This window comes from Streptopelia decaocto (assembly GCF_964273445.1).
Source record: "Streptopelia decaocto genome assembly, contig: HAP1_SCAFFOLD_286, whole genome shotgun sequence".
Taxonomy (NCBI): Eukaryota; Metazoa; Chordata; class Aves; order Columbiformes; family Columbidae; genus Streptopelia; species Streptopelia decaocto.
The window spans coordinates 1-54,004 of NW_028117100.1; the positions used below are offsets into that span (position 1 = coordinate 1).

The following is a 54,004-nucleotide window of genomic DNA, read 5'->3' on the forward strand; positions in this document are numbered from 1 at the left end:
AGCCCAAAGTGACCCCAGGACCCCCCAAAGTGACCCGGGACCCCCCCCCAAACTGACCTGGGACCCCCCCCACAAAGAGACCCCAGAGCCCAAAGTGACCCCAGGACCCCCCCAAAGTGACCCCGGGACCCCCCCAAAGTGACCCGGGACCCCCCCCCAAACTGACCTGGGACCCCAAAGTGACCCTGGGACCCCCCCCAAAGAGACCCCAGAGCCCAAAGTGACCCCGGGACCCCCCAAAGTGACCACGGGACCCCAAAACTGCACCTGGGACCCCAAAAGTGAACCTGGGAATCCTGGGGACCCCCCCAACCCAGCCCCCCCGACCCCCATTGCCCCCATATCCCCCCATGTCCCCCCATATCCCCCATGTCCCATGTCCCCATGTCCCCCCATGTCCCCCCATGTCCCCCATGTCCTCATGTCCCCCATATCCCCCCATGTGTCCCCATGTCCCCCCATGTCCCCCTGACCCCCGTGTCCCCCCATTGTCCCCATGTCCCCCAATGTCCCCCCATGTCCCCCCATGTCCCCCCATGTCCCCATGTCCCCCCATGTCCCCCAATGTCCCCCATGTCCCCATGTCCCCATGTCCCCCCATGTCCCCCATGTCCCCCTGACCCCCGTGTCCCCCCATGTCCCCCATGTCCCCATGTCCCCCCAATCCCTGTTCCCCCCAATGTCCCCCCAATGTCCCCATGTCCCCCCAATGTCCCCCAATGTCCCCATGTCCCCCCAATCCCTGTTCCCCCCATGTCCCCCCATGTCCCCCTGTCCCCCCGTGTCCCCCCATGTCCCCCCATTGTCCCCATGTCCCCCTGTCCCCCCGTGTCCCCCCATGTCCCCATGTCCCCCAATGTCCCCCCATGTCCCCCATGTCCCCCATGTCCCCATGTCCCCCATATCCCCCCATTGTCCCCATGTCCCCCACGTCCCCCATGTCCCCCCATGTCCCCCTGACCCCGTGTCCCCCCTGTCCCCCCATTGTCCCCCCATGTCCCCATGTCCCCCATATCCCCCCATGTCCCCATGTCCCCCCATATCCCCCCATATCCCCCATGTCCCCATGTCCCCATGTCCCCTGACCCGTGTCCCCCCCCAGGGCAGATGCTGTTGCCCCCCGGCCCCCGCGGGCCCGTCCCCCCCCGGGGGGGCTGCAGCCGGTGCAGGCGCCCAGCGTGATGGAGGAGGACATCCTGATGGACCTCATCTAGGGACCCCCCCAAAAACACCCCAAAACAGCCCAAAACCACCCCAAAACACCCCAAAAACACCCAAAAAACACCCCAAAACACCCCAAAAACACCCAAAAACACCCCAAAACACCCCCAGCGTGATGGAGGAGGACATCCTGATGGACCTCATCTAGGGACCCCCCCCAAAAACACCCAAAACACCCCCAGACACCCCCAAAAACACCCCCAGACACCCCCAAAAACACCCCCCGACACCCCCAAAACAGCCCGGACACCCCAAAAACACCCCCAGACACCCCAAAACAGCCCCACACACCCCAAAACACCCCCAAACATCCCCAAATAGCCCCCGAAACAGCCCCTGACACCCCAAAACATCCCCCCCAAACACCCCCAGACACCCCCAAACACCCCATTGTGCCCCCCCCCCCGTTATTTTGTGCCCCCCCCAAATTGCTCCATTAAACAGGGTTTTATTTTGTGCTCAAGAAACGGTGTCGGAATCGGGGGGGGGGAACTGGGATTGGGTCTCTTGGGCACTCCCGAACTCCTGGGTCCCTCCCGAACTCCTGGGTCCCTCCCGAACTCCTGGGTCCCTCCCAGACTCCTGGGTCCCTGGGGCACTCCTGGGTCCCCCCCAAACCCCTGTGTCCCTCCCGAACTCCTGGGTCCCCCCCCCCGAACTCCTGGGTCCCCCCGAATTCCTGGGTCCCCCCCCGATCTCCTGGGTCCATCCCGAACTCCTGGGTCCCCCCGAACTCCTGGGTCCCCCCCCATAATACTTTCCCTGAACTCCTGGGTCCCCCCCCGAACTCCTGGGTCCCCCCGAATTCCTGGGTCCCCCCAAATTCCTGGGTCCATCCCGAACTCCTGGGTCCCCTCCTGAACTCCTGGGTCCCCCCTATCATCCTTTCCCGAACTCCTGGGTCCCCCCCGAACTCTTGGGTCCCCCCAAATTCCTGGATCCTCCCAAGTTCCTGGGTCTATCCCGAACTCCTGGGTCCATCCCAAACTCCTGGGTCCCTCCCGAACTCCTGGGTCCCTCCCAGACTCCTGGGTCCCCCCCGAACTCCTGGGTCCCCCCCCAAACCCCTGTGTCCCTCCCGAACTCCTGGGTCCCCCCGAACTCCTGGGTCCCCTCCCGAACTCCTGGGTCCCCCCCTGATCTCCTGGGTCCCCCCCCGAACTCCTGGGTCCATCCCGAACTCCTGGGTCCCCTCCCGAACTCCTGGGTCCCCCCCCATAATACTTTCCCTGAACTCCTGGGTCCCCCCCGAATTCCTGGGTCCCCCCAAATTCCTGGGTCCATCCCGAACTCCTGGGTCCCCTCCTGAACTCCTGGGTCCCCCCTATCATCCTTTCCCGAACTCCTGGGTCCCCCCCCGAACTCCTGGGTCCCCTCCCGATCTCCTGGGTCCCCCCCCCGAACTCCTGGGTCCCCTCCCGATCTCCTGGGTTCCCCCCTATCATCCTTTCCCGAACTCCTGGGTCCCCCCGAACTCCTGGGTCCATGGTGCACTCCTGGGTCCCTTGGGGCACTCCTGGGTCCCCCGAACTCCTGGGTCCTTGGGGCACTCCTGGGTCCCTCCCAAACTCCTGGGTTCCTGGGTTTGGGGGGGGTACAGGAGGGACCCAGGAGTTCGGGAAAGGATTATACGAGGAGTTCTTTGGGGACCCAGGAGTTCAGGGAAGAGATTATTGGGGGGACCCAGGAGCCCAGGTAGGACCCAGGAGTTCGGGGGGGGACCCAGAAGTTCAGGGGGACCCAGGAGATCAGGGATGGACCCAGGAGTTCGGGAGGGACCCAGGAGTTCAGGGTGGACCCAGGAATTCGGGGTGGACCCAGGAGTTCGGGACGGACCCAGGAGTTCGGGAGGGACCCAGGAGTTCGGGAGGGACCCAGGAGTTCGGGGGGAACCCAGGAGTGCGGGAGGGACCCAGGAGTTCGGGAGGGACCCAGGAGTGCCCCAAGGGACCCAGGAGTTCGGGACGGACCCAGGAGTTCGGGAGGGACCCAGGAGTTCGGGAGGGACCCAGGAGTTCGGGGGGGACCCAGGAGTGCGGGAGGGACCCAGGAGTTCGGGAGGGACCCAGGAGTTCGGGAGGGACCCAGGAGTTCGGGAGGGACCCAGGAGTGCCCCAAGGGACCCAGGAGTTCGGGAGGGACCCAGGAGTTCGGGGGACCCAGGAGTTCGGGAGGGACCCAGGCGTCCGGGCTGCTCTCCGGACCGTGCTGTCCCGGGGCCGTTTGTTCGTTTGCTCAGTAATTAACGGGGGAGGGACTGACCCGCAGCCGGACGCCTGGGTCCCTTTGGGGGGTGGGGAGAGTCCCCGGACTCCTGGGTCCCTTTTGGGGGTGGGGAGAGTCCCGGACTCCTGGGTCCCATTTGAGGGGGGTGGGGACGGGTACCCGGATGCCTGGGTCCTTCTTGGGTGATGCCCGGACGCCTGGGTCCCTGGGTCCTCCATGGGGCTCTACCCTGCGTCCCCCACATTTCCCGGACGCCTGGGTCCCTGGGTGTGGGTGGGGCTTTGGGCCGGGGGGGGTGGTCACTCCCGGACGCCTGGGTCCCCCCCACCCGGACGCCTGGGTCCCTCATTGTTCTGCAGAACAAAAGGCTCCACCCGGTGCTGCCCAATTATCCGGTGCAGGGGAGCAGAGGGACCTGCTGGGCCCGGCCCGGACGCCTGGGTCCTCGGGGGAGGGGAGGGAGAAGAGGGGATGGAGGAGAACGTGGGGGGATGATGGATGGATGATGGATGATGATGGATGATGGATGATGGATGATGGATGGATGATGGATGATGGATGATGGATGGATGATGGATGATGGATGATGGATGATGGATGATGGATGGATGATGGATGATGGATGATGGATGATGGATGATGGATGATGGATGATGGATGATGGATGATGATGGATGATGGATGATGATTGATGGATGGATGATGGATGGATGATGGATGATGGATGGATGATGGATGGATGATGGATGGATGATGGATGGATGATTGATGGATGGATGATGGATGGATGATGGATGATGGATGGATGATGGATGGATGATGGATGATGATGGATGATGGATGATGGATGATGGATGGATGATGGATGGATGATGGATGATGATGGATGATGGATGGATGATGGATGATGGATGATGGATGGATGATGGATGGATGATGGATGATGATGGATGATGGATGATGGATGATGGATGGATGATGGATGGATGATGGATGATGATGGATGATGGATGATGGATGATGGATGATGGATGATGGATGATGGATGATGATGGATGATGGATGGATGATTGATGGATGATGGATGATGATGGATGATGGATGATGGATGATGGATGATGGATGATGGATGATGGATGGATGATGGATGGATGATTGATGGATGATGGATGATGATGGATGATGGATGATGGATGATGGATGATGGACAGATGATGGATGATGGATGGATGATGGATGATGGATGGATGATGGATGATGGATGGATGATTGATGGATGATGGATGATGATGGATGATGGATGATGGATGATGGATGGATGGATGATGGATGATGGATGATGGAGAAGAACATGGATGGGTGGAGAACATGGACAGATGGAGAAGGATCAATGGATGGAGAAGAACATGGTTGATGGATGAAGATGGGTGGAGAACATGGATGGAGGGAGAAGAAGATGGACGGATGGATGGACAGATGGATGGACATGAATGGGTGGATGGATGGACAGATGGGTGATGGACGGATGGATGGACAGATGGGTGGATGGAGAAGATGGACGGAAGGACAGACGGATGGACGGACCCATGGATGGAGAGAACACTGGCTCAACATCCAGATGATTTGAGAGATGGACGGACAGACAGACGGGTGGACGGGGTGGGGGGGGCTGGTGGATGGACAGACGGATGGAGAAGATGGACAGATGGACGGAGAGAAAGTTGGATCGATGGAGACGGACGGACGTGGGACGGAGAAGACGGACAGATGGGGGATGGATGGACAGAAGGACACATCCGTGTGCGGACAGACGGACACGGGGCCCTGCCCACCCCGTCCCAGATCTTATCTGTGCCCCGGGGGGCGGAGCTCGCACCCCATTGGCTGACGCTGCCCCATGAGCCCCTATAAAAACCCGGAGCCCTCGGAGGAGCCGCTGCCCCACGGAGCCGGCACGGTGAGTCCCGGACGCCTGGGTCCCTTTTCTGGGCTGGGGGACTATGGGACAGGGGGGTCCCGGACGCCTGGGTCCCTGTTCCATTCTAGGGGGTCTATGGTGTGGGTGGGTCCCGGACGCCTGGGTCCCTGTTCCATTCTAGGGGGTCTATGGTGTGGGTGGGTCCCGGACGCCTGGGTCCCTGTTCCATTCTAGGGGTCTATGGTGTGGGTGGGTCCCGGACGCCTGGGTCCCTTTTCTGGGCTGGGGGACTATGGGACAGGGGGGTCCCGGACGCCTGGGTCCCTGTTCCATTCTAGGGGGTCTATGGTGTGGGTGGGTCCCGGACGCCTGGGTCCCTGTTCCATTCTAGGGGTCTATGGTGTGGGTGGGTCCCGGACGCCTGGGTCCCTGTTCCATTCTAGGGGGTCTATGGTGTGGGTGGGTCCCGGACGCCTGGGTCCCTGTTCCATTCTAGGGGTCTATGGTGTGGGTGGGTCCCGGACGCCTGGGTCCCTGTTCCATTCTAGGGGGTCTATGGTGTGGGTGGGTCCCGGACGCCTGGGTCCCTGTTCCATTCTAGGGGTCTATGGTGTGGGTGGGTCCCGGACGCCTGGGTCCCTGTTCCATTCTAGGGGTCTATGGTGTGGGTGGGTCCCGGACGCCTGGGTCCCTGTTCCATTCTAGGGGGTCTATGGTGTGGGTGGGTCCCGGACGCCTGGGTCCCTGTTCCATTCTAGGGGTCTATGGTGTGGGTGGGTCCCGGACGCCTGGGTCCCTTTTCTCGGCTGGGGGACTATGGGACAGGGGGGTCCCGGACGCCTGGGTCCCTTTTCCATTCTGGTGGTCTATGGTGTGGGTGGGTCCCGGACACCTGGGTCCCCTTTCTGGTCTGGGGGGTTATGAGGTGGGTGGGTCCCGGACGCCTGGGTCCCTATTCCGGGCTGGGGGGTTATGGGGGTGTCCCGGACGCCTGGGTCCCCTTTCTGTTCTGGGGCATTTATGGGTCAGGGTGTGGGTCCCGGACGCCTGGGTCCCTATTCCCGGCTGGGGGGTTATGGGGGTGTCCCGGATGCCTGGGTCCCTTCTCACCCCCCATGTGTGGGGCAGATGGGGCCCCCGCAGACGCTGCTGCTCTGGCTTTGCTTCCTGCTCCCATGTGGTGAGTCTCGTTTTGCCCAAAACCCCCACTTTTCCACCCAAATCCCACCCCCCATAACCCCACCTTCCCCCCCCACCCCCACCTTGCCCATCTCTGACCCCAAAGTTGCTGTTTCCAGCCCCAAATTTGGTGTTTCTAGCCCCCAAACCACCCCCATTTTCCTTCCATCTCTTCCTTCCAACCTCCAGCCCCACATCTGGAGTTTCTTGCCCCAAATCTCCTGTTTCTAAGCCCAAATCCACCCCCATTTTCCTTCCATCTCTTCCTTCCAACCTCCAGCCCCACATCTGGAGTTTCTTGCCCCAAATCTCCTGTTTCTAAGCCCAAATCCACCCCCATTTTCCTTCCATCTCTTCCTTCCAACCTCCAGCCCCACATCTGGAGTTTCTTGCCCCAAATCTCCTGTTTCTAAGCCCAAATCCACCCCCATTTTCTTCCCCCCTCTTCCTTTCCATCTCCAGCCCCACATCTGGAGTTTCCAGCCCCAAATCTGGTGTTTCCAGCCCCAAATTTGGCGTTTCCAGCCCCAAAACCTCCCACCTTTTCATCCCACGTCTCCCTTTCCACCCCCCCAACCCCAAATTTGGTGGTTTTGGCCCCAAAAGTGGCTGCACCCGCTTTTGTGCCCCAGGTGGCGACCCGGCGGCCACGAGGTGCCGGGGGGGGACGTGTGGGGACGGGACCACGTGCGTCATGGGGGACGACGGACCCAAATGTGTCCCCAAAGCCGCGTGTGACAACGTCCGGTGTGGCCATGGAACCCAATGCAAGATGGTGGATGGGTGGCCCAAATGTGTCCCCAAACCCTCATGTAGGAACATCCGTTGTGAAGAAGGAACCCAATGCAAGATGGTGGACGGGTGGCCCAAATGTGTCCCCAAACCCTCGTGTGACAACGTCCGGTGTGGCCATGGAACCCAATGCAAGATGGTGGATGGGTGGCCCAAATGTGTCCCCAAACCCTCGTGTGACAACGTCCGGTGTGGACAAGGCACCCAATGCAAGATGGTGGATGGGGGACCCAAATGTGTCCCCAAACCATCATGTAGGAACATCCGGTGTGAAGAAGGAACCCAATGCAAGGTGGTTGATGGGGAACCCAAATGTGTCCCCAAACCATCATGTAGGAACATCCGGTGTGAAGAAGGCACCCAATGCAAGATGGTGGACGGGTGGCCCAAATGTGTCCCCAAACCATCATGTGACAACGTCCGGTGTGGTCAAGGAACCCAATGCAAGATGGTGGGTGATGGACCCAAATGTGTCCCCAAACCATCATGTAGGAACATCCGGTGTGAAGAAGGAACCCAATGCAAGATGGTGGATGGGTGGCCCAAATGTGTCCCCAAACCATCATGTGACAATGTCCGGTGTGGCCATGGAACCCAATGCAAGATGGTGGGTGATGGACCCAAATGTGTCCCCAAACCCTCGTGTGACAACGTCCGGTGTGGACACGGAACCCAATGCAAGATGGTGGATGGGGGACCCAAATGTGTCCCCAAACCATCATGTAGGAACATCCGTTGTGGCCATGGAACCCAATGCAAGATGGTGGATGGGTGGCCCAAATGTGTCCCCAAACCATCATGTAGGAACATCCGGTGTGAAGAAGGCACCCAATGCAAGATGGTGGATGGGTGGCCCAAATGTGTCCCCAAACCCTCATGTAGGAACATCCGTTGTGAAGAAGGAACCCAATGCAAGATGGTTGATGGGTGGCCCAAATGTGTCCCCAAACCATCATGTAGGAACATCCGGTGTGAAGAAGGAACCCAATGCAAGATGGTGGATGGGGAACCCAAATGTGTCCCCAAATCATCATGTAGGAACATCCGGTGTGAAGAAGGAACCCAATGCAAGATGGCGGATGGGTGGCCCAAATGTGTCCCCAAACCCTCGTGTGACAACGTCCGGTGTGGCCATGGAACACAATGCAAGATGGTGGATGGGGGACCCAAATGTGTCCCCAAACCATCATGTAGGAACATCCGTTGTGGCCATGGAACCCAATGCAAGATGGTGGACGGGTGGCCCAAATGTGTCCCCAAACCATCATGTAGGAACATCCGGTGTGAAGAAGGAACCCAATGCAAGATGGCGGATGGGTGGCCCAAATGTGTCCCCAAACCATCATGTAGGAACATCCGGTGTGAAGAAGGAACCCAATGCAAGATGGCGGATGGGTGGCCCAAATGTGTCCCCAACCCCTCGTGTGACAACGTCCGGTGTGGCCATGGAACACAATGCAAGATGGTGGCCAGGGGGCCCAGGTGCGTGGGGCAGCGGCTCCTCCGCAGGGCCGTGTCCCCCACGGTGTCTGTCCGGGTGTCCCCCCCGTGTCCCCTGCCCTGTCCCCAGGGTACCACATGCAAGATGCTGGATGGTCAACCACAGTGTGTCCATCACCAACCGTCCTGTAGCAACATCCCATGTGAGAAGGGAACCACGTGTCAGATCATCGATGGTTGGCCAAGGTGTGTCCAACCCAAGACGTCCCCAAGGAGACTATCCTGTAGTGACACCCACTGTCCCCAGAGGACCACGTGCAAGATGGTGGATGGTCAACCACAGTGTGTCCATCACCAACCGTCCTGTAGCGACATCCAATGTGAGAAGGGAACCACATGTCAGATCATCGATGATTGGCCAAGGTGTGTCCAATCCAAGATGTCCCCAGGGGGACTGATTTGCAATGACCTCCAGTGTCCCCAAGGGACCACGTGCAAGATGGTGGATGGTCAACCACAGTGTGTCCATCACCAACCATCCTGTAGTGACATCCAATGTGAGAAGGGAACCACGTGTCACATGGTGGATGGTTGGCCACACTGTGTCCAATCCAAGACGTCCATCAGGAGACCTTCCTGTAGTGACCTCCAGTGTCCCCAAGGGACCACGTGCAAGATGGTGGATGGTCAACCACAGTGTGTCCATCACCAACCATCCTGCAGTGACATCCAATGTGAGAAGGGAACCACATGTCACATGGTCAATGGGTGGCCCAGATGTGTCCAATCCAAGACGTCCCCAAGGAGACCAACCTGCAGGAGCATCCAGTGTCCCAAGGGGACCACATGCAGCTTAATCAATGGCCAACCACGGTGCGTCCATCACCAACCGTCCTGCAGTGACCTCCAGTGTCCCAAAGGGTCCACGTGCACAATGACCAATGGGTGGCCTCAGTGTGTCCATCACCAACCGACCTGCCAGGACACCCAATGTGAGAAGGGAACCACGTGTCACATGGTGGATGGCTGGCCACGCTGTGTCCAACCCAAGACGTCCATCAGGAGACCTTCCTGTAGTGACACCCAGTGTCCCAAAGGGACCACGTGCAAGATGGTGGATGGTCAACCACAGTGTGTCCATCACCAACCGACCTGCAGTGACATCCAATGTGAGAAGGGAACCACGTGTCAGATCATTGATGATTGGCCACGCTGTGTCCAATCCAAGATGCCACTGAGGGCACCTTCATGTAGTGACACCCAGTGTCCCCAAGGGACCACGTGCAAGATGGTGGTTGGTCATCCACAGTGTGTCCACAACCCCCCATCCTGCCAGGACATCCAGTGTGAGAAGGGATCCACGTGTCAGATCATCCATGGTTGGCCACGCTGTGTCCATGTCAAGACCTCCATGAGAAGACCAACTTGTGGGGACACCCAGTGTCCCAAAGGGACCACGTGCAAGATGCTGTATGGTCAACCACAGTGTGTCCACAACCCCCCATCCTGCAGTGACATCCAGTGTGAGAAGGGAACCACGTGTCAGATCATCCATGGTTGGCCACGCTGTGTCCAACCCAAGACGTCCATCAGGAGACCTTCTTGCAATGACATTCACTGTCCCCAAGGGACCAGGTGCCGGATGCTCCAGAGGTGGCCCCAGTGTGTCCATCACCAACTGATCTGCAGTGACATCCAGTGTGAGAAGGGAACAACTTGTCAGATCATTGATGGGTGGCCACAATGTGTCCAACCCAAGACATTTACCAGGCGGCCATCTTGCCAGGATGTTCACTGTCCCAAAGGGACCATGTGCAAGATGCTGGATGGTCAACCACAATGTGTCCACAACCCCCCATCCTGCCATGATGTCCAGTGCCAGAAGGGAACCACATGTCACATGGTCAATGGGTGGCCCAGATGTGTCCAATCCAAGACGTCCCCAAGGAGACCAACCTGCAGGAGCATCCAGTGTCCCAAGGGGACCACATGCAGCTTAATCAATGGCCAACCACGGTGCGTCCATCACCAACTGTCCTGCAGTGACCTCCAGTGTCCCAAAGGGTCCACGTGCACAATGACCAATGGGTGGCCTCAGTGTGTCCACCACCAACCGACCTGCCAGGACACCCAATGTGAGAAGGGAACCACGTGTCACATGGTGGATGGCTGGCCACGCTGTGTCCAACCCAAGACGTCCATCAGGAGACCTTCCTGTACTGACACCCACTGTCCCAAAGGAACCACGTGCAAGATGCTGGATGGTCAACCACAGTGTGTCCAGAACCCCCCATCATGCCAGGACATCCAATGTGAGAAGGGATCCACATGTCAGATCATCCATGGTTGGCCAAGGTGTGTCCAACCCAAGACGATTCTCAGGACACCAACTTGTAGAGACGCCCATTGTCCCCAAGGGACCAGGTGCCGGATGCTCCAGGGGTGGCCTCAGTGTGTCCATCACCAACCGACCTGCCAGGACACCCAGTGTGAGAAGGGAACCACGTGTCACATGGTGGATGGTTGGCCCAGATGTGTCCAATTGAAGATGTCCATCAGGAGACCATCCTGCAATGACCTCCAGTGTCCCAAAGGGACCAGGTGCAAGGTGGTCCATGGTCAACCACAGTGTGTCCACAATGAACCTTCCTGCAGTGACATCCAATGTGAGAAGGGAACCACGTGTCAGATCATCGATGGTTGGCCAAGGTGTGTCCAACCCAAGATGTCCATCAGACCTTCTTGCAATGACATTCACTGTCCCCAAGGGACCAGGTGCCGGATGCTCCAGGGGTGGCCGCAGTGTGTCCATCACCAACCGACCTGCAAGGACACCCAATGTGAGAAGGGAACCACGTGTCACATGGTCAATGGGTGGCCACGCTGTGTCCAATCCAAGATGACCATCAGGAGACCATCTTGTAGAGACACCCAGTGTCCCCAAGGGACCACATGCAAGATGGTGGATGGTCAACCACAGTGTGTCCACAATGAACCTTCCTGCAGTGACATCCAATGTGAGAAGGGAACCACGTGTCACATGGTCAATGGTTGGCCACGCTGTGTCCAATCCAAGATGTCCCCAAGGAGACCAACTTGCAGGAGCATCCAGTGTCCCAAGGGGACCACATGCAGCTTAATCAATGGCCAACCACGGTGCGTCCATCACCAACCGTCCTGCAGTGACCTCCAGTGTCCCAAAGGGTCCACGTGCACAATGACCAATGGGTGGCCTCAGTGTGTCCACCACCAACCGACCTGCCAGGACACCCAATGTGAGAAGGGAACCACGTGTCAGATCATCAATGGTTGGCCAAGGTGTGTCCAATCCAAGATGTCCCTGAGGGCACCTTCTTGCAGTGACATTCACTGTCCCCAAGGGTCCACGTGCAAGATGGTGGATGGTCAACCACAGTGTGTCCATCACCAACCATCCTGCAGTGACATCCAATGTGAGAAGGGAACCACGTGTCAGATCATCCAAGGTTGGCCAAGGTGTGTCCAATCCAAGGCGATTCTCAGGACACCAACTTGTAGAGTCGTCCATTGTCCCCAAGGGACCAGGTGCCGGATGCTCCAGGGGTGGCCTCAGTGTGTCCATCACCAACCGACCTGCCAGGACACCCAGTGTGAGAAGGGAACCACGTGTCAGATCATCCATGGTTGGCCACAGTGTGTCCAAGTCAAGACCTCCATGAGAAGACCAAATTGTGGGGACACCCAGTGTCCCCAAGGGACCATGTGCAAGGTGGTGGATGGTCAACCACAGTGTGTCCACAATGAACCTTCCTGCAGTGACATCCAGTGTGAGAAGGGAACCACGTGTCACATGGTCAATGGGTGGCCACGCTGTGTCCAATCCAAGATGACCATCAGGAGACCATCTTGTAGAGACACCCAGTGTCCCCAAGGGACCACATGCAAGATGGGGGATGGTCAACCACAGTGTGTCCACAATGAACCTTCCTGCAGTGACATCCAATGTGAGAAGGGAACCACGTGTCACATGGTCAATGGGTGGCCCAGATGTGTCCAATCCAAGACCTCCATTAAAAGACCTTCCTGCAGTGATGTCCAGTGTCCCAAAGGGACCACGTGCACAATGACCAATGGGTGGCCTCAGTGTGTCCATCACCAACCTTCCTGCAGTGCCATCCAATGTGAGAAGGGATCCACGTGTCACATGGTGGATGGTTGGCCACGCTGTGTTCAACCCAAGACGTCCATCAGACCTTCTTGCAATGACATTCACTGTCCCCAAGGGACCAGGTGCCGGATGCTCCAGGGGTGGCCGCAGTGTGTCCATCACCAACCGACCTGCCAGGACACCCAGTGTGAGAAGGGAACCGTGTGTCAGATCATTGATGATTGGCCACAATGTGTTCAATCCAAGATGTCCCTGAGGGCACCTTCATGCAGTGACATTCACTGTCCAAAAGGGACCAAGTGCAAGATGTTGGATGGTCGACCACAGTGTGTCCACAATGAACCTTCCTGCAGCGCCATCCAATGCCAGAAGGGAACCACGTGTCACATGGTCAATGGGTGGCCCAGATGTGTCCAATCCAAGATGTCCATCAGGAGACCTTCCTGTAGAAACACCCAGTGTCCCAAAGGGACCACGTGCACAATGACCAATGGGTGGCCCCAGTGTGTCCATCACCAACCGACCTGCAGTGACATCCAATGTGAGAAGGGAACCACGTGTCAGATCATCAATGATTGGCCAAGGTGCGTCCAATCCAAGACGTCCATCAGGAGGCCATCTTGTAGTGACACCCATTGTCCCCAAGGGACCACGTGCAAGGTGGTGGATGGTCAACCACTCTGTGTCCATCACCAACTGTCCTGTAGTGACATCCAATGTGAGAAGGGAACCACGTGTCACATGGTCAATGGTTGGCCACGCTGTGTCCAGATCAAGGTGTCCCCAAGGAGACCGACCTGCAGGGACACCCCGTGTCCCAAGGGGACCACGTGCACAATGACCAATGGGTGGCCTCAGTGTGTCCATCACCAACCGACCTGCCAGGACACCCAATGTGAGAAGGGAACCGCGTGTCAGATCATCGATGGTTGGCCAAGGTGTGTCCAACCCAAGATGTCCCCAAGGAGACCAACCTGCAGGGACACCCAGTGTCTCCAAGGGACCACGTGCAAGATGGCGGATGGTCAACCACAGTGTGTCCACAATGAACCTTCCTGCAGTGACATCCAATGTGAGAAGGGAACCACGTGTCACATGGTCAATGGGTGGCCCATATGTGTCCAATCCAAGATGTCCATCAGGAGACCTTCTTGTAGAAACACCCAGTGTCCCCAAGGGACCACGTGCACAATGACCAATGGGTGGCCTCAGTGTGTCCATCACCAACCGACCTGCAGTGACATCCAATGTGAGAAGGGATCCACGTGTCAGATCATCAATGGTTGGCCACAGTGTGTCCAAGTCAAGACCTCCATCAGGAGGCCATCTTGTAGTGACACCCATTGTCCCCAAGGGACCACGTGCAAGGTGGTGGATGGTCAACCACTCTGTGTCCATCACCAACTGTCCTGTAGTGACATCCAATGCCAGAAGGGAACCACGTGTCACATGGTGGATGGTTGGCCAAGGTGTGTCCAGATCAAGGTGTCCCCAAGGAGACCGACCTGCAGGGACACCCCGTGTCCCAAGGGGACCACGTGCACAATGACCAATGGGTGGCCTCAGTGTGTCCATCACCAACCGACCTGCCATGACGTCCAATGTGAGAATGGAACCGCGTGTCAGATCATCGATGGTTGGCCAAGGTGTGTCCAACCCATGGTGTCCCCAAGGAGCGCCACCTGCAGGGGCCTCCGGTGTCCCCGCCAGGCGCCCACGTGCCGCGTGTCCCACGGGTGGCCCCGCTGCGTGCGGGTGACGCGGGACCTGCCCGTCCCCTCCTGCGCCGGCATCACCTGCGCGCATGGGGACAAGTGTCACCTGCTGGACGGGTGGCCCAAATGTGTCCCCGAGGAGCCCTCGTGTGCCCAGACGCCTTGTCCACCCGGATCCTCCTGCCAGGTGGTGGGAACGTCCCCCAGATGTGTCCCCAACAGCCCATCCTGCAACGATGTCCCTTGTCCAACGGGGACAACGTGTCAGATGGTGAAAAACACCCCCAGATGTGTCCCCAACAGCCCATCCTGCAACGATGTCCCTTGTCCTACAGGGACGAAGTGTCAGATGGTGAAAAACACCCCCAGATGTGTCCCCAACAGCCCATCGTGCAACGATGTCCCTTGTCCAAAGGAGACAAGGTGTCAGATGGTGGGAAACACCCCCAGGTGTGTCCCCAACAGCCCGTCCTGCGGTGACATGAATTGTCCAGAGGGGACAACGTGTCAGATGGTGGGAAACACCCCCAGATGTGTCCCCAACAACCCATCATGCAACGATGTCCCTTGTCCAACGGGGACAACGTGTCAGATGGTGAAAAACACCCCCAGATGTGTCCCCAACAGCCCGTCCTGCGGTGACATGAATTGTCCAGAGGGGACAACGTGCCAGAGGGTGAAAAACACCCCCAGGTGTGTCCCCAACAGCCCGTCCTGTGACAACGTCCCTTGTCCAACGGGGACAACGTGTCAGATGGTGGGAAACACCCCCAGGTGTGTCCCCAACAGCCCGTCCTGCGGTGACATGAATTGTCCAATGGGGACTCAGTGCCAGCTGGTGGGGGACACCCCCGGGTGTGTCCCCTGGCCCCGCCCCCCCCTGGTGTGCCACGTGCCGAGCCGCTGGCGCTACCGCAGCTTCGGGGCGCGGGCGCGGGCGCTGGGCGGGCGCTGCGCGCTCACGCTGCTGCGCTCCTGCGGCGGCCCCGCGGGCGCGCTGCGCGTCACCGTGGGCGGGCAGGTGGGCCAGGGGCCCCGCGCCACCTTCGGCCACGTCACGCTGAGCGGGGACGGCTACGAGGTGACGCTGCTGCGGGGAGAGGAGACGGCGGCCAGGGTGAGCGGGGCACGGGACACGGGCGGGGGGACACGGGCGGCCGGGAGGGGACCCAGGAGTCCGGGAGGGGACCCAGGAGGAGTCTGGGAGGGGACCCAGGCGTCCGGGAGGGGACCCAGGTGTTCGGGAGGGGACCCAGGAGGAGTCCGGGAGGGGACCCAGGAGTCCGGGAGGGGACCCAGGAGTCTGGGAGGGGACCCAGGTGTCCGGGAGGGGACCCAGGTGTTCGGGAGGGGACCCAGGAGTCCGGGAGGGGACCCAGGAGGAGTCTGGGAGAGGACCCAGGCGTCCGGGAGGGGACCCAGGTGTCCGGGGCTCTTCCCCACCCCCATAACAAGGAGGGAACCCAGGCGTCCGGGAGGGGACCCAGGTGTCCGGGGCTCTTCCCCACCCCCGTAACTGGGAGGGGACCCAGGCGTCCGGGAGGGGACCCAGGTGTCCGGGAGGGGACCCAGGAGGAGTCAGGGAGGGGACCCAGGTGTCCGGGAGGGGACCCAGGCGTCCGAGAGGGGACCCAGGTGTCCGGGGCTCTTCCCTGCCCCCATAACTGGGAGGGGACCCAGGCGTCCGGGAGGGGACCCAGGTGTCCGGGGCTCTTCCCCACCCCCATAACTGGGAGGGGACCCAGGCGTCCGGGAGGGGACCCAGGAGGAGTCAGGGAGGGGACCCAGGTGTCCGGGGCTCTTCCCCACCCCCATAACTGGGAGGGGACCCAGGCGTCCGGGAGGGGACCCAGGAGGAGTCTGGGAGGGGACCCAGGTGTCCGGGAGGGGACCCAGGCGTCCGAGAGGGGACCCAGGTGTCCGGGGCTCTTCCCCACCCCCGTAACTGGGAGGGGACCCAGGCGTCCGGGAGGGGACCCAGGTGTCCGGGGCTCTTCCCTGCCCCCATAACTGGGAGGGGACCCAGGCGTCCGGGAGGGGACCCAGGTGTCCGGGGCTCTTCCCCACCCCCATAACTGGGAGGGGACACAGGCGTCCGGGAGGGGACCCAGGTGTCCGGGGCTCTTCCCCACCCCCATAACTGGGAGAGGACCCAGGAGTCCGGGGCTCTTCCCTACCCCCATAACTGGGAGGGGACCCAGGCGTCCGGGAGGGGACCCAGGAGGAGTCAGGGAGGGGACCCAGGAGGAGTCTGGGAGGGGACCCAGGTGTCCGGGGCTCTTCCCCACCCCCATAACTGGGAGGGGACCCAGGCGTCCGGGAGGGGACCCAGGTGTCCAGGAGGGGACCCAGGAGTCCGGGAGGGGACCCAGGTGTCCGGGGCTCTTCCCTACCCCCATAACTGGGAGGGGACCCAGGCGTCCGGGAGGGGACCCAGGTGTCCGGGAGGGGACCCAGGAGTCCGGGAGGGGACCCAGGTGTCCGGGGCTCTTCCCCACCCCCATAACAAGGAGGCAACCCAGGCGTCCGGGAGGGGACCCAGGTGTCCAGGAGGGGACCCAGGAGGATTCAGGGAGGGGACCCAGGTGTCCGGGAGGGGACCCAGGGGTCCGAGAGGGGACCCAGGTGTCCGGGGCTCTTCCCTGCCCCCATAACTGGGAGGGGACCCAGGTGTCCGGGAGGGGACCCAGGCGTCTGGGAGGGGACCCAGGCGTCCGGGAGGGGACCCAGGCGTCCGGGGCTCCTCCTCGCTCCCATGACTGGGAGTGTGTCCCTGGGTGTCCCCCCATGACCGTTCTCCCTTGGGTGTCCCCAGGTGTCTCCCCATGATGGTGTCCCCAGGTGTCCCATGGGTGTCCCCGGGTGTCTCATGGGTGTCCCTGGCTGTCCCCCCATGACCGATGTCCCCGGGTGTCCCATGAGTGTCCCTGGGTGTCCCCCATGACGGTGTCCCCGTGTCCCATGGGTGTCCCCGGGTGTCCCCCATGACGGTGTCCCTGGGTGTCCCATGGGTGTCCCCGGGTATCTCATGGGTGTCCCCCATGACCGGTGTCCCCAGTGTCCCCCATGACCGGTGTCCCCGGGTGTCCCATGGGTGTCCCCGGGTATCTCACAGGTGTCCCTGGGTGTCCCCCATGACGGAGTCCCTGGGTGTCTCATGGGTGTCCCCAGGTGTCCCCCATGACGGAGTCCCTGGGTGTCTCATGGGTGTCCCCAGGTGTCCCCCATGACGGAGTCCCTGGGTGTCCCATGGGTGTCCCTGGCTGTCCCCCCATGACCGATGTCCCCAGTGTCCCCCATGACAGTGTCCCCCATGACCGGTGTCCCTGGCTGTCCCCCCATGACCAATGTCCCCGGTGTCCCCCATGACAGTGTCCCCCATGACCGGTGTCCCTGGGTGTCCCCCCATGACCGATGTCCCCGGGTGTCCCCCATGATGGTGTCTCATGGGTGTCCCCGTGTCCCGCAGGTGTCGGGGCGGCGGGTGCCGCTGCCGCTGCGCCTGGGGGGGCTGCGGGTGGAGCGGCGGGGGGGCCAGCGGCGGGTGACGACGGCGGCCGGCGTGCGGGTGGCCCTGGGCAGGGACGGCGCCGTGACGGTGACAGCGCCGGCCGAGCTGCAGGGACAGCTCTGCGGGATCTGCCAGCCGGGGACGGCGTGCGGTGAGTGGGGACACGGGGGACATGGGGGGACACTGGGGGAGAACGGGGGTGGGGGATGGATGGATGATGGATGATGGATGGATGATGGATGATGGATGATGGATGGAGGATGGATGATGGATGGATGATGGATGATGGATGGATGATGGATGATGGATGGATGATGGATGATGGATGGAGGATGGATGATGGATGGATGATGGATGGTGGATGATGGATGATGGATGATGGATGGAGGATGGATGGTGGATGGATGATGGATGATGGATGGATGATGGATGATGGATGATGGGTGATGGGTGATGGATGATGATGGATGATGGATGATGATGGATGATGGATGATGGATGGATGATGGATGATGGATGGATGATGGATGGATGATGGATGGATGATGGATGGATGATGGATGATGGATGATGATGGATGATGGATGATGGATGATGATGGATGATGATGGATGATGATGGATGATGGATGATGGATGATGGATGATGGATGATGGATGGATGATGGATGGATGATGGATGGATGATGGATGATGGATGATGGATGATGGATGGATGATGGATGGATGATGGATGATGGATGGATGATGGATGATGATGGATGATGGATGATGGATGATGGATGATGATGGATGATGGATGATGGATGATGGATGATGATGGATGATGATGGATGATGGATGATGGATGATGGATGATGGATGGATGGATGATGGATGATGATGGATGGATGATGGATGATGGATGATGATGGATGGATGATGGATGATGGATGATGGATGATGGATGATGGATGATGATGGATGATGGATGATGGATGATGATGGATGATGGATGATGATGGATGGATGATGGATGATGGATGATGGATGGATGATGATGGATGGATAATGGATGATGGATGGATGGGACGGACAGTGGTACAACGTAAGGGACCGAGGGACAATGGGAGGGACAGAGTGATGATGGGACAACCCAACGGGACGATGGGACAACCAACTGTCCCCACCCGTGCTGTCCCCACAGCCCCATCCTGCTTGGCCACGCCCCCTCTGGAGTCATGTGACCTCGCCCACAGCCCCGCCCACAGCCGTGAGTTGGGGACACGTGGGGGGATCCGGGAGTTTGGGAGGGACCCAGGAGTTCAGGAGGGGACCCAGGAGTTCGGGAGGGACCCAGGAGTTCGGGAGGGGACCCAGGAGTTCGGGAGGGACCCAGGAGTTCGGGAGGGGACCCAGGAGTTCGGGAGGGACCCAGGAGTTCGGGAGGGGACCCAGGAGTTCGGGAGGGGACCCAGGAGTTCGGGAGGGACCCAGGAGTTCGGGAGGGGACCCAGGAGTTCGGGAGGGACCTAGGAGTTTGGGAGGGGACCCAGGAGTTCAGGAGGGACCCAGGAGTTCGGGAGGGACCCAGGGGTCCGGGTACCCCCAGAAAGGGACCCAGGCGTCCGGCTGTGGCTCAGCCCCTCCCCCTTGGTGACCTGTGTCCATCACTGTGGCACCTGAGGGGACGTGTCCCCATTGATGTCCCCACATGTCCCCGGTGGCCTCGGTGTCCCCGTGCCGTCCTGTCCCCCCAATGTTCCCCATGACGTGTCCCCATGTCCCTGACACCCCCCGTGTCCCGTCCAGCCCCCCGGTGTCCCGAGGCCACTTGTGTCCCCAAGGCCGGAGCACGACGACGGCAGCGGGACCTGCTGAGGGGTGAGGGGACAACGGGGACATTGGGGGACATGGGGGACATTGGGGATGTGGGGGGATATGGGGACAGGGGGGACATGGGGATATGGGGACAATGGGGACATTGGGGATGTGGGGGGATATGGGGACAGGGGGACATGGAGATATGGGGACAATGGGGACATTGGGGGACACAGGGGGACATTGGGGATGTGGGAGGATATGGGGACAGGGGGACATGGGGATATGGGGACGTGGTGACAGGGGGACATGGGGATATGGGGACATTGGGACAGGGGGACATGGGGACAGGGGGATATGGGGATATGGGGACAATGGGGACATTGGGGGACATGGGGGACATTGGGGATGAGGGGGGATAGGGGGACAGGGGGACATGGGGATATGGGGACATGGGGACATGGGGACATGGGGATATGGGGACAGGGGGACATGGGTACAGGGGGACATGGGGACATGGGGACATGGGGATATGGGGACAGGGGGATATGGGGACATGGGACATGGGGACAGGGGGATATGGGGACATTGGGATATGGGGACATGGGGACATGGGGATATGGGGACAGGGGGACATGGGGAAAGGGGGACAGGAGGGTATAGGGGTATGTGGGGGACAGTTGGGGGGGACATGGGGACACATTGGGGATGTGGGGCCAATGGGTGCCAATGGGCCATTTGGGGACCAAGGGGGCCATGTGGGGACCCAGGGGGGAGGGGCCATGGGGACACGGGGACCTTGGGGACGTTGGGGACACTGAGGTGCCGTCCCCGTGTCCCCAGGTCCCCTCGCCCCCCTCCGCGCTGTCGCCCAGTCCCTGGTGCCGCCCGTGGGCCCGATCCTGGGGGGGTCCCTGGGGCTGCTCCCCCTCCCGCGGCTCCCCCTGCTCTCCTAGGGGACACAGGGGACCCAGGCGTCCGGGGGGACCCAGGCATCCGGGGGGACCCAGGAGTCCGGGTGTCCCCGTCACCGCACCCCAATTAATTCATTAATAAAGACTTTTTGGATCCAATTTACGGGTGTCTCAATGTGTCACTTCCCCTCCTGCCCCTCCAGGGGACCCAGGAGTTCTGGGGGACCCAGGCGTCCGGGAGGGATCCAAATGGGGACCCTGGCGTCTGGGAGGAACCCAAATACAGGACCTGTATAGGGGACCCAGGCATCCGGGAGGGACCCAGGCGTCCAGGGGGGAGGAAATAGGGGACCCAACCAGGGGACCCAGGCGTCCGGGAGGGACCCAACTGGGGGACCCAGGCGTCCGGGAGGGACCCAAATATGGGACCCAGGCGTCCGGGAGAGACCCAAATATGGGACCCAGGCGTCCGGGAGGGACCCAACTAGGGGACCCAGGTGTCTGGGAGGGACCCAAATATGGGACCCAGGTGTCTGGGAGGGACCCAACTGGGGGACCCAGGCATCCACATTCCTCCAACCCAACCAGGTCCATCCCTGACACCCCCATGTTCCTCCAACCCAACCAGGTCCATCCCTGACATCTCCATGTTCCTCCAACCCAACCAGGTCCATCCCTGACACCTCCATGTTCCTCCAACCCAACCAGGATCATCCATGACACCTCCATGTTCCTCCAACCCAACCAGGATCATCCCTGACACCTCCATGTTCCTCCAACCCAACCGGGTCCATCCCTGACACCTCCATGTTCCTCCAACCCAACCCCATCCCTGACACCTCCATGTTCCTCCAACCCAACCAGGATCATCCCCAACACCTCCATGTTCCTCCAACCCAACCCAACCAGGTCCATCCCTGACACCTCCATGTTCCTCCAACCCAACCAGGATCATCCATGACACCTCCATGTTCCTCCAACCCAACCAGGATCATCCATGACACCTCCATGTTCCTCCAACCCAACCCCATCCCTGACACCTCCATGTTCCTCCAACCCAACCAGGATCATCCCCAACACCTCCATGTTCCTCCAACCCAACCAGGATCATCCATGACACCTCCATGTTCCTCCAACCCAACCCAACCAGGTCCATCCCTGACACCTCCATGTTCCTCCAACCCAACCAGGTCCATCCCTGACACCTCCATGTTCCTCCAACCCAACCAGGATCATCCATGACACCTCCATGTTCCTCCAATCCAACCCCATCCCTGACACCTCCATGTTCCTCCAACCCAACCGGGTCCATCCCTGACACCTCCATGTTCCTCCAACCCAACCAGGTCCATCCCTGACACCTCCATGTTCCTCCAACCCAACCAGGATCATCCCTGACACCTCCATGTTCCTCCAATCCAACCCAACCAGGTCCATCCCTGACACCTCCATGTTCCTCCAACCCAACCCAACCAGGTCCATCCCTGACACCTCCATGTTCCTCCAACCCAACCAGGATCATCCCTGACACCTCCATGTTCCTCCAACCCAACCAGGATCATCCCTGACACCCCCATGTTCCTTCAACCCAACCAGGATCATCCCTGACACCTCCATGTTCCTCCAACCCTCCATCATGGAGGATCCATGACATGCTCCATGGCTACTACAGCCCATCTATGGTGGCCACGTGCCCACGGTTGACCCCACCACTCAACGGGTGAGACGTCCCATGGCCAAGCAGTGAGGAGGGGGGTAAATATGCAAGAACAGCACTAAAATAGTCCACAAAACCCACGTGTTGATCTTCACCACCTTCCAATGCCACCAAGTTGACGTCACCGCCCCCGCGGTTGAGTGGGACACTTGGGTTATGGTTGGACTCAATGATCTTGAGGGTCTCTCCAACCAAAACGCTCCTGATCGTGTGATAGAAAACACATCGGAAACACCCGGAACGGACCCCGTGTCGCTCCGCTTGTCCATGGCCGGGGTGGTGTCCAAGTCCTCCATGTTTCACCCCATCAGGGGGTCACCCACGGGCCCAGGGGACCCCCAAATCCCCCCCTTATGCTGTGTGAGCGGGGCCGGCACCTGCGGCATCGGCGCCGGACCACACGACCAACCCGCCTTCAGGTGGCGGTGGCCCCGGCGGTGGCCCCGGTGGCGGCGCGGGGTGGGTGGCGGCGGCGTGGCGCTCCAGGAGGGTGCGGTGGGAGAAGCCCTTGGTGCAGAGGCGGCACTGGAAGCGCTCGGGGCGGTGGGTGCGCATGTGGACGTTGAGGGAGCTCTTCTGGGTGAAGCGTTTGCAGCAGACGGCGCACTGGAAGGCGCGGACGCCGGTGTGGGTCACCATGTGCTTGAGGAGGTAGTCGCGGAGGGAGAAGGAGCGCCAGCAGATGGAGCATTGGTGGGGCTTCTCGCCTGTGGAGAGACAGCCGTGGGTCAGCTCGGGTCAATGGGGGTCAATGGGGGTCAATGGGGATTGAAACAGGTCAACGTGGAGCAAGACGGGTTGATGGGTCAACGTGGATGGACATGGATCAATAGAAGTCGACATGGATCAATATGGGTCAATATGGGTCAATGGGGATCAAAACAGGTCAACGCGGAGCAACAGGGGTTGATGGGTCAACATGGATCGACATGGATCAATATGGGTCAACGAAGATCAAAACAGGTCAACGTGGAGCAACACGGGTTGATGGGTCAACATGGATCAATATGGGTCAATATGGGTCAACGGGGATCGAAACAGGTCAACGTGGAGCAACACAGGTTGATGGGTCAACATGGATCAATATGGGTCAATATGGGTCAACGGGGATCGAAACAGGTCAACGTGGAGCAACACAGGTTGATGGGTCAACATGGATTGACGTGGATCAATAGAAGTTGACATGGACCTATATGGGCCAATATGGGTCAATGGGGATTGAAACAGGTCAATGTGGAGCAACGCAGGTTGATGGGTCAACATGGATCAACATGGGTCAACGGGGATCAACATGGATCAATAAAAGCCGACATGGATCAACAGACGTCGACATGAATCAATATGGGTCAATATGGGTCAACGGGGATCAAAACAGGTCAACATGGAGAAACACGGGTTGATGGGTCAACATGGACCGATATGGATCAATATGGGTCAATGTGGGTCAATGGGGATTGAAACGGGTCAACGTGGAGCAACAGAGGTTGATGTGTCAATATGGATCAATATGGATCAAGAGAAGTCGACATGGATCAACAGAAGTTGACATGGATCAATATGGGTCAATATGGGTCAACGAAGATCAAAACAGGTCAACGTGGAGCAACACGGGTTGATGGGTCAACATGGATCAATATGGGTCAATATGGGTCAACGGGGATCGAAACAGGTCAACGTGGAGCAACACAGGTTGATGGGTCAACATGGATGGACATGGATCAATAGAAGTCGACATGGATCAATATGGGTCAATATGGGTCAACGGGGATCGAAACAGGTCAACGTGGAGCAACACAGGTTGATGGGTCAACATGGATTGACGTGGATCAACAGAAGTTGACATGGACCTATATGGGTCAATATGGGTCAATGGGGATTGAAACAGGTCAATGTGGAGCAACGCAGGTTGATGGGTCAACATGGATCAACATGGGTCAACGGGGATCAACATGGATCAATAAAAGTCGACATGGATCAACAGACGTCGACATGAATCAATATGGGTCAATATGGGTCAACGGGGATCAAAACAGGTCAACATGGAGAAACACGGGTTGATGGGTCAACATGGATTGATATGGATCAATATGGGTCAATATGGGTCAATGGGGATTGAAACGGGTCAACGTGGAGCAACAGAGGTTGATGGGTCAATATGGATCAATATGGATCAAGAGAAGTCGACATGGATCAACAGAAGTTGACATGGATCAATATGGGTCAATATGGGTCAACGGGGATCAAAACAGGTCAACGCGGAGCAACACGGGTTGATGGGTCAACATGGATCAATATGGGTCAATATGGGTCAACGGGGATCGAAACAGGTCAACGTGGAGCAACACAGGTTGATGGGTCAACATGGATTGACGTGGATCAATAGAAGTTGACATGGACCTATATGGGTCAATATGGGTCAATGGGGATTGAAACAGGTCAATGTGGAGCAACGCAGGTTGATGGGTCAACATGGATCAACATGGGTCAACGGGGATCAACATGGATCAATAAAAGTCGACATGGATCAACAGATGTCGACATGAATCAATATGGGTCAATATGGGTCAACGGGGATCAAAACAGGTCAACATGGAGCAACACGGGTTGATGGGTCAACATGGATTGATATGGATCAATATGGGTCAATATGGGTCAACGGGGATCAAAACAGGTCAACGCGGAGCAACACGGGTTGATGGGTCAACATGGATCAATATGGGTCAATATGGGTCAACGGGGATTGAAACAGGTCAACGTGGAGCAACACGGGTTGATGAGTCAACATGGATGGACATGGATCAATAGAAGTCGACACGGATCGATATAGGTCAATATGGGTCAACAGGGGTCTATATGGGTCAATAGGGGTCAACACGGGTCAACATGGTTCAACATTGGTCAACATGGGTCAACATGGGTCAATAAGGATCAACGGGGGTCAACAGGGGTCAACACGTGTCAATATGGGTCAATAGGAGTCAACATGGGTCCACAGGTGTCAATACAGGTCAATAGGGGTCAATAGAGCTCCACACACGTCAACAGGGGTCAACAGGGGTCAATAGGATCAACATGGGTCAACATGGGTCAATAGGGGTCAACACGGGTCAACAGGGGTCAACATGGGTCAACAGGGGTCAACGGGGGTCAACAGGGGTCAACGTGGTCAATAGGGGTCAATAGGGATCAACATGGGTCAATATGGGTCAACAGGCGTCAATGTGGGTCAACAGGGTTCAACATGGGTCAACAGGCGTCAACATGGGTCAACATGGGTGAACACAGGTCAAGATGGGTCAACAGGCGTCAACAGGGGTCAACGGGGTCAATAGGGATCAACATGGGTCAATATGGGTCAACAGGGTTCAACACGGGTCAACATGGGTCAACAGGCGTCAACAGGGGTCAATGGGGTCAATAGGGATCAACAGGGATCAACATGGGTCCATATGGGTCAACAGGCGTCAATGCGGGTCAACCGGGTTCAACATGGGTCAACACGGGTGAACGTGGGTCAACATGGGTCAACAGGCGTCAACAGGCGTCAACAGGCGTCAACAGGCGTCAACACGGGTGAACACGGGTCAACATGGGTCAACAGGCGTCAACATGGGTCAACGGGGTCAATAGGGGTCAACAGGGATCAACATGGGTCAATATGGGTCAACAGGCGTCAATGCGGGTCAACAGGGTTCAACATGGGTCAACAGGCGTCAACAGGCATCAACAGGGGTCAATGGGGTCAATAGGGATCAACATGGGTCAATATGGGTCAACAGGCGTCAATGTGGGTCAACAGGGTTCAACATGGGTCAACATGGGTGAACATGGGTCAACAGGCGTCAACAGGGGTCAATGGGGTCAATGGGGGTCAATAGGGATCAACATGGGTGAATATGGGTCAACAGGCGTCAACACGGGTCAACATGGGTCAACATGGGTCAACACGGGTCAACATGGGTCAACAGGGGTCAACAGGCGTCAACAGGGGTCAACGGGGTCAATAGGGGTCAACAGGGATCAACATGGGTCAATATGGGTCAACAGGCGTCAATGCGGGTCAACAGGGTTCAATGCGGGTCAACAGGCGTCAACAGGCATCAACAGGGGTCAATGGGGTCAATAGGGATCAACATGGGTCAATATGGGTCAACAGGCGTCAACGCGGGTCAACGGGGTTCAACATGGGTCAACACGGGTCAACATGGGTCAACAGGCGTCAACAGGGGTCAACAGGGGTCAATAGGGATCAATAGGGATCAACAGGGGTCAATATGGGTCAATATGGGTCAACAGGCGTCAATGCGGGTCAACAGGGTTCAACATGGGTCAACAGGCGTCAACAGGCATCAACAGGGGTCAATGGGGTCAATAGGGATCAACATGGGTCAATATGGGTCAACAGGCGTCAACGCGGGTCAACGGGGTTCAACATGGGTCAACACAGGTCAACATGGGTCAACAGGCGTCAACAGGCGTCAACAGGGGTCAACAGGGGTCAATAGGGGTCAATAGGGGTCAACAGGGGTCAATATGGGTCAATATGGGTCAACAGGCGTCAATGCGGGTCAACAGGGTTCAACACGGGTCAACGCGTGTCCCCACCACCCACCGCCACCACCCCCACCTCCCTGTCCCCCTCTGTCCCCACCACCCCACCCTGGTTGTCCCCTGGTTGTCCCCTCACCGGAGTGGATGAACATGTGCTTGGTGTAGTTCTTGCGGGAGCTGAAGCTCTTCTGGCAATGGCCGCACTGGTACGCGGCCTCGGCGCAACGCGAGGGGCCGGGCTGCGCCGCCTCGGCGACCCCCGGCGTCCCCTCGGCGAGCGGCGCCGGCGCCACCGGTGCCACGAAACCGAAGCCACCGCCCCCCGAAGTCACCCCCTTGGTCCCCGGCGCCTCCAAGCCGCACTCGCTCCCCAACTTCCCGCCGTCCTCGCCGGGCCAGGGGGGCAGGAAAGCGTCGGCGAAGACCTCGGTGGCGCCGAAGAACGGCGGCTCCTCGCCGGCGAATGGCGGCGGCACCAAACCGTCATCTTCCTCCTCCTCCTCCTCCTTGAGCGGCAGCTGCAACCGCAGCGGTTGCCGCTGTTTGCGGCTGTGGCCGCCGGGCGTCCCGTCGGCGGCGCCGTCGTGGTCGGGCGGCGGCGCCGCGGCGGCGCCGGGCTCGTGGCGCGGCGGGCGGGCCGGCCCGCGGCTCTGCGAGATGATCTGGGTGCACTCGTCGATCACCGTCTTGATCTGGAGCACCGAGGCGGCCGTGAGGATCTGGAGAGCTTCCGATTGGGCCACCACCAGGCAACCGCTGTACATGAACTCCACCAGTTGGCGCACGGCGCCGCTGGGCACCACGGGCGGCACCTCGATGGCCGAGTGGCCCAGCAGCAGCTTGTCGTGGAAGAAGGGGCTGCCGGCGGCCAGGACGCAGCGGTGGGCGCGCAGGGTGGCCTCGCGGATGCGGACGGTCACGTCGCAGAAGTGGCCGCCCAAGCGTTGACCGTTGAGGGTCTCCAGGAGGGAGCGGCTGAAGTTCTGCAGGTGGATGTAGTGAACGGCCTCGGCCATGGCGGGGAGCGGTGGGCTCGGGGATGATGCAGGGACCTGGGGGAAGGGACATAAGGATGTCACCAGGGCATTGGGACAACGTTGAGGACATCACCAGGCCACCAGATATACCAGGTCTCCCATCCAAGCACTGAACGGGCCCGACCCTGCTTAGCTTCCCAGATCAGGCGTTCTCAGGGTGCTATGGCTGTGTATATATAAGGTCTCCCATCCAAGCACTGACCGGGCCCGACCCTGCTTAGCTTCCCAGATCAGGTGTTCTCATGGTGCTATGGCCGTGTATCTACATGGTCTCCCATCCAAGTACTGAACGGGCCCGACCCTGCTTAGCTTCCCAGATCAGGTGTTCTCAGGGTATTATGGCTGTGTATATATAAGGTCTCCCATCCAAGCACTGACCGAGCCCGACCCTGCTTAGCTTCCCAGATCAGGCATTCTCAGGGTATTATGGCTGTGTATATATAAGGTCTCCCATCCAAGTACTGAACAGACCCGACCCTGCTTAGCTTCCCACATCAGGCATTCTCATGGCGCTATGGCTGTGTATATACAAGGTCTCCCATCCAAGTACTGAACGGACCCGACCCTGCTTAGCTTCCCAGATCAGGCATTCTCATGGCGCTATGGCTGTGTATATATATTATAAGGTCTCCCATCCAAGCACTGAGCGGACCCGACCCTGCTTAGCTTCCCACATCAGCCATTCTCAGGGTGCTATGACTGTATATATTTTATATATATATTCCCCAAGTATATACTGGCAGTATGTGAACTAAACCCTTTATTCAAGGGCAGAGCAGAGGGGCAGGAGAACCTCTCTGACCCACTGACCACCCCCTGTAACCCACCCCAGGTCCCATTGGCCTTCCTGTGGTCTCCCATCCAAGCACTGAGCGGGCCCGACCCTGCTTAGCTTCCCACATCAGGCATTCTCAGGGTATTATGGCTGTGTATATATAAGGTCTCCCATCCAAGTACTGACCGGGCCCGACCCTGCTTAGCTTCCCAGATCAGGTGTTCTCATGGTGCTATGGCTGTGTATCTACATGGTCTCCCATCCAAGCACTGACCGAGCCCGACCCCGCTTAGCTTCCCAGATCAGGCATTCTCAGGGTATTATGGCTGTGTATATATAAGGTCTCCCATCCAAGTACTGAACAGACCCGACCCTGCTTAGCTTCCCACATCAGGCATTCTCATGGCGCTATGGCTGTGTATATATATTATAAGGTCTCCCATCCAAGCACTGAGCGGGCCCGACCCTGCTTAGCTTCCCAGATCAGGTGTTCTCATGGTGCTATGGCTGTGTCTCTACATGGTCTCCCATCCAAGTACTGAACGGGCCCGACCCTGCTTAGCTTCCCAGATCAGGTGTTCTCAGGGTATTATGGCTGTGTATACATAAGGTCTCCCATCCAAGCACTGACCGGGCCCGACCCTGCTTAGCTTCCCAGATCGGCCGTGCTCAGGGTGCTATGGCTGTGTATATATATATATATATATATATATATATAAGGTCTCCCATCCAAGTACTGAGCGGGCCCGACCCTGCTTAGCTTCCCACATCAGCCATTCTCAGGGTGCTATGACTGTATATATTATATATATATATTCCCCAAGTATATACTGGCAGTATCTGAACTAAACCCTTTATTCAAGGGCAGAGCAGAGGGGCAGGAGAACCTCTCTGACCCACTGACCACCCCCTGTAACCCACCCCAGGTCCCATTGGCTTTCCTGTGGTCTCCCATCCAAGCACTGAGCGGGCCCGACCCTGCTTAGCTTCCCAGATCAGGCATTCTCATGGTGCTATGGCTGTATATATTATATATATATATATGTTCCCCAAGTATATCCTGACAGTATCTGAACCGAACCCTTTCTCATGCTCATCCCGCTGTCCCCAGGACCCCCTCACGGCCACCCCCCACCCCTCCCTCCCCCCCACTCCCAACCCCCAAAAGGGACCCAGGCGTCCTGGGGGCGGGGCCGCACTCACCTCGCGCCGCCGGCCCCGACACCCGCAAGCGCCGCCGCCTCCGCTTGGCCCCGCCCTCCTGGCGTCACTTCCGGCGCCGCGCGGCCGGAGGGAGCGGAGCGGAAATGAGGCGGACCGCCCCCCCCCACCCCGAACCATAGAGACGAGGCCAGAGCGGCCACGGCCGTGAGCCCATATAGACCCCATAGGAACCAGATAAAGCTGGGATCCGCTATAGATCCCCATAGGAACCCCATGGTGCTGGGATCCCCTATAGATCCCCATAGGAACCACATAGTGCTGGGGTCCCCTATAGACCCCATAGGAACCCCATGGTGCTGGGATCCCCTATAGACCCCATAAGAAAAACATAGTGCTGGGATCCACTATAGATCCCATAGTGCTGGGATCCCCTATAGACCCCATAGGAAACACATAGCGCTGGAATCCCCTATAGATCCCATAGGAACCCCATGGTGCTGGATCCCCTATAGACCCCATAGGAAACACATAGTGCTGGAATCCCCTATAGATCCCATAGGAACCCCATGGTGCTGGATCCCCTATAGACCCCATAGGAAACACATAGTGCTGGATTCCCCTATAGATCCCATGGGAACCCCATGGTGCTGGATCCCCTATAGACCCCATAGGGACCCCTATTGGGCTGCAGACCCCTATAGACCCTCCACACGGAGCCCCATAGGTCCAGGATCCTCTATAGACCCCATAGGGATCGCTGTAGGGCTGGGAGCCCCTATAGACCCCCATGGGGTCCCACATGGAGCTGCAGACCTCTATAGGTCCCATAGGGACTCTCCTGGATCCGTGAGCCACTATAGACCCCATATAGACCCCATGTTGACCCGTGTTGACCCATGTTGACCCACATGACCCGTGTTGACCCACATTGACCCATATGACCCGTGTTGACCCATATTGGCCCATATTGACCCGTGTTGACCCATGTTGAACCATATTGACCCACGTTGATCCCACATTGACCCACATTGGCCCACATTGAGCCATATGACCCATGTTGACCCATATTGGCCCATATTGACCCGTGTTGACCCATGTTGACCCACATTGACCCACATTGACCCACATTGACCCATATGACCCGTGTTGACCCATATTGGCCCATATTGACCCGTGTTGACCCATGTTGAACCATATTGACCCACGTTGATCCCACATTGACCCACATTGGCCCACATTGAGCCATATGACCCATGTTGACCCATATGACCCACGCTGACCCATATGACCCATGTTGACCCACATTGACCCATATGACCCATATTGACCCACACTGACCTGTGTTGACCCACATTGACCCACATTGACCTGTGTTGACCCTTGTTGACCCGTGTTGAACCGTATTGACCCACATTGACCCGTGTTGACCCACATGACCCATGTTGACCCATGTTGACCCACATTGACCCACACTGACCCACACTGACCCACATTGACCCATGTTGACCCATGTTGACCCACATTGACCCACATGACCCGTATTGACCCACGTTGACCCGTGTTGACCCACGTTGACCCACATTGACGCACATGACCCGTGTTGACCCGTGTTGACCCGTGTTGACCTGTGTTGACCCATATGACCCGTGTTGACCCATGTTGAACAGTGTTGACCCCACATTGACCCACATTGACCCATATGACCCACGTTGACCCACGTTGACCCACATTGGCCCACATTGAGCCATATGACCCATGTTGACCCATATGACCCACGCTGACCCATATGACCCATGTTGACCCACATTGACCCATATGACCCATATTGACCCACACTGACCTGTGTTGACCCACATTGACCCACATTGACCTGTGTTGACCCATGTTGACCCGTGTTGAACCGTATTGACCCACATTGACCCGTGTTGACCCACATGACCCATGTTGACCCACATTGACCCACATTGACCCACACTGACCCACATTGACCCATGTTGACCCACATTGACCCACATTGACCCACACTGACCCACACTGACCCACATTGACCCATATGACCTGTATTGACCCACATCGACCCGTGTTGACCCATGTCGACCCACATTGACCCACATTGACCCACACTGACCCACATTGACCCGTGTTGACCCATGTTGACCCACGTTGACCCACATTGACCCACATGACCCGTGTTGACCCGTGTTGACCCACATGACCCGTGTTGACCCATGTTGAACAGTGTTGACCCCACATTGACCCACATTGACCCATATGACCCACGTTGACCCACGTTGACCCACATTGACCCACATTGACCCGTGTTGACCCACTTTGACCCACGTTGACCCACGTTGACCCATGTTGACCTGTGTTGACCCATGTTGACCCGTGTTGACCCACATTGACCCACATTGACCCACATTGACCCATATGACCCACATTGACCCACATTGACCCCCATTGATCCATATGACCCGTGTTGACCCACATTGACCCACATGACCCGTGTTGACCCCACATTGACCCACATTGACCCACATTGACCCACATGACCCTTGTTGACCCATGTTGAACTGTGTTGACCCCACATTGACCCACATTGACCCCACATTGACCCTCATTGACCCACATTGACCCACACTGACCCACATTGACCCACATGACCTGTGTTGACCCATGTTGACCTGTGTTGAACCGTATTGACCCACATTGACCCACATGACCCGTGTTGACTCATGTTGACCCGTCTTGACCCACGTTGACCCATATTGACCCACATTGACCCACATGACCCGTGTTGACCCATGTTGACCCGTGTTGACCCATGTTCACCTGTGTTGACCCATGTTGACCCACATTGACCCACGTTGACCCACATTGACCCATATGACCCGTGTTGACCCATGTTGACCCGTGTTGACACATGTCCACCCCCCTCAGCCACGCCCTCCCAGGGCTTTCCCCCTATGGCATCACAGCTGCCATGGTGACATCACAGCTGGTGGTGTGACATCACAGCTGGCATGGTGACATCACAGCTGGCATGGTGACATCACAAGCTGGTGGTGCGACATCACAACCGGTGGTGTGACATCATGTCCCACCATCTAGGTCCCTTTGGGGGGTACCCGGGGTGCCCTGGGGAGGTGCCCGGATGCCTGGGTCCCTGCGCCCGGATGCCTGGGTCCCTCAGGGAGGTGCCCGGACGCCTGGGTCCCTCAGGCAAGGGCAGGTGATAACACCCCAGGGCAGGAGCTGGTGGAGCTGAACTGATCTCTGGGGACACGGGTGTGCCCGGGGGAGGTGCCCGGACGCCTGGGTCCCTCAGAAAGGTGCCCGGACGCCTGGGTCCCTCAGGCAAGGGCGGGTGGTGCCACCCCAAGGCAGGAGCTGGTGGAGCTGAACTGATCTTTGGGGACACGGGTGTGCCCAGGGGGGGAGGGATCTGAGCCCTGGGGGTGGGGGAGGTGCCCGGACGCCTGGGTCCTCCCGTGCCTACCGTCTGGGTGGCACCAGGAGCTCCCGGACGCCTGGGTCCCACGGTTCTGAGCTCGGCATCACAGGGACAGACCCGCAGTAAGTGAGGGGACCCAGGCGTCCGGGAGCTCCTGGTGCCACCCAGGCCATGGACACAGGAGGACCCAGGCGTCCGGGCACCTCCCCCACTCCCTACAGGGACCCAGGCGTCCGAGTCCATCAGGAGCCATCGGGGGGACCCAGGCGTCCGGGTCGGAACACCCCCCCTCAACTTGTGCCATGGTGGACGAGGGTGACAAAGAACAACGTGGCCCCACCAGGCTGGCGCAGGTGAGAGGGACCCAGGCGTCCGGGAGGGACCCAGGCATCCGGGAGGGACCCAGGTGTCCGGGGGGGACCCAGGTGTCTGGGAGGGACCCAGGCGTCCGGGGGGGACCCAGGCGTCCGGGGAAACCTCAACCCCCATGGGGTCACCCAGAGGTCTGGGGGAGAGGGGGACACATATTTGGAGGACCCCCCCCACCCAGGGGACCCAGGCATCCGGGCTCCCTCCCCCCCCCAACTCGGCTGGGGGACCCAGGCGTCCGGGCGCCCCCTCCCCTGGCCCCACTGGCCCCAGTCCAGGCCTGGGACTGGAATTAGGGCACGGGGCGGAGAAAGGGAACCCAGGCGTCCGGGAGCCCTCAGCTCCCCTCCCCCACACTGTGGGAAGGGACCCAGGCGTCCAGGCAGCCCCTCCCCCCCCCCCCACCCCAGCTGTCCCCCCCCAAAAGGGACCCAGGTGTACCCTTCACCCATGGGACCCTAAGGGGTGCAGCCCGGACACCTGGGTCCCCCCGGACGCCTGGGTCCCCTGTGCTGCCACACCCCAGGGCCCCTCCCCCACCAGGCACAGGATCGCCAGGACCTGGAGGCGGAGCTTCGGGAACTGAGCAACAAGGTGGGCGGGGCCTGGGGGTGTCCATCACCCTGGTGGGCGGGACCTGGGGCTGTCCATCACCTGGTGGGTGGGGCCTGTGGCCGCCATCACCCTGGTGGGCGGGGCATAGGGCTGTATATTGCCCTGGTGGGTGGGGCATAGGGTTGTCCATCACCCTGGTGGGCGGGGCCTGTGGCCGCCATCACCCTGGTGGGCGGGGCATAGGGCTGTATATTGCCCTGGTGGGTGGGGCATAGAGTTGTCCATCACCCTGGTGGGCGGGACATAGGGCTGTCCATCACCCTGGTGGGCGGGGCCTGTGGCCATCCATCACCCTGGTGGGCGGGGCATGGCACTGTCACTCACCGCCTGTCCCCGCCCCCCACAGGTGGCAGCGCTGGGGCGGAGCCTGGCGGTGGAAAGGGGGCGGAGCCTGGCGGCAGGCGGGGCCTTGAGGGCACTGGAGATCGCAGTGGGAGGAGCCCAGGCCCGGATGGGCGGAGCCTGCCGAGCACGTGACCGGGCCTGCGAGCGCCTGCGCCAGCAGCAGGTGGGCGGGGCCTGAGAGGGGGCGGAGCCTCTGGCTGCTTGGATGGGAGACCATCTCTATGGTGTCCTGGTGATGTCCTCAATGATGTCCCGCCCCCAGGAGGCGGAGCATGTGCTGTGGGCGGAGCTTGAGGCTGCCCGCCAGGCCCGGGCGGGGGCGGAGCTCCGGGCGCAGGAGGCGGAGTCAGCGCGGCGGGCCAGGGAGGCGGAGCTGGAGCGGCTGCGCCAGGTGGGCGGGGCCAGGCGAGCCGAGGGGCGGGGCTATGGGGGTGGAGCTATTGGGCACGTTGGTTGGGCTGCAAGCATGGCGCGGGGCTAATGGAGGAGGCGGGGCTAATGCAGAAGGGTGGGGCTAAGGGACCATGGGGCGGAGCTAATGGGCACGGGGCGGGGCTAATGGAGAAGGGCGGGGTTAATGGAGATGGGCGGGGCTAATGGAGAAGGGTGGGAATAATGGACACGGGGCGGGGTTTATGGGCATGGGGTGGGGCTAATGGAGAAGGGCAGGACTAATGGAGATGGGCGGGGCTAATGGAGAAGGGCGGGGTTAATAGAGAGGGCGGGGCTAATGGGCACGGGGCGGGGTTTATGGGCATGGGGTGGGGCTAATGGAGAAGGGCAGGACTAATGGAGAAGGGCGGGGCTAATGGACACAGGGCGTGCCTAATGGAGGGGCGGGGTTAATAGAGAGGGCGGGGCTAATGGGCACGGGGCGGTGCTAATGCAGAAGGGCGGGGTTAATAGAGATGGGCGGGGCTAAGGTGCCACAGGGCGGGGTTTATGGGCATGGGGTGGGGCTAATAGAGAGGGGCGGGGCTAAGGAGCCATAGGGTGGGCTTTATGGGCATGGGGTGGGGCTAATGGAGAAGGGCGGGGCTATGGGATTATGGGGCGGGGCTAATGGAGGGGCGGGGCTAAGGGGCCCTAGGGCGGGTCTCTAGGCTCACGGGGGTGGGCGTGGCCTGTGGGGGCGTGTCCGCGGTGGCCCCGCCCGCAGGCGCTGTGTGCGGCCCAGCATGCCCGGCGGCGGGCGGAGCAGGAGCGCGATGACGTCGCTGCCCGAGTGCCCCGCCCCCCCGGCCCCACGTGAGTGCCACGCCCCCCCCTCCCTGGACACGCCCCCCTCCCCGGCCACGCCCACAGGCCGAGAGGTGGCCCTATAGTGTCCCCTATAGCCCCCATGGCCTGTCCCCTATAGCCCCTGTAGTGTGTCCCCTATAGCCCCCATAGCTCATCCCCTACAGCCCCTATAGTGCGTCCCCTATAGCCCCCATAGCACATCCCCTACAGCCCCTATAGCGTGTCCCCTACAGCCCCTATAGCGTGTCCCCTACAGCCCCTATAGTGTGTCCCCCATAGCACAGCCCCTATATCCCCCATTGTACATCCCCTCCAGCCCCCATAGTGTGTCTCCTATAGCATATCCCTATAGCATGTCCCTATAGCATGTCCCTATAGCATGTCCCCTATAGCACGTCCCTATAGAATGTCCCTATAGCGTGTCCCTATAGCATGTCCCCTATAGCATGTCCCTATAGCATGTCCCTATAGCATGTCCCTATAGTGTGTCCCTATAGCGTGTCCCCTATAACGTGTCCCCCATAGCACAGCCCCTATATCCCCCATCGTACATCCCCTCCAGCCCCCATAGCGTGTCCCCTATAGCATGTCCCTATAGCATGTCCCTATAGCGTGTCCCCTATAGCATGTCCCCTATAGCATGTCCCTATAGCATGTCCCTATAGCATGTCCCCTATAGCGTGTCCCTATAGCATGTCCCCTACAGCCCCTATAGCGTGTCCCCTACAGCCCCTATAGCTTGTCCCCCATAGCACAGCCCCTATATCCCCCATCGTACATCCCCTCCAGCCCCTATAGCGTGTCCCCTATAGCATGTCCTTATAGCGTGTCCCAAATAGCGTGTCCCTATAGAGTGTCCCTATAGCGTGTCCCTATAGCATGTCCCTATAGCGTGTCCCCTATAGCATGTCCCCTATAGCATTTCCCTAGAGCGTGTCCCTATAGCATGTCCCCTATAACATGTCCCCTATAGCATGTCCCTGTAGCGTGTCCCTATAGCGTGTCCCCTATAGTGTGTCCCCTATAACATGTCCCTATAGTGTGTCCCCTATAGCATGTCCCTATATCGTGTCCCCTATAGCATGTCCCTATAGCGTATCCCATATAGCGTATCCCCTATAGCGTGTCCCTATAGCATGTCCCCTATAGCATGTCCCTATAGCGCGTCCCCTATAGCATGTCCCTATAGCATGTCCCCTATAGCATGTCCCCTATAGCGTGTCCCTATAGCATGTCCCTATAGCGTGTCCCCTATAGTGTGTCCCTATAACGTGTCCCCTATAGCATGTCCCCTATAGCATTTCCCTATAGCGTGTCCCTATATCGTGTCCCCTATAGCATGTCCCTATAGCGTATCCCCTATAGCGTGTCCCTATAGCATGTCCCCTATAGCACGTCCCTATAGAATGTCCCTATAGCGTGTCCCTATAGCATGTCCCCTATAGCGTGTCCCCTATAGCATGCCCCTATAGCATGTCCCTATAGCATGTCCCTATAGTGTGTCCCTATAGCGTGTCCCCTATAACGTGTCCCCCATAGCACAGCCCCTATATCCCCCATTGTACATCCCCTCCAGCCCCCATAGTGTGTCTCCTATAGCATATCCCTATAGCATGTCCCTATAGCATGTCCCTATAGCATGTCCCCTATAGCACGTCCCTATAGAATGTCCCTATAGCGTGTCCCTATAGCATGTCCCCTATAGCGTGTCCCCTATAGCATGCCCCTATAGCATGTTCCTATAGTGTGTCCCTACAGCGTGTCCCCTATAACGTGTCCCCCATAGCACAGCCCCTATATCCCCCATCGTACATCCCCTCCAGCCCCCATAGGGTGTCCCCTATAGCATGTCCCTATAGCATGTCCCTATAGCGTGTCCCCTATAGCATGTCCCCTATAGCATGTCCCTATAGCATGTCCCTATAGCGTGTCCCCTATAGCGTGTCCCTATAGCATGTCCCCTACAGCCCCTATAGCGTGTCCCCTACAGCCCCTATAGCTTGTCCCCCATAGCACAGCCCCTATATCCCCCATCGTACATCCCCTCCAGCCCCTATAGCGTGTCCCCTATAGCATTACCTTATAGCTTGTCCCAAATAGAGTGTCCCTATAGAGTGTCCCTATAGCGTGTCCCTATAGCATGTCCCTATAGCGTGTCCCCTATAGCATGTCCCCTATAGCATTTCCCTATAGCGTGTCCCTATAGCATGTCCCCTATAACATGTCCCCTATGGCATGTCCCTGTAGTGTGTCCCTATAGCGTGTCCCCTATAGTGTGTCCCCTATAGCATGTCCCTATAGCGTGTCCCCTATAGCATGTCCCTATAGCGTATCCCCTATAGCGTATCCCCTATAGCGTGTCCCTATAGCGTGTCCCCTATAGCATGTCCCTATAGCGTGTCCCCTATATCATGTCCCCTATAGCATGTCCCTCTAGCATGTTCCCTATAGCCTGTCCCTATAGCGTGTCCCTATAGCATGTCCCTATAGCATGTCCCCTATAGCATGTCCCTATAGCGCGTCCCCTATAGCATGTCCCTATAGCATGTCCCCTATAGCATGTCCCCTATAGCGTGTCCCTATAGCATGTCCCTATAGCATGTCCCCTATAGTGTTGTCCCTATAACGTGTCCCCTATAGCATGTCCCCATAGCACATCCCCTATAGCCCCTATAGCGTGTCCCTAGAGTGTGTCCCCCATAGCTTCCCAGCACGTTCCCTATAGCCTGTCCCTATAGCATGTCCCTATAGCATGTCCCCTATAGTGTGTCCCCTATAACATGTCCCTATAGCGTGTCCCCTATAGCGTGTCCCCTATAGCGCGTCCCTGTGCCGCAGGGTGTCCCCCGCGGGGCTGCAGGAGGCGCTGGCCGAGCGGCGGGAGCTCAACCAGCAGCTGCGCCTGCGGCTGCACCAGCGCCAGCTCCAGGTCACGCCTATGGGGCACCTATGGGGCACCTATGGGGGCGCTTATGGGGTACCTATGGGTGCCATGGGGGCGCTTATGGGGGCACCTGTGGGCGCCATGGTGGGCAGGGGGCACTTATGGGGCACCTATGGGGCACCTATGAGCGCCATGGGGGTCAGGGGGCACCTATGGGGGCATCTGTGGGTGCCATGGGGGCGCTTATGGGGTACCTATGGGTGCCATGGGGGTCAGGGGGTACCTATGGGGGCATCTATGGGTGCCATGGGGGTGCTTATGGGGTACCTATGGGTGCCATGGGGGCGCTTATGGGGTACCTATGGGTGCCATGGGGGTCAGGGGGTACCTATGGGGGCATCTATGGGTGCCATGGGGGGGCTTATGGGGTACCTATGGGCGCCATGGGGGTCAGGGGGTACCTATGGGGGCATCTATGGGTGCCATGGGGGCGCTTATGGGGTACCTATGGGTGCCATGGGGGTCAGGGGGTACCTATGGGGGCATCTATGGGTGCCATGGGGGCACTTATTGGGGTACCTATGGGAGCCATGGGGGTCAGGGGGTACCTATGGGGGCATCTATGGGTGCCATGGGGGCCAGGGGGTACCTATGGGGGCATCTGTGGGTGCCATGGGGGCGCTTATGGGGGCACCTGTGGGCGCCATGGGGGTCAGGGGGCACTTATGGAGCACCTATGGGGCACCTGTGGGGCACCTATGGGCGCCATGGGGGCACTTATTGGGGTACCTATGGGTGCCATGGGGGTCAGGGCGTACCTATGGGGGCATCTGTGGGTGCCATGGGGGCACTTATTGGGGTACCTATGGGTGCCATGGGGGCCATGGGGGCACCTATGGGCGCCATGGGGGTCAGGGGGCACCTATGGGGGCATCTATGGGCGCCATGGGGGTGCTTATGGGGTACCTATGGGCGCCATGGGGGTCAGGGGGTACCTATGGGGGCATCTATGGGCACCATGGGGGCACTTATTGGGGTACCTATGGGCGCCATGGGGGTCAGGGGGCACCTATGGGGGCATCTATGGGTGCCATGGGGGCGCTTATGGGGTACCTATGGGCGCCATGGGGGGGCTTATGGGGGCACCTGTGGGCGCCATGGCGGGCAGGGGGCACTTATGGGGCACCTATGGGGCACCTATGAGCGCCATGGGGGTCAGGGGGCACCTATGGGGGCATCTATGGGTGCCATGGGGGCACCTATGGGGTACCTATGGGTGCCATGGGGGTGCTTATTGGGGTAGCTATGGGTGCCATGGGGGTCAGGGGGCACCTATGGAGGCACCTATGGGCGCCATGGGGGTGCTTATGGGGTACCTATGGGTGCCATGGGGGTGCTTATGGGGACACCTATGGGCACCATGGGGGTCAGGGGGTACCTATGGGGGCATCTATGGGTGCCATGGGGGCCATGGGGGCACCTATGGGCGCCATGGGGGTCAGGGGGCACCTATGGGGGCATCTATGGGTGCCATGGGGGCGCTTATGGGGTACCTATGGGTGCCATGGGGGTCAGGGGGTACCTATGGGGGCATCTATGGGTGCCATGGGAACCTATGGGGGCATCTATGGGCGCCATGGGGATGCTTATGGGGACACCTATGGGCGCCATGGGGACACCATGCCTCAGCAGTTGCACCCATGGGTGCTGGGGTACTATGGGTGCTAGGGGTGCACCCATGGGTGCTGTGGGGACACCGTGGGTGAGCAGTCGCACCCATGGGTGCTGTGGGGACACCGTGGGTGACCAGTCACACCCATGGGTGCTATGGGAACTATGGGTACTAGGGTGCACCCATGGGTGCTGTGGGGACACCGTGGGTGCTGTGGGGACACCTTGGGTGCTATGGGGACACCCTGCCTCAGCAGTTGCACCCATGGGTGCTGGGGTACTATGGGTGCTAGGGGTGCACCCATGGGTGCTGTGGGGACACCGTGGGTGCTGTGGGGACACCTTGGGTGCTATGGGGACACCCTGCCTCAGCAGTTGCACCCATGGGTGCTGGGGTACTATGGGTGCTAGGGGTGCACCCATCGGTGCTATGGGGATACCGTGGGTGAGCAGTCGCACCCATGGGTGCTGTGGGGACACTGTGGGTGACCAGTCACACTCATGGGTGCTATGGGTACTATGGGTGCTAGGGGTGCACCCATGGGTGCTGTGGGGTAAGTGTCGGTCAGTGGGTGAACCCATGGGTGCTGTGGGTACTATGGGTGCTAGGGGTGCACCCATGGGTGCTGTGGGGACACCGTGGGTGAGCAGTCGCACCCATGGGTGCTGTGGGGACACTGTGGGTCAGCAGTTGCACCCATGGGTGCTGTGGGTACTATGGGTGCTAGGGGTGCACCCATGGGTGCTGTGGGGACACCATGGGTGCTGTGGGGACACCTTGGGTGCTATGGGGACACCCTGCCTCAGCAGTTGCACCCATGGGTGCTGGGGTACTATGGGTGCTAGGGGTGCACCCATGGGTGCTGTGGGGACACCATGGGTGCTGTGGGGACACCTTGGGTGCTATGGGGACACCCTGCCTCAGCAGTTGCACCCATGGGTGCTGGGGTACTATGGGTGCTAGGGGTGCACCCATGGGTGCTATGGGGATACCGTGGGTGAGCAGTCGCACCCATGGGTGCTGTGGGGACACTGTGGGTGACCAGTCACACCCATGGGTGCTATGGGAACTATGGGTACTAGGGTGCACCCATGGGTGCTGTGGGGACACCGTGGGTGCTGTGGGGACACCTTGGGTGCTATGGGGACACCCTGCCTCAGCAGTTGCACCCATGGGTGCTGGGGTACTATGGGTGCTAGGGGTGCACCCATGGGTGCTGTGGGGACACCGTGGGTGAGCAGTCGCACCCATGGGTGCTGTGGGGACACTGTGGGTGACCAGTCACACTCATGGGTGCTATGGGTACTATGGGTGCTAGGGGTGCACCCATGGGTGCTGTGGGGTAAGTGTCGGTCAGTGGGTGAACCCATGGGTGCTGTGGGTACTATGGGTGCTAGGGGTGCACCCATGGGTGCTGTGGGTACTATGGGTGCTGTGGGGACACCGTGGGTGATCAGCCGCACCCATGGGTGCTCTGGGGTCAGTGTGGCTCAGTGGGTGCACCCATGGGTGCTGACCGCGGTCCCCGTGCAGGTGCAGGAGCTGCGCCGGGCGCTGGAGGCGGCGGGGACGCGGGCGCGCGAGGCGGGTGACGCCGTGGCCCGGCTGGAGCGGGAGCAGCGGGCGCTGCGGGGGCGGCTGCAGCACCCATGGGTGCCCCCCGGCCGCACTGAGCCCGCCCTGCGCGCCCAATGCCAGCGCCTGCAGGAGCTACTGCACAGAGAGGCCGGGTCAGCGCCCACGGGGCCCTTGGGTGCTCATGGGTGGGCATGGGTGGTCCCAAGGTGGTCCCAAGGTGGTCCCAGGGGGCTCTTGGGTGGTCTTGGGTGGTCATGGGTGGCCCAAGGTGGTCCCAAGGTCGTCCCAAGATGGTCCCAAGGTGGTCCCAGGGGGCTCTTGGGTGGTCATGGGTGGTCATGGGTGGCCCAAGGTGGTCCCAAGGTGGCCCCAAGATGATCCCAAGGGGCTCCAGGGTGGTCATGGGTGGCCCAAGGTGGTCCCAAGGTGGTCCCAAGGGGCTCTTGGGTGGTCATGGGTGGTCTTGGGTGGCCCAAAGTGGTCCCAGGATGGTTCCAAGATGGTCCCAGGGGGCTCTTGGGTAGTCATGGGTGGTCATGGGTGTTCTCAGGTGGTCATGGGTGGTCTTGGGTGGCCCAAGGTGGTCCCAAGATGGTCCCAAGATGGTCCCAAGGGGCTCCAGGGTGGTCATGGGTGGCCCAAGGTGGTCCCAAGGTGGTCCCAGGGGGCTCTTGGGTGTCCCCAGGGTGGTCATGGGTCATCATGGGTGGCCCAAGGTGGTCCCAAGATGGTCCCAAGATGGTCCCAGGGGGGTCTTGGGTGGTCATGGGTGGTCATGGGTGCCTCAGGGTGGCCCCAAGATGGTCCCAAGTTGGTCCCAAGGGGCTCATGGGTGGTCACGGGTGGTCATGGGTGGTCATGGGTGGCCTAAGGTGGTCCCAGGATGGTCCCAAGATGGTCCCAGGGGACTCTTGGGTTGTCATGGGTGGTCATGGGTGGCCCAAAGTGGCCCCAAGATGGTCCCAAGGGGCTCTTGGGTGGTCATGGGTGGCCCAAGGTGGTCCCAAGGTGGTCCCAGGGGGCTCTTGGGTGGTCTTGGGTGGTCATGGGTGGCCCAAGATGGTCCCAAGGGGCTCTTGGGTGGTCATGGGTGGTCATGGGTGGCCCAAGGTGGTCCCAGGATGGTCCCAGGGGGCTCTTGGGTGGTCTTGGGTGGTCATGGGTGCCTCAGGGTGGCCCCAAGATGGTCCCAAGTTGGTCCCAAGGGGCTCATGGGTGGTCATGGGTGGCCCAAGGTGGTCCCAAGATGGTCCCAGGATGGTCCCAAGATGGTCCCAGCGGGCTCTTGGGTGGTCATGGGTGGCCCAAGGTGGTCCCAAGGTGGTCCCAAGGGGCTCTTGGGTGGTCATGGGTGTTCTTGAGTGGCCCAAGGTGGTCCCAAGACAGTCCCAAGATGGTCCCAAGGGGCTCTTGGGTGACCCCAGGATGGTCTTGGTGCCATGTGGGTGCCATGGGACACCCTTGGGCGCCATGTGGGTGCCATGGGACACCCATGGGTGCCATGGGGATGACATGGGGGACCCCTGGGTGCCATGGGGATGACATGAGGGACCCCTGGGTGCAATGGGGATGACATGGGGGACACCCATGGGTGCCATGGGGGTGACATGAGGGACCCCGGGGTGACATGGGACACCCTTGGGTGCCATGTTGGTGCCATGGGACACCCCAGGGCACCATGTTGGTGCCATGGGACACCCCTGGGTGCCATGTGGTTGCCATGGGACACCCTTGGGGGCCATGGGGGTGACATGAGGGACCTCGGGGTGCCATGGGACACCCCTGGGTGCCATGTGGGTGCCATGAGACACCCTTGGGCGCCATGATGGTGCCATGGGACACCCCTGGGCGCCATGTGGGTGACATGGGACACTCTTGGGTGCCATGGGGATGACATGAGGGACCCCTGGGTGCAATGGGGATGACATGGGGGACACCCATGGGTGCCATGGGGGTGACATGAGGGACCCCGGGGTGCCATGGGACACCCTTGGGTGCCATGTGGGTGCCATGAGACACCCTTGGGTGCCATGATGGTGCCATGGGACACCCCTGGGCGCCATGTGGGTGACATGGGACACTCTTGGGTGCCATGGGGATGACATGAGGGACCCCGGGGTGCCATGGGACACCCCTGGGTGCCATGTGGGTGCCATGAGACACCCTTGGGCGCCATGATGGTGCCATGGGACACCCCTGGGCACCATGTGGGTGACATGGGACACTCTTGGGTGCCATGGGGATGACATGAGGGACCCCTGGGTGCAATGGGGCTGACATGGGGGACACCCATGGGTGCCATGGGGATGACATGGGGGACACCCATGGGTGCCATGGGGGTGACATGAGGGACCCCGGGGTGACATGGGACACCCTTGGGTGCCATGTTGGTGCCATGGGACACCCCTGGGCGCCATGTGGGTGGTGTGGGACACCCATGGGTGCCATGTGGGTGACGTGGGGCACCCATGGGTGCCATGGGGATGACATGAGGGACCCCTGGGTGCAATGGGGATGACATGGGGGACACCCATGGGTGCCATGGGGGTGACATGAGGGACCCCGGGGTGACATGGGACACCCTTGGGTGCCATGTTGGTGCCATGGGACACCCCTGGGTGCCATGTGGGTGACATGGGGGACACCCATGGGTGCCATGGGGGTGACATGGGACACTCTTGGGTGCCATGGGGATGACATGAGGGACCCCTGGGTGCAATGGGGATGACATGGGGGACACCCATGGGTGCCATGGGGGTGACATGAGGGACCCCGGGGTGACATGGGACACCCTTGGGTGCCATGTTGGTGCCATGGGACACCCCTGGGTGCCATGTGGGTGACATGGGGGACACCCATGGGTGCCATGGGGGTGACATGGGACACTCTTGGGTGCCATGGGGATGACATGAGGGACCCCTGGGTGCAATGGGGATGACATGGGGGACACCCATGGGTGCCATGGGGGTGACATGAGGGACCCCGGGGTGACATGGGACACCCTTGGGTGCCATGTTGGTGCCATGGGACACCCCTGGGTGCCATGTGGGTGACATGGGGGACACCCATGGGTGCCATGGGGGTGACATGGGACACTCTTGGGTGCCATGGGGATGACATGAGGGACCCCTGGGTGCAATGGGGATGACATGGGGGACACCCATGGGTGCCATGGGGGTGACATGAGGGACCCCGGGGTGACATGGGACACCCTTGGGTGCCATGTTGGTGCCATGGGACACCCCTGGGTGCCATGTGGGTGACATGGGGGACACCCATGGGTGCCATGGGGGTGACATGGGACACTCTTGGGTGCCATGGGGATGACATGAGGGACCCCTGGGTGCAATGGGGATGACATGGGGGACACCCATGGGTGCCATGGGGGTGACATGAGGGACCCCGGGGTGACATGGGACACCCTTGGGTGCCATGTTGGTGCCATGGGACACCCCTGGGTGCCATGTGGGTGGTGTGGGACACCCATGGGTGCCATGTGGGTGACGTGGGGCACCCATGGGTGCCATGGGGATGACATGAGGGACCCCTGGGTGCAATGGGGATGACATGGGGGACACCCATGGGTGCCATGGGGGTGACATGAGGGACCCCGGGGTGACATGGGACACCCTTGGGTGCCATGTTGGTGCCATGGGACACCCCTGGGTGCCATGTGGGTGGTGTGGGACACCCCTGGGTGCCATGTGGGTGACATGGGGGACACCCATGGGTGCCATGGGGTGACATGGGACACTCTTGGGTGCCATGGGGATGACATGAGGGACCCCTGGGTGCAATGGGGATGACATGGGGGACACCCATGGGTGCCATGGGGGTGACATGAGGGACCCCGGGGTGACATGGGACACCCTTGGGTGCCATGTTGGTGCCATGGGACACCCCTGGGTGCCATGTGGGTGGTGTGGGACACCCATGGGTGCCATGTGGGTGACATGGGGGACACCCATGGGTGCCATGGGGGTGACATGAGGGCTCCCGGGTGACATGGGACACCCGTGGGTGCCATGTGGGTGCCATGGGACACCCCTGGGCGCCATGTGGGTGACATGGGGGACACCTATGGGTGCCATGGGGGTGACATGGGACACCCATGGGTGCCATGGGGATGACATGAGGGACCCCTGGGTGCAATGGGGCTGACATGGGGGACACCCATGGGTGCCATGGGGATGACATGGGGGACACCCATGGGTGCCATGGGAGTGACATGAGGGACCCCGGGGTGACATGGGACACCCTTGGGCGCCATGATGGTGCCATGGGACACCCCTGGGCGCCATGTGGGTGACATGGGACACTCTTGGGTGCCATGGGGATGACATGAGGGACCCCTGGGTGCAATGGGGATGACATGGGGGACACCCATGGCTGCCATGGGGGTGACATGAGGGACCCCGGGGTGACATGGGACACCCTTGGGTGCCATGTTGGTGCCATGGGACACCCATGGGCGCCATGTGGGTGGTGTGGGACACCCATGGGCGCCATGTGGGTGCCGTGGGACACCCCTGGGCGCCACATGTGTGACGTGGGGCACCCATGGGTGCCGTGGTGCGCAGGGCGCGGGCGGCGCTGTGGCGGTCGAGCCGGGCGGCCGGGCGGCGCCTGCGGGCGCTGCTGCTGGAGGCCGAGGAGCAGCGGCTGCGGGGACAGCACCACCGCCTGCAGGTGACACCGCGGGTGACGTCACCGGTGACATCACGGTGACGTCACGGGGGGGATCACCACGTGGGGGTGGGAGGGCAGAGAGGGGTCACCCTGTGGCACCCCGGGACTCCCATGTCCCTCGTGTCACCTCATCCCCGTGTCCCCATGTCCCCCTGTCTGTCCCATGTCCCACGTCCCCATATCCCATGTCCCCATGTTCTATGTCCCCATGTCCCCATGTCCCATATGCCCATGTCCCATATCCCATACCCACTGTCTGTCCCCTGTCCCATATCCCCATGTCCCATATCCCCATATCCCATGTCCCCATATCCCAATGTCTCCATGTCCCCTGTCCCATGTCCCATATCCCCATGTCCCCCTGTCCCCATGTCCCATGTCCCCATATCCCCCTGTCCCCCTGTCCCCATATCCCCATGTCCCCATATCCCCATATCCCCATGTCCCTATATCCCCATATCCTCATATCCCCCTGTCCCCATGTCCCCATGTCCCATATCCCCATGTCCCCCTGTCCCCATGTCCCATATCCCCATGTCCCCATGTCCCATATCCCCATATCCTCATATCCCCATGTCGCCCTGTCCCCCTGTCCCCATATCCCCATGTCCCCATATCCCCATGTCCTCATGTCCCCATATCCCCATATCCCCATGTCCCATATCCCCATATCCCCCTGTCCCCATGTCCCCATGTCCCATATCCCCATATCCCCCTGTCCCCATGTCCCCCTGTCCCATGACCCCATGTCCCCATATCCCCATGTCCCATATCCCCATGTCCCCATGTCCCCTGTCTGTCCCATGTCCCCTGTCTGTCCCATATCCCAATGTCCCCATGTCCCATATCCCCATATCCCAATGTCCCCATGTCCCATATCCCCATGTCCCATATCCCAATGTCCCCATGTCCCCTGTCCCATGTCCCCTGTCTATCCCATGTCCCATATCCTCATATCCCCATATCCCCGTATCCCAGTGACCCCATAACCCAATGTCCCCATGTCCCATATCCCCATGTCCCAATGTCCCCATATCCCCATATCCCCATGTCCCATATCCCAATGTCCCCATATCCCAATGTCCCCATGTCCCCACATCCCAATGTGCCCATGTCCCATATCCCCATATCCCAATGTCCCCATATCCCCATGTCCCATATCTCCATGTCCCATATCCCATGTCCCCATGTCCCATATCCCCATGTCCCACATCCCCCTGTCCCCGTCCGTGTCCGCAGGCGCAGTCCCTGTGGTCGCACTGTGCGTGGCTGGGGGAGCGCGTGGCCGCGGTGGCCGCGGGGACGGGGGCGGCGCTGGCCCAGGGGCGGCAGCTGCGCCGGGCGCTCGAGGCCGCGGGCGATGGGGCCGCCGTGGCCACGCGCCAGGTGGCCGCGCTGCGTGCCCGCCTCAGGTGGGACCTATGGGCCCTATGGGCTCCCTATGGCACCCCAGGGCCCCTAGAGCTCCCTAGAGACCCTATCGGCCCCCTAGAGCACCCTAGAGCCCCCTAGAGATCCTATAGGCTCCCTATGGTACCCCCAGGGCCCCTAGAGCTCCCTAGAGACCCCTAGAGGACCCTATAGACTCTATAGGCTCCCTATGGCATCCCAGGCCCCCTAGAGCACCCTATAGCCTCCCTATGGCACCCCCAGGCCCCCTTGAGCTCCCTATGGACCCTATGGGCTCCCTATGGCACCCCAGGCCCCCTAGAGCATCCTAGAGATCCTATAGGCTCCCTGTGGCACCCCCAGGGCCCCTAGAGCACTCTACAGATCCTATAGGTTCCCTATGGCACTCCCAGGGCTTCTAGAGCACCCTAGAGGACCCTATAGACTCTATAGGCTCCCTAAGGCACTTGCAGAACCCCTGGAGCACCCTATAGGCTCCCTATGGCACCCCCAGGGCCACCTCGAGCTCCCTATAGATCCTATAGGTTCCCTGCAGCACCCCCAGGCCCCTCAAGCTCCCTATAGATCCTATGCACCCTATAGATCCTATAGGCTCTCTGCAGCACCCCCAGCCCCCTCAAGCTCCCTATATATCCTATAGGCTCCCTATGGCACCCCCAGGCCCCCTAGAGCACCCTAGAGACCCTATAGGCTCCCTATGACACCCCCAGGGCCCCTAGAGCTCCCTATAGATCCTATGGGCTCCCTATGGCACCCCCAGGGCCCTTAGAGCTCCCTATGGACCCTATGGGCTCCCTATGGCACCCCCAGGGCCCCTAGAGCTCCCTATGGACCCTATGGGCTCCCTATGGCACCCCAGGCCCCCTAGAGCATCCTAGAGATCCTATAGGCTCCCTGTGGCACCCCCAGGGCCCCTAGAGCACTCTACAGATCCTATAGGTTCCCTATGGCACTCCCAGGGCTTCTAGAGCACCCTAGAGCCCCCTAGAGGACCCTATAGACTCTATAGGCTCCCTAAGGCACTTGCAGAACCCCTGGAGCACCCTATAGCCTCCCTATGGCACCCCCAGGGCCACCTAGTGCACCATAGAGATCCTATAGGTTCCCTATGGCACCCCCAGGCCTCCTAGAGCACCCTAGAGACCCTATGGGCTCCCTATGGCACCCCAGGTCACCTAGAGCACCCTAGAGCCCCCTAGAGCACCCTATAGACCCTATAGGCTCCCTATAGCACCCCAGGGCCCCTAGAGCACCCCCAGGTCACCTAGAGCACCCTAGAGCCCCCTAGAGCACCCTAGAGATCCTATAGGCTCCCTATGGCACCCCCAGGGCCCCTAGAGCACCCTAGAGATCCTATAGGCTCCCTATGGCACCCCCAGGGCCCCTAGAGCACCCTAGAGCCCCCCAGAGCACCCTAGAGATCCTATAGGCTCCCTATGGCACCCCCAGGCCCCCTAGAGCACCCTAGAGCCCCTAAAGCACCCTAGAGATCCTATAGGCTGCCTATGGCACCCCCAGGCCCCCTAGAGCCCCCTAGAGCACCCTAGAGACCCTATAGACCCTATGGGCTCCCTATGGCACCCCCAGGCCCCCTAGAGCACCCTAGAGCCCCCTAGAGCATCCTAGAGACCCTATAGGCTCCCTATAGCACCCCCAGGGCCCCTAGAGCACCCTAGAGCCCCCTAGAGCACCCTATAGACCCTATAGGCTCCCTATAGCACCCCAGGGCCCCTAGAGCACCCTAGAGCCCCCTAGAGCACCATAGAGGCTCTATGGGCTCCCTAAGGCACCTCCAGGCCCCCTAGATCACCCTATAGACCCTATAGGCTCCCTATGGCACCCCCAGGCCCCCTAGAGCACCCTAGAGCCCCCTAGAGCACCATAGAGGCTCTATGGGCTCCCTAAGGCACCTCCAGGCCCCCTAGATCACCCTATAGACCCTATAGGCTCCCTATGGCACCCCCAGGCCCCCTAGAGCACCCTAGAGCCCCCTAGAGCACCCTATAGACCCTATAGGCTCCCTATAGCACCCCAGGGCCCCTAGAGCACCCCCAGGTCACCTAGAGCACCCTAGAGCCCCCTAGAGCACCCTAGAGATCCTATAGGCTCCCTATGGCACCCCCAGGCCCCCTAGAGCACCCTAGAGCCCCTAGAGCACCCTAGAGATCCTATAGGCTGCCTATGGCACCCCCAGGGCCCCTAGAGCACCCTAGAGCCCCCTAGAGCACCCTATAGACCCTATAGGCTCCCTGTGGCACCCCCAGGGCCCCTAGAGCTCCCTATGGACCCTATGGGCTCCCTATGGCACCCCAGGTCACCTAGAGCACCCTAGAGCCCCCTAGAGCACCCTATAGACCCTATAGGCTCCCTATAGCACCCCAGGGCCCCTAGAGCACCCCCAGGTCACCTAGAGCACCCTAGAGCCCCCTAGAGCACCCTAGAGATCCTATAGGCTCCCTATAGCACCCCCAGGGCCCCTAGAGCACTCTATAGGCTCCCTATGGCACCCCCAGGCCCCCTCGAACTCCCTATAGATCCTATAGGCTGCCTGCAGCACCCCAAGACCCCTTTGATGTCCCTCTAGAACACCCTATAGATCCTATAGGCTCCCTATAGCACCCCCAGGCCCCCTCGAGCTCCCTATAGATCCTACAGGGTCCTTACACACTTAGAGACCCCACTGTCCCCTAAACAGCCCCACAGTCCCCTATAGACCCCATAGACCCCTATAGCCCCCATAGTCCCCTATAGACCACATAGTCCCCCATAGCTCCCCGGTAGTCCCCTGTAGCCCCATGGTCCCCTATAGACCCCGTAGACCCCTATAGAACCCATAGTCCCCTATAGCCCCCTAGTAGTCCACTATAGCCCCATAATCCCCTATAGCCCCCATAGACCCCTATAGACCCCCATTGTCCCCCAGTAATTCCCTGTAGCCTCATAGTCCCCTGTAGACCCCTACAGCCCCCATAGTCCCCTATAGAGCCCATAGACCCCTACAGACCCCGTAACCCGCCATAGTCCCCTATAGACCCCACAGACCCTTACAGACCACATAGACCCCCATAGTCCCCTATTGACCCCATAGTCCCCTATAGACCCCCATTGTCCCCCAGTAATTCCCTATAGCCTCATACCCCCCTGTAGACCCCATAGACCCCTACAGACTCCATAGCCTCCATAGTCCCCTATAGACCCCATAGTCCCCTATAGCCCCCTAGTAGTCCACTATAGTCCCCTATAGCCCCCATAGTCCCCTATAGAACCCATAGACCCCTATAGAACGCATAGACCCCGGTCGCCTATAGCCCCCTATAGATCCCTGTTCACCCCCCAGGTGTGACCCGCTGACCCTGTCCCGCACCGTGCGCCGCATCCTGCGCGGGGACGACGAGGACGAGGACACTGGGGACAGCGGGGACAGCGGGGACAATGGGGACATTGGGGACATTGGGGATAATGGGGACAATGGGGGCAATGGGGACAATGGGGACAATGGGGGCAATGGGGGCAATGGGGACAATGGGGGCAATGGGGGCAATGGGGGCAATGGGGTCAGCAGGGACAATGGGGACAATGGGGGCAATGGGGTCAATGGAGGTGATGGGGACAATGGGGACAATGGGGACAATGGGGACAATGGGGTCAATGGAGGTGATGGGGACAATGGGGACAATGGGGACAATGGGGGCAATGGGGACAATGGGGCCCTTGAAACCATCCCCAACTTTGGGGGGGACCCTTGAAACTGCCCCCAGCCTTGGAGGGAACCCTTGAAACCACTCCCAGGTTTGGGAGGGGACCCTTGAAACCACCCCCAGACTTGGGGGGGGGACCCTTGAAACCACTCCCAGGCTTGGGGGGACCCTTGAAACTGCCCTCAGCCTTGGGGGGACCCTTGAAACCACCCCCAGCCTTGGGGGAACCCTTGAAACCGCCCCCCAGGCTTGGGGGGACCCTTGAAACTGCCCTCAGCCTTCTGGGGGACCCTTGAAACCACCCCCAGGCTTGGGGGGGACCCTTGAAACCACTCCCAGCCTTGGGGGGACCCTTGAAACTGCCCCAGCCTTGGGGGAGACCCTTGAAACTGCCCCCAGTCTTGGGGGGAACCCTTGAAACCACTCCCAGGCTTGGGGGAACCCTTGAAACCGCCCCCCAGGCTTGGGGGGACCCTTGAAACTGCCCCAGGCTTGGGGAGGACCCTTGAAACCACTCCCAGGCTTGGGGGGGGGACCCTTGAAAACACTCCCAGCCTTGGGGGAACCCTTGAAACTGCCCCCAGCCTTGGGGGGAACCCTTGAAACCACTCCCAGGCTTGGGGGGACCCTTGAAACTGCCCCAGGCTTGGGGGGGACCCTTGAAACCGCCCTCAGGCTTGGGGGAACCCTTGAAACCACCTCCCCAGCTCAGGGGGACCCTTGAAACCGCCCCCAGGCTTTGGGGGACCCTTGAAACCAGCCCTGGTGACCAACCCTGAAAGTGCCTTTGGGCCCAAAGAGCCCCTAGAAACCCCCTCCAGGGCCCCCCCAAACTCCATCAATAAGGGGTGGGGCTTATTTGAGGCGGGGCTCATTTGGGGTGGGGCTCATTTGGGGCGGGGCTTGCCCATATTCATTAAAGTGCCTTTAAGATCGATCTGTCCCTGAGTGATCTGGGGGGGGAAGGGGGGGGGGGGGACTCCAAACATGCCCTCGCGGGGAGCATTGAAACTCTCCCCAAAACACTATTGGGGGGGCCTTGAAACCCTCTTTACCCCATTGGGAAGTGTCTCAATCCCCCCCATATGTGGGAGGGGCTTTTGAAACCCACCCAAAACTTGTTGGGGGGGGCCTTGAAACGCTTTTTACCCCATTTTTTTTTGGGGGGGGGGTGGCTCAGACCTCCCCCCCCCAATCTGTTACACAGGGGCCATTGAAACAGGCGGGGGGACCTTGAAACGTCCCCAAACCTGGTCGGGGGAGGCCTTGAAACGCTCGCAGTGAAGGGGCGTGGCTCGCATGGCAGATAAGAAATGGGCGGTGCGAGTCTGGCCAATGAGAGCGCGGCATGCAAATGAAGGGGCTGGCTTACTGTGAGAACGCTCCGAACGCTCCGCCCACCGCCACGGCGCAGCCAATGAGGAGGAAGGGGCGGGGCGCGGCTGTGTGCGAGCCACGCCCCGTCGGCGGCGGCGCAGCCAATGAGAGGGGAGGGAAGGAGGGAAAGGGGCGGGGCGCGGGCGCTCTCGCGACGGGAGGGAGGGATCGCGTAGGTTCTCGCGAGAGTTGGCGGCGGGATGGGAGCGCCGAGGTGAGGCCGGTTTGAGGGGGGGGGGGGAACCGGGAACCGACCCCCAAAACCGGGGGGGGGGCGGGGAGGGGTGTCCGACCCCGGGGGGGTGGCCCCGCCCCTTCCGGCCCCCCCTTGGCAACCACGGGCCCTTAGCAACGGTTCCCCCCCCCCGCCCCGGCGTGCCCCGCCTTCCTGTGACGTCATCTGCCCCCCTGGGGACCCCCCCTGTGATTTTATGGGGGGGGGGGGGGGAACTGGGGGGCTTTGGGGGGGGGCACCTGGGGTCAATGGGGGGGATTTGGGGGGGGTCATGGGGTGGCTCATGGAGGGCGGTTTGGGGTTTGTGGGGGGGTAACAGGGATTTGGGGG

The 54,004-nt window shown here is 60.1% G+C and overlaps 3 protein-coding genes across 4 annotated transcripts in view; 2 read left to right on the forward strand and 1 right to left on the reverse strand.

The window, feature by feature from the left end:
- Positions 1 to 15,455: 15,455 nt before the first annotated feature.
- LOC309451896 (IgGFc-binding protein-like) lies at positions 15,456 to 20,973 on the forward strand (the record flags this gene model as incomplete). The annotated part of the gene is made up of 5 exons (XM_082076602.1): positions 15,456 to 15,755; positions 18,108 to 18,300; positions 19,335 to 19,400; positions 19,940 to 20,011; positions 20,792 to 20,973. 5 exons carry the CDS (start codon positions 15,456 to 15,458, stop codon positions 20,902 to 20,904), a joined length of 744 nt encoding a protein of 247 aa, XP_081932728.1. The 3' UTR covers positions 20,905 to 20,973.
- Positions 20,974 to 22,511: 1,538 nt separating this feature from the next.
- ZBTB45 (zinc finger and BTB domain containing 45) lies at positions 22,512 to 30,214 on the reverse strand. 2 transcript variants are annotated; one of them, XM_082076598.1, is made up of 3 exons: positions 30,146 to 30,214; positions 27,267 to 28,182; positions 22,512 to 23,286 (listed from the first exon to the last, which is right to left on the reverse strand). In XM_082076598.1, the coding sequence occupies exons 2-3, from the start codon at positions 28,144 to 28,146 to the stop codon at positions 22,931 to 22,933; spliced, it is 1,236 nt and encodes a 411-aa protein (XP_081932724.1). In that variant the 5' UTR covers positions 28,147 to 28,182; positions 30,146 to 30,214; the 3' UTR covers positions 22,512 to 22,930. The 2 variants fall into 2 exon arrangements, with proteins under 2 accessions (XP_081932724.1, XP_081932725.1); XM_082076599.1 differs by lacking the exon at positions 30,146 to 30,214 and adding an exon at positions 28,370 to 28,490.
- A 23,392-nt stretch (positions 30,215 to 53,606) lies between these two features.
- LOC309451892 (uncharacterized protein) overlaps positions 53,607 to 54,004 on the forward strand; it is a 7,302-nt gene continuing 6,904 nt past the window's right edge. The window contains exon 1 of the mRNA XM_082076597.1: positions 53,607 to 53,653. The gene's annotated coding sequence lies outside the window, so the exon portion shown is untranslated. The remainder of the gene's footprint in view (positions 53,654 to 54,004) is intronic.

Bases quoted from the DNA above. Each gene is read 5' to 3' on its own strand.
- ZBTB45 (XM_082076598.1), bottom strand. From the start codon at position 28,146: ATGGCCGAGGCCGTTCACTACATCCACCTGCAGAACTTCAGCCGCTCC. The intron at 23,287-27,266 runs GTGAGGGGACAA...GTCTCTCCACAG, and splicing joins GCACATGTTCATCCACTCCG to GCGAGAAGCCCCACCAATGC.